General features: G+C 39.2%; 6 protein-coding genes across 10 annotated transcripts in view; 4 read left to right on the top strand and 2 right to left on the bottom strand.

The window, feature by feature from the left end:
- Positions 1–1,079: 1,079 nt before the first annotated feature.
- Positions 1,080–2,073, top strand: LOC137023815 (perforin-1-like). Its single transcript, XM_067390903.1, has 2 exons — positions 1,080–1,128; positions 1,209–2,073. The coding sequence occupies exon 2, from the start codon at positions 1,211–1,213 to the stop codon at positions 1,613–1,615; it is 405 nt and encodes a 134-aa protein (XP_067247004.1). The 5' UTR covers positions 1,080–1,128; positions 1,209–1,210; the 3' UTR covers positions 1,616–2,073.
- A 12,338-nt stretch (positions 2,074–14,411) lies between these two features.
- LOC137023816 (perforin-1-like) lies at positions 14,412–15,137 on the top strand. Its single transcript, XM_067390904.1, has 2 exons — positions 14,412–14,517; positions 14,611–15,137. The coding sequence occupies exons 1-2, from the start codon at positions 14,491–14,493 to the stop codon at positions 15,019–15,021; spliced, it is 438 nt and encodes a 145-aa protein (XP_067247005.1). The 5' UTR covers positions 14,412–14,490; the 3' UTR covers positions 15,022–15,137.
- Positions 15,138–18,255: 3,118 nt separating this feature from the next.
- Positions 18,256–21,604, top strand: si:ch211-240l19.7 (uncharacterized protein LOC799219 homolog). Of its 2 annotated transcripts, XM_067390906.1 has the most exons (3): positions 18,256–18,340; positions 18,445–18,559; positions 21,124–21,604. In XM_067390906.1, the coding sequence occupies exon 3, from the start codon at positions 21,126–21,128 to the stop codon at positions 21,525–21,527; it is 402 nt and encodes a 133-aa protein (XP_067247007.1). In that variant the 5' UTR covers positions 18,256–18,340; positions 18,445–18,559; positions 21,124–21,125; the 3' UTR covers positions 21,528–21,604. The 2 variants fall into 2 exon arrangements, with proteins under 2 accessions (XP_067247007.1, XP_067247006.1); XM_067390905.1 differs by having other exon boundaries at positions 18,295–18,559.
- Positions 21,605–40,384: 18,780 nt separating this feature from the next.
- On the bottom strand, positions 40,385–47,825 carry optn (optineurin). Its single transcript, XM_067391613.1, has 14 exons — positions 47,648–47,825; positions 46,089–46,250; positions 45,801–45,994; positions 45,569–45,715; positions 45,422–45,486; positions 44,239–44,349; positions 44,073–44,151; positions 43,789–43,904; positions 43,201–43,350; positions 43,003–43,087; positions 41,847–42,002; positions 41,581–41,723; positions 41,413–41,498; positions 40,385–41,313 (listed from the first exon to the last, which is right to left on the bottom strand). The coding sequence occupies exons 2-14, from the start codon at positions 46,219–46,221 to the stop codon at positions 41,207–41,209; spliced, it is 1,572 nt and encodes a 523-aa protein (XP_067247714.1). The 5' UTR covers positions 46,222–46,250; positions 47,648–47,825; the 3' UTR covers positions 40,385–41,206.
- Positions 47,826–49,295: 1,470 nt separating this feature from the next.
- ccdc3a (coiled-coil domain containing 3a) lies at positions 49,296–57,246 on the top strand. The gene is made up of 3 exons (XM_067391614.1): positions 49,296–50,359; positions 51,449–51,623; positions 56,527–57,246. The coding sequence occupies exons 1-3, from the start codon at positions 49,992–49,994 to the stop codon at positions 56,812–56,814; spliced, it is 831 nt and encodes a 276-aa protein (XP_067247715.1). The 5' UTR covers positions 49,296–49,991; the 3' UTR covers positions 56,815–57,246.
- Positions 57,247–66,612: 9,366 nt separating this feature from the next.
- Positions 66,613–72,089, bottom strand: part of camk1da (calcium/calmodulin-dependent protein kinase 1Da) — a 67,927-nt gene continuing 62,450 nt past the window's right edge. For all 4 annotated transcript variants that reach the window (XM_067391620.1, XM_067391616.1, XM_067391618.1 and 1 more), the window contains 5 exons: positions 71,375–71,487; positions 70,858–70,936; positions 69,552–69,639; positions 69,091–69,358; positions 66,613–67,879 (listed from right to left, as the gene is read on the bottom strand). In XM_067391620.1, coding sequence (XP_067247721.1) covers positions 67,749–67,879; positions 69,091–69,358; positions 69,552–69,639; positions 70,858–70,936; positions 71,375–71,487 — 679 coding nt within the window. In that variant the 3' untranslated portion in view covers positions 66,613–67,748. The remainder of the gene's footprint in view (positions 67,880–69,090; positions 69,359–69,551; positions 69,640–70,857; positions 70,937–71,374; positions 71,488–72,089) is intronic.

A 72,089-nucleotide genomic window follows, 5' to 3' on the forward strand; every position in this document is an offset into this window, starting at 1 on the left:
ATAGATAGATAGATGGATGGATGGATGGATGGATGGATGGATGGATGGATGGATGGATGGATGGATGGATGGATGGATGGATAGATAGATAGATAGATGGATAGATAGATGGATGGATAGATAGATGGATGGATAGATAGATAGATGGATAGATAGATGGATAGATAGATGGATAGATAGATGGATGGATAGATAGATGGATGGATAGATAGATAGATGGATAGATAGATGGATAGATAGATGGATAGATAGATGGATAGATGGATAGATGGATAGATAGATAGATAGATGGATAGATAGATGGATAGATGGATAGATAGATGGATAGATGGATAGATAGATGGATAGATGGATAGATGGATAGATAGATGGATAGATGGATAGATAGATAGATAGATGGATGGATAGATAGATAGATAGATAGATAGATAGATAGATAGATAGATAGATAGATAGATAGATAGATAGATAGATAGATAGATAGATAGATAGATAGATAGATAGAGAAGAAATAAATTATCCAATAACGCTACACATAAAACAGATTTTTTTTTAAATTTAAAAAAAAAAAAAAATGGCAGCATACCAACACTCAACCCCCCCAATGTTGAAACCAAATCTACGCCCTTGCCAGCAATCAATGAAATTTGAACATTGCAGTTCCATATCCTTTTCCCATGTGCTTACTGACTGTCACAAACACACATGAACAAATCAGTTTTTTTAATATATGAAAAGCTGAAGGAAGTAAAATACTTTTGTCTGACAAATTAAATGAACCAAATAAACCAAAATGAATACAAATAGTTATTATCTAAGATTTCGGCACGTTTAAGCTAGATATTTCAAAGATTATTGATATTCTTTATAATGGACGCTCTTGTATGTCATTGGCACAGTGTGGCTAAATGTAACTAAGAATTACATTACTGTAATGCACTGCTTCTATGCTTACTGAAGATAACATTTGTACACTCTTGGCAGCTTAACTAGGTCAATGCAGAAACAACACATACACATGGGATTTGACCACCTGTTAATCACCTTTTGGAAGATTTTTGTGATTGCATAGTTTTATAAAGGAGGTGAGGATCAGGAAGCATTCATACTGAATCTAACACAAGTGAGGTATGGCATTTTTAACACTGCTAACATTTCATTATTTGTGTTATACATCTCTATAAATGATCCTGTATGCTTTCGGACAGCCATGGCGGTCTTTTATGATCTTCGGCTGATGTCTCTGCTTGTTCTGATGCTGGCGTCTCAGCTGGACTTTGCTAGTGCGGTTCGGGTGTTTGGCTTACATGCCAGAGACCTCACCGGTGATGCTTTTGGAAACCCCCCCGATCCATACGTCAAGGTCTGGTGTGGCTCTGCTTTTGGGGGACAGACTGAATATCACAAGGACACTGATCATCCTAGATGGTCTGCAGTGTTCAACTTCGCAAACTGCAATCCATATGAAAACCTGAAGTTGGAGGTGTGGGACAAAGACCTGAATTTTGATGATCATTTGGGCACATGTTACAGACAGGTGGAATTTGGGACTTTCGCCGTTACTTGTCATCTGAGCAAAGGAACTCTGTATTACACGTATGAGTTGATACAATAAATCTGTTCCAAACAGCTTTGAAACAAACCTCAACTGGAACTACACTGATGGGAATAAAGCTGAACAATATGTGCTAACACTTTACAGTAAGGTTTCATTAGTTAGGTTAACATGAACTAAGATTGAACAATACTTCTACAGCATTTATTAATCTTAGTTAATAATTTCATCATTTTCTAATAAATTATTAAAATCAAATATTAACATTAGTTAATGCACTGTGAACTATCATGAACAAACAATGAATAGCTGGATTTTTATTAACTAACATTTACAAGGATTAATAAATACAGTGACAAATGTATTGCTCCTTGTTAGTTAATTTTAGTTAATACATTTACTAATGTTAACAAATGACACCTTACCCAATATGCAATATAACGTGTATGTTTTGCATTGATATATGTTCATTAAAATTTACTGCTTACATACTTTTCTTCTATAATAAAAATGCTTTTACAAACAACAACAAAAAAATACTTATGAAAGTCATAAATCAAGGTTGTCTCTCTGCTTCTCAGTTCACATTGAATCTAGTTTTAAAATGTTTGCTCTTCATTACATGGTGGTACCATATAGCCCAGATTCTCACAGATTGTCACAAGTGATCAATTCCCCATTAAACGGCACATCACGCCACATAACTCGTAAACATGAGTATTTTACACTAGTTTTTATGCTACAGAAAGTGTAGTGGACATTAAATTGTACGACATAAGATAAATACATAGTCATGAAACTCTTCCGAGCAGCTGATTGGTTCTCCTAAAGCTGGCTGCTTTGACCAGTTGATGATTTTGTTCTATCTATGTAATCTATTTATTTCCGTCCTAAAGTGGCTCAACTCAGTGCAGGGTGCCATGGGAATTTTCCTTGCCCCCCTGAACCAGCTTCCCCAGAACCACCTGCCTAAATCTGCTAAGGGGTTTATAGGTCATAGTAGATCTAGTCTGCCAACACAAAGCTTATATGTATCATCCATTAAATCCAATAAAATGTGTAAGTCTCAACTAATGAACTGATGATCTGAATCAGGTGTGTTTGATTAAGGAGAAATGGAAAACATACAGTTTTAGGGAGGCTCCAGGAATGTGTTTGGGAACCCCTGCTGTAGGGCATTGAGAGTATAATGAAAATATAATTATCCACTAAATGAGACTTCAAGTTTTTCAGATAAACTCTCGTAACACAAAAAGTAACAGATTACTTTTTCATTTTACAACAATATATCTAAGTTACTTTTTCAAATAAGTGACACAAGTTACTTTGTTTTCACATTTATTGACTGACAGCTCTCCTTCCTGAGAGAAATAAAGTGCAGTGGTGTTGTGTGAACATGAGGGTTATTTGGTAGTTCAAGACTAAATGTGAACATGCATTTACTCATCTCACTTGCACAAAAACATTCAGCGTTCCTCAAAATGAATAAATACAATCTCAGAATGTTTTTCCTGCTGACCTTCAATGATTTAGTTCAATACCAATAAAAAAAATGACTTTAGATTAGATTTAGAAATAAGAGTGTTGAACTTCCTTCTCCTGTATCCTATTCTTCTTTGATTTAAAATGGCAGCACAGTTGCGCCCTCTACTGTACAGGTGTAAATATGCTTTTCCTTCAGCCTGAGGCTTATTCATTTCACTTTTGGTGTGAAAGGGCCTTAACCAGTAGTTACTTTTAGAAGTAATGCATTACAATATTGTGTTACTCACTAATAATACACCTGTATTTTTATTACTAACATTAAGATAAACAAATGTATTGCTCATTGTTAGTTCATGTTAGTAAATACATTAAAGGCTCCCTAGAATCAAAAATTGAATTTATCTTGGCATTGTTAAATAACAAGAGTTCAGTACATGGAAAAGACATACAGTGAGTCTCAAACCCCATTGCCTCCTCCTTCTTATATAAATCTCATTTGTTTAAAAGACTTCCGGAAAACACGCGGATCTCAACATAACACCGACTGTTACGTAACAGTCGGGATCATTAATATGCATGACCCCAATATTTGCATATGCCAGCTCATGTTCAAGGCATTACACAAGGAAAGGCAATATTAACGTCTGGATCTGTGCACAGACAAGGTAAGCAAGCAAGAACAACAGCGAAAAATGGCAGATGGAGCAATAATAACGTCTCGGTTACATAGGTAACCCTCGTTCCCTGAAGGAGGGAACGGAGACGTACGTCGGACAGACCGACGAATAGGAATCTCGCTAGAGAGGCCAATCTACTTCGAGTGTAACTAAACGAGCCAATGCACATTGGCATGCAATCATATGCATCAGCTGCTCGCCTCGCAGCGCGGGTATATAATGAGCAGCAGGTGCGTTGCATCTTCAGGTTTTCGCTGAGGAGCCGAACCCAGCAGGCGGCAGCATCAGCAGGACAACGCCTGTGGCGACGGGACATACGTCTCCGTTCCCTCCTTCAGGGAACGAGGGTTACCTATGTAACCGAGACGTTCCCATTCAGTCGGTCACGTTCGACGTACGTCGGACAGACCGACGAATAGGAATCCCTACCAAAGCGCCACAGGGGCTGCCCTCTTCCAGCGCTCTGTCGTGAGCCACCTGAACCCCCTTGCCTAAGGACGGTGGGACCAGGCTCACGCAGAGAGGGTCGATCACTGTTGTTCCCAAAACCCACTCAGTGCGACAATTGGATAACGCTGGGAAAGCGTAGCCTTACATGCGATAAGGAACGCTGCGGAAGCCATATCCTTCCCCGAAGGAGTTATATGGATAAGTACATATGGACTAACCTTGTAGGTTGTACAACATATGGAAGAACTGGGGTGACTCCACTCGGTGAGAGATGGGTTCTCCCAGAGGGAAAGACACGGGCTTCGTTTAGGAGCAGCCGTGGAAAAAGCCATATGGGATCCCCGTAGGGTCACACATATGGAACCCAGCCTAAATCCGGTTCTCAAGGATACAACGGAGTATAGGCCTGGCGCCAGACGCTCCGCCACGTCGGCTGCCGAAGGGTAACCGGAGGACTCAACAGGGTCTGCCCGTAGGGACTCTCTGGAGAATAGAATGCGCATGTAGCGCAGCAAGCCGACACTAAGCCGGGGCCTCTCCGTGCCTCTGACCTGAGGCGAGAACACGGGAGGAGACCGGCTCGACACGAAGGCTATAGTATCTAGCGAACGTGTTAGGTGTCGCCCAGCCCGCAGCTCTACAAATGTCTGTTAGCGAGGCGCCACGAGCCAGCGCCCAGGAGGATGCCACACCTCTCGTGGAGTGGGCATGCAACCTGAGCGGGCAGGGCACGCCCTGAGCTTGGTAAGCCAGGGCGATGGCATCCACTATCCAGTGGGCCATCCTCTGCTTGGAGACAGCCTTTCCCTTCTGCTGGCCTCCGTAACAGACGAAGAGCTGGTCTGAGGTCCTGAAGCTTCGAGTTCTGTCTATGTACAGTCGCAAGGCGCGAACTGGACAAAGCAAAGCCAGGGCTGGGTCTGCCTCCTCCGAGGGCAGCGCTTGCAGGCTCACCACCTGATCCCTGAAGGGAGTGGTAGGAACCTTGGGCACATAGCCAGGCCGGGGTCTCAGTACCACGTGGCTGTCACCCGGCCCGAACTCTAGGCACGATTCGTCGACCGAAAATGACTGCAGGTCCCCTACCCTCTTGATGGAGGCCAATGCCACCAGCAGCAAAGTTTTCATAGAGAGAATCTTTAAGTCTGCTGACAGCAAAGGCTCAAAGGGAGCAATCTGGAGTGCTCTGAGCACCAGAGTAAGGTCCCAAGAGGGTATGGAGGGGGACGAGGAGGATTTAACCGTCTCGCCCCCTAAGGAACCTGACGACCAGGTCGTGCTGACCAACAGATTTGCCATCTATGTGGTCGTGGTAAGCGGAGATAGCAGCAGAATGGACTTTGAGGGTGGAGGGGGACAGCCTACGCTCCAACCCTTGCTGCAAGAAGGAAAGCACGACACCGATCGAGCATCTTCGGGGGTCTTCTCGGCGAGAAGAGCACCACTCGACGAACAGGTTCCACTTCGAGGCGTAAGCACGTCTCGTAGACAGTGCACGTGCCGAAGTGATGGTGTTAAGTACCTCGGGGGTAAGTCACCTAGAACCTCCGCGTCCCGTCCAGGGACCAGACATGGAGTTTCCAGAGGTCTGGACGCGGGTGCCAAAGAGTGCCCCGTCTCTGAGAGAGGAGGTCCTTCCTCAGAGGGATGGGCCAGGGAGGGGCTGTCGCGAGGAGTGAGAGTTCTGGGAACCAGGTCCGGTTGGGCCAGTAAGGCGCAACAAACAAGACCTGCTCCTCGTCCTCCCTGACTTTGCACAGGGTCTGTGCAAGTAGGCTCACTGGGGGAAACGCATATTTGCGCAGGCCCCGGGGCCAGCTGTGAGCCAGTGCGTCTGTCCCGAGTGTTCCCTCGGTCAGAGAGTAAAACAACTGGCAGTGGGAGGTTTCTGGTGAGGCAAACAGGTCTACCTGAGCCTCTCCGAACTCTCTCCAGATCAGCTGAACCACCTGGGGGTGGAGTCGCCACTCTCCGGGCAGCGCAGCTCGTGATAGCTCGTCGGCCACACGGTTGAGCACACCGGGGACATGAATGGCGCGAAGCGACCTCAGATGCTTCCGACTCCACAGGAGGAGATGGCGGGCGAGTTGCGACATGCGACGGGAGCGTAGACCACCTTGGCGGTTGATGTACGCAACGGTCGCAGTGTTGTCCGTACGGACCAGTACATGCTTGTCGCGAAGCAGGCCTTTGAGGCGGCTCAGCGCAAGGCGTACTGCCAGCAACTCGAGGCAATTGATGTGCCAATGCAGATGGGGTCCCGTCCAAACCCCTGAGACTGCATGCCCGTTGTACGTGGCACCCCAGCCGGTGGCAGAAGCATCTGTGAAAACCACAGCATGCCGGGACACTTGTTCTAGGGGCACTCCTGCCCGAAGAAACAAAGGGTCCGACCACGGACTGAAGGTTCGGCGGCACTCCTGAGTGATTGGCACCCGGAACGTGCCGCGTTGCCACGCCCATCTCGGGACTCGGCCGTGAAGCCAGTGCTGAAGCGGTCTCATATGAAGCAGACCGAGCGGTGTTACAGCCGCTGCAGCCGCCATATGCCCCAGGAGCCTCTGAAAGAACTTCAGTGGGACCGCTGTCCTGCCATTGAACGTATTCAGGCAGTTCAACACCGACCGAGCACGTTCCTCTGTGAGGCGTGCTATCTGTTCGACCGAATCCAACTCCATACCGAGAAAAGAGATCCTCTGCACTGGGGCGAGTTTGCTCTTTTCCCAGTTGACCCGAAGCCCCAACTGGCTGAGGTGACTGAGCACCAAATCCCTGTGTTCGCACAACTGATCCCGAGACTGTGCTAGGATAAGCCAGTCGTCTAGATAGTTGAGAATGCGAACACCCTGTTCTCTCATGGGAACAAGGGCTCCCTCCACGACTTTCGTGAAGACGCGGGGAGACAGGGCCAGCCCGAAGGGTAGGACTCTGTACTGATATGCTCGACCTTCGAACGCGAATCTCAGGAATGGCCTGTGTCGCGGAAGAATCGAAACATGGAAGTACGCGTCCTTCAGGTCGATCGCTGCAAACCAATCTCGGGGACGGATGCACTCGAAAATGCGTTTCTGCGTGAGCATTTTGAACGGTAGCTTGTGAAGGCTCCGATTCAAAACTCGCAGGTCCAAGATCGGTCGTAACCCGCCGCTTTTCTTGGGTACAATGAAGTAGGGGCTGTAGAACCCCGACCTCAAATCGGCTGGAGGGACCGGCTCTATCGCGTCCTTCGCCAGTAGGACTGCGATCTCCGCACGCAGAACAGGGGCATCGGCATCTTTCACTGTAGTGAAGAGGATGCCCCTGAACTTGGGGGCGCCGGGCGAACTGAATCGCATAGCCGAGCCTGATGGTCCGAAGGAGCCAGCGAGACGGACTGGGGAGCTCTAGCCAGGCTCTCAGAGACCGCGCAAGCGGCACCAAGGGGACCACCGGCGTACCCGCCGCGGGGCAGCGAGGTGGAACGCAGGGACGCGGCCCGGGAGGCTCTCTGTGTGAGGCGGCCCGAAGCGGGGTCACAGTGTGCTGTGCAACACTTACCTGCTTCCACGGGTGGACAGAGGGAGCAGTCGAGGTTTTGCCTACCTGCTGCTCGCTGCTGTCCGCTGGCGACAGAAGAGGTGGATGAGAGTGGTGAGGTTCTAGCCCTCCCACTGCTCTCCGAGCCCTCTTCGGACCCGGAGATAGAGGAAACTGCTCTTTTATTGAAAATTTGGGTACCGCTGGCCGTTGAGCCAGCGGCGGAACAAAAAGGGGAAACAAAAGATTCTCCACCCGGCCCTCCTCCGGGGGAAGGAGCGGTGCGGTCACCACCTCCTGAAGAGCAGTCCCGTCCATCTCCGGGTCGCCCGTCCTAGGGCCGCTTGGACTTGGCCTTGCCACCCTTCTTCTTAGGGGGTGGCTGGACGGGCTGGGCACCCCGCCCGCGACCGGCTCCACGACGCCGCTTGGATGGAGGCTGCTGCTGCTGGGGCGTCGGAGCGGGGGCGGCTGCAGGGGGGCGCCCTCGGCGACGGGCAGTCTGAGGTGCCGCCGGCGGTGGAGGTGCAGCAGCTGACCGCCTCGGCAGGATGTGACTGATCGCCTCTGACTGCTTTTGTACAGCCGAGAACTGTTGGGCAAAGTTCTCGACCGCGTCGCCGAAGAGGCCGGTCTGGGACACGGGGGAATTAAGAAACCTGACTTTGTCGGTATCCCTCATGTCCGCAAGACACAGCCAGAGATGGCGTTCCTGGACCACCATAGTGGACATCGCACGACCCACTGACCGCGCCGTAACCTTCGTCGCTCGAAGCGCGAGGTCCGTCGCGGCACGAAGTTCCTGGAGAACTTGTGGATCATGACCACCCTCGTGCAGGTCCCTCAGTGCCTTGGCCTGATGGACCTGCAACAACGCCATAGCGTGTAAGGCAGAGGCAGCTTCCCCACAGGCCTGATAAGCCCTGCCGGTAAGATCCGACGAGTACTTACAGGCCCGGGAAGGGAGAGACGGCTCCCCCCGCCAGGTGGAGTTAGGGCACAGTTGCATAGCAACGGCCCGTTCCACAGGGGGTATGCGCGTGTAACCCTTCGCTGCCCCGCCATCAAGGGTGGTGAGGGAGGAGGACCCACCGACACGGTTTCGGGCAGTAAAAGGTGCCGTCCACGTGCCCGTGAGCTCTTCATGCACCTCCGGGAAGAAGGGTACTGGGGGGGGGGGCTGAGAACCAGCCCTGGCCACCCCGAGATACCAGTCATCCAACCTCGAGGGTTCGGGACACGGTGGAGGATTCCACACGAGCCCGACCCTGTTGGCGGCCCGGGAAAGCATAGCCATCATTTCCGGGTCCGTGTCGGGCACAGTTGTCACCCCCGAAGGAGGCAACTGCGCCGACTCATCCTCCCCAGAAGTATCAGGCTCACCCTCCGATGCAGCGATCGACATCCGGTCGTCTGGGGGAGCTCCGAAGGAAACGGATGGTACACACCTCTGGGGTGGTCCACCACGTTCCGAGGGCAGCTCTACTGGCTGCGGAGCGCACAAGGGGGGAGGGTTCCTAGGGGGTTGGTTCCCCGAAGGAAGCGCGCTCACCGTTATCCTCAAGTCACCAGCCCCGCCGCTCGCAGCAACCCTCTGAGGAGGATTGGAGCGAGGCGTCGGGACCGGGACTCCACCCCTTTGCAGAAAGTGGAGTCTCGACCGCAACTCCGCGATGGTCATCTTCCCACAATGGGTACATGACTCATCCACAAACGCTGCCTCAGCGTGCCTTAAGCCCAAGCACGCGATACAGCGCTGGTGACCATCCCGAGGCGCCAGGTAACGACCGCATCCAGAAACACACAAGTAGAACGACATCTTTAAAAAGACGCGAACTACTCGTGTTAGCTCTTTCAAGGACTGACTCTTTTAGGTGCTGAAGCACGCAGGGGAATAGCCGCTGCAGCACAGACAGGGAATGTGCAGCCTGTCGTGTGCACTCTCCTTGAAGGCGCTCCTCTTACCAGCTGTAACAACAGCTTTTTAGCGCTCTAGGCGCACCGTTTCACCAGCCGTGAGAACGGCCTTCACGCTGATTACAGCTTGCTCAATCAAATTAAAGGCAAAAACAAAAACAAAAGGAGAATCGGCCCCGCTGCTGCGCTGTCCGCCTGCACCTCGCAACAAAGAGACGTCTTGAAGAGAGACTCGTTCACCACACTCGCTTTCAGTAGCTGTCTTCATAGAAGGTTTGGCTCCGAAGCGAAAAGCTGAAGATGCAACGCACCTGCTGCTCATTATATACCCGCGCTGCGAGGCGAGCAGCTGATGCATATGATTGCATGCCAATGTGCATTGGCTCGTTTAGTTACACTCGAAGTAGATTGGCCTCTCTAGCGAGATTCCTATTCGTCGGTCTGTCCGACGTACGTCGAACGTGACCGACTGAATGGGAACTGACATGATCCATGATATCATGATATTTTTAGTGATATTTGTAAATTGTCTTTCTAAATGTTTCATTAGCATGTTGCTAATGTACTGTTAAATGTGGTTAAAGTTACCATCATTTCTTACTGTATTCACGGAGACAAGAGAATCGTCGCTATTTTCATTTTTAAACACTTGCAGTCTGTATAATTCATAAACACAACTTCATTCTTTATAAATCTCTCCAACAGTGTAGCATTAGCCGTTAGCCACGGATTACTATCAAACTCATTCAGAATCAAATGTAACCATCAAAATAAATACTTTACTCACATAATTTGAAGCATACATACAGCATGCATGACGAACATCTTGTAAAGATCAATTTGAGGGTTATATTAGCTGTGTGAACTTTGTAAATGCACTGTAATATAGTCGAGATCTCGTGTGGCAGGGAGCAAGCGAATTAAAGGGGCGGCGCGCTGCCAAAATCAGTGTATAGTTAATGATGCCCCAAAATAGGCAGTTCAAAAATTCAGGAGACACCTTAGACTTATATTACATCTTGTTAAAAAGCATTCTTGGGCACCTTTAATGTTAACAAATGAGACCTTATTGCAAAGTGTTACCCAGTGTTCATTAACCGCTTAAAAGTCAAAGATTGTAGACAGCCTCAGCCTCTTTTTTCTGTTCTTTATAAGGGCACTTTTATATGTCATTGACCCAGGATGTAGCAGAAATCAGACCTGACCGAACATTTTCATTTTAATTTATATACACACCCAAACACAAAAAATTGTTCCTATCCCATTCAGGGACATGTGAGAGTATTCCGGGTTCTGGCCAAATTCCGAGCTCGGTGCCCTCCTTTCGGACAGCATGCCAAACATTCATACTCTTCACTCTATCTGAAACCCGTTTTCAAAAGTTTGCGTTTTCAGGGCCGCAAAACGCCGTTGATGTGTAAATGAACCGTTTTTAAGTTTTCCAAGTCGTGTTAATGGGCCCTTAGAAAACTAAGACCACCAAAACATACACTGAATGTGTAAAAAATATATAAACTATATATTTGAAAAATATCAAAAATAGTTATTCATTTATAATTCTTTTTAAAATGACTCCTCATGAATCAAGTGTCTATTTAACCAGGTCTATTTAACCAGACCTGGACCGAATGTGTGAACAGAGAAGCTGAGAAGTCAAGAAATCAGATCTTTAGACACTCCTCTGAAACATCCAGATTCCCTTTCAACTTGGACGAGGTAAAGTTTTCCTAGTTTCTTTACAAAATAAGAATGATTTCATTTTTTTTAGAATACTACCTTGAAATGTCTCTCTTACTACTAAATCTGATCAAGTTTCTTGACCTCTATACTTGCTAAATTTGCTCTTTTAGCAAATTACTGCTTCTGTCTTATCAGATAAAGACCTAAAGCACAAAAACAAAAATGAAATAATGGCATAAACGCAGTAAAATGTATGTCATGACAAAAATGTTTTTTCTAATGTGAACATTCAGGGAAAATACCATTTTATTAATTTGCAAATGTAGGAACGTAACTTTTGAATGTTCTCCAAACATTCTGAAACAAGACATACTTGTATAATTACTATAGTAACATTTTAAAAAAACTAAAATGTTTCCAGGAAAATAAAAGAAAGAAAGTAAACGTTCCATGAACGATTTATGCTAACATTTTGAGAACTTTGAACAAACATTTTATTAACATTACTTGATGTTAAAGCTTGTTAATATTTTTGAGAATGTTCCCTGTTAGCAGGGATTAAACTTCTATTTTAACACATGGACTGTGTTCACATTTCAATATTTGTGTGTATTAAATCTTCATTGTAATTTTTTTATTTTTTTTCTTCTAAAAGCCATGGCAGTCTTTCATGATCTTCAGCTGATGTCTCTGGCCGTGCTGGCGTCTCAGCTGGACTTTGCCAGTGCTGCTGTTCGGGTGTCTTCACTGTATGGCAGAGGCCTCACCGGTGACCCTTTTGGAAACCCCGATCCATACGTCAAGGTCTGGTGTGGTCCACAGGACGCTGCTGTGCTGACTTTTGCGGGGCAGACAGAACACCTCATAGATAACGCTTATCCTAGCTGGTCTGCAGAGTTCAACTTCCCAAACTGCAAAGCCAGCGACAAACTGAAGTGGGACAGAGATCAGGTATATGATGACCTCTTGGGCAGTTTTTACCAAACACTGCAAAATGGAGTGTCCAATCCTATCTACTCTCTGAGCGCAGGAACTCTGACTTTCAGCCTTGAAGTGAAATAAATCTCTCAACACTTTAAGTTACTTTGAGACAAATCTTACCATTATAAAGTGCTCAATAGTAATAATTGTTGACTGATATGTTTATTAAAATCTACCCACTGCTGATTTTGCAAATGATACGCTTTTTAAAAAATGCTTCTAGTCTATGCGCTTACAAAAAAAGTGTACTCACAATGCAATACAAATAAACGTCATGAATCAAAGTTATCTCTGCACTTCATTATATGGAGGGAATGCATTTTATCAGGCTCTTCAGAGTAAAGAACTAATCTAAATCTATCATATACGGTTTGCATTCCTTTTATGCTTTCTTAGGGTGTAGTTTTATACATTCTTGGCAGCTTGACAAATATAAATAGGCCAACACAGAAACATAACACAGATGGGATTTGACCACCTGTTAATCAACTTTTGGATTATTTTTGTGATTGCATTGTTAAATAAATAATTAAATAAATCAATAAATAAATGTATCTATTTATATTGTAAAATTTCATGTAAACATTTATTGTTTAATACATTTCACTATTTCCTCTTTCACACACTATTATTGTTTAAATATCTATTTTTTATAGCCTAAAATGTTCTTTTTTTCATAATAATATGCTGAATAAATTACGAATGACGCTTATTTGACGAATCATGTATTTCCAAAGCACGATTTTCCCAAAGATTTTTTTCATAATAATAGAGGACATTTCACAAATGCCAATCAACAGGCAGTGGGCGGTGCTTGGCGCTAATTGGTTGAATCTTGAAGAGCGGACAGAGCCATCGATCTTCCTGTGGTGACATTAGTCTATATTTTACTATATTACTCTCATATAGTTTGATGTTCATCAATGATTGTATATCAAGAGCAAGGACACATTTGTGTGAATTTCGTTTTGTGATTTCACCGGAAAGAATAGACCCTACGCAACGGCATTAAAGTCGTCATCAAATCAAAATACCCTATTTATGACCCTATTTACTTTGTTAGCGCATATTACTAATCTTGTGGTGAACAATAAATCCGTGCAAGTTAATACACAGAAAAAAAATGTTTATTGTGGTAATCTTTAATCAAAATCTGAAAAGTTACTTCCGGTCTGGAACGGCGTTCCTTCACTGATGACGTCATTTGACGGCTTGGGTTGAAAATGCGTAAACCACTCCCCCTCCAACCGTAAGTCTGCTATGAGCGAGAGATGGAGAGGAGGAGCGCTAAAGTTAAACCCTGCCCTCCATTCAATATTCCGTTTCACTCTGAAATGCCTCACAACACTGGAGAAAAGTCGTTAACGAGGACTTTAAGACAAGTCATTTTACTCGACGGCCATCTTTGAAACGCCTCTCGGGCATTCAAGTGCAGCTCCTATCTATTTGAATGGGGAAACATCAAATTCTCCAAAGCTGTTTGCCAAGCTTTCGATTTAATTTCATATTTGAAATCACCAATGAAGTCTGACAACAACTGTCTCATACATTTAGTTTCTAAGCGCTTGAATCATGACAAAAAACTGTATTTTTCTTACCTGTTTCATTCATGGTTATAACTATGTCCTATGGTTTAGTAGAGAACATTGCTGCCATCTACTGGAAAACAAACACTTTTAAAATTAATTTTGAAAATTAAAATACTGTATGCTAAAGAAGAGAAGTGTTGAATGAATACAGCTTTGTGCAATTATTCTTGCTGTTTGTGTTTAAGCTGTAATGTGGCTTAGATGCTGCTATATTTTTTTATTTATTTTACTATCATCACCTATTTTAATAATCAAATGTAACACTCAATGGTCACATATACTCCTCCTATTGTTTGCCTTTGCTTACTACCTACAGTTGTTACAATCTTTTAATAAATAAACACTTTAAATGGCATAAAACATGAAGATGATGTTAAAATTAGTAAACAAAAGCACTAGGGTTTGCATGAAGATATGATTCTGTTTTGGATCTTAAATGTTTGAATTTTTATTGATTCTTTTTTGCAATTGCAGACAGTATTACATTAGAGGTAATTTGCCAACTTGTTACATAGGCCTAAAAACGTTATATCAGCAATTCAGATAACAGATACGCATGGGATTTGAACCACCTGTTAATCACCAAAGAAAGAATTTTGCGTTGGCGTTTGCATTATAAAGAAGGCTTGGATCAAAAAACATGCACACAACACCTGATTCAAGAAAGGTAAGCCATCTTTACCACTACATCACACCTTTATTTCTGCATTTCGATATTTGTGTGTATTAAACCTTTATAATTGAACATCTGTTCTTTTAGACAGCCATGGCAGTCTTTCATGATCTTCGGCTGATGTCTCTGGCTGTGCTGATGCTGGCGTCTCAGCTGGACTTTGCCAGCGCTGCTGTTCGAGTGTTTGGCTTACATGCCAGGGACCTCACCGGTGATCCTGCTGGAAACAAACCTGATCCATACGTCAAGGTCTGGTGTGGCTCTACTTTTGGGGGACAGACAGAATATATCAAGGATACTGCTAATCCTTCATGGTCTGCAGAGTTCAACTTCCCAAATTGCAAAGCAAACGAAAACTTGAAGCTGGAGGTGTGGGACAAAGACCTGAATTATGATGATAAATTGGGCACATGTACCAAACAGGTGCAAAATGGGTCTTTCAGCAATAATTGTTATCTGAACAAAGGTACTGTGTTTTACAGGTATGAAGCAAAATAAACCTGTTCTAAATCAGCAGTTTGTAAAGCTGTTTTGACACAAACACCCTTTATAAGAAGCTCAGTAGTAATAAAATACAACAGCATTAAACATTCTGTGCATGTTTTACCTTGATATGTTCATTAAAATCTACATTACTTTTTAACTAAATGTTTTAGTCTATTTGCTGAAATAAAAAGTAGGCTACAAGGCTTAGCCTTAGATAGGAAATACAACTTACGAGTGAGAATCAAAGTCTAGTGAAAAGTGGGTGAAGAAAGATAGCTGAATTTTCAGCATAATTTCAACAGTCTTCACATGATCTTTCATAAATCATTCTAATATGCGGGTCATTTACAGCATGTTCCAAATGTACAACAAAACCAATGGCAAGAGTTTGGGCTGGGACACATATTTGTCATTAAATGTTCAATTCAGTTTGGTGGTGCTTAAGATGCAGAAATTGCACTTTACCTTTAGAGATCAATGCTTTGTCTGTAATCACTCACTCATTCACTAATAGCACATGGCAACTAAGTGCACTATGAATTGAGTGAATTCGGGAGCTGATGTGTTGTGCATCGGAGAGATTTACTTTTTTCTATAAAAAAATATTAATATATTAATAATAACAATCAAAGTTGGATTGACATGCTTAATTTGTGTTCACAATAGTTAAAATAAACACAATTCACAAAGTGCACCACGAGAGGGCACCAACTCTCTACTGTCTCCCTACTTGAGTTTTTGATATATAAGAGGTCATCATATAAGAATATCCTGTTTCAGAACTGAAAACTTCTTGCTAGTCCATTAAAAGCTTTTATTGACACCAGACCAGCGAATGACTGATCCTGGAATATACCTATCTATGACAGATAGGTGAAATGCGGCCTCTGCAGAAGAAATCAATGCCTACTTCATTGCAAGATTAGCCACGCCCACTGGCGTGTTAGTGAAGGAGGAGACGAGCAATACAGGACTAAAAATAACATTACCTTTCAAAGGATCCTAATGCTAGGTTATTTATTTTCAACATGTCTCAGTTGAGCTTTATTTGTCTGCTTTCATGAGCTCAACAATATGTCTGTGATCGGCTACAATGTTCATCACTGCAACTTTTCATGCCACGATCTAAATATAATGCCATAGATTCAAGTGTGCTGCTATAATCAACACTTCTTACAATTATAACCTTGAGAGCTGTAAAAGTAAAAATGTGCTAAAAGTTTATGAGAGAGTAATACTTAGCTATTTCATATGCAAAGATGTTAGCCAATCACAGCAGTGGGCGTTTACAGTGAAGTCTCACAGCAGACACGCCCCTTAAAACAGAGCGTTCAAATAAGAGGGCTAAAATCAGGGTAGGAAAAATGCTTTTATTTCTAAATTATGACAATTTTTGATGTAAAAACATACTAACATTATAAGTTCACCCCAGGAAACATTATAAAATAACGCAGTTCATGACCCTTTTGACATACAGACACAGCTAAAGTAACTTGCCCCAAATCTAACTTATTAGCTTATCAAACATGATAAAGAGCTACAAATGCTTTAAGAGAATGTGCTAACTCTGCTTCTGTGTCCTGTCCTTGAGCAAGACTGTCTTCTGCATCTGTGAATACAGGTGATAACAGATACGCATGGGATTTGAACCACCTGTTGATCACCAAAGGAAGAATTTTGCATTAGCAGTTGCATTATAAAGGAACATGCACTCAACACCTAATACAAGTATGAGTTGTATGAGTAATGTATTACAAGTATGAGTTGATACAATAAATCTGTTCCAAACAGCTTTGAAACAAACCTCAACTGGAACTACACTGATGGGAATAAAGCTGAACAATATGTGCTAACACTTTACAGTAAGGTTTCATTAGTTAGGTTAACATGAACTAAGAATGAACAATACTTCTACAGCATTTATTAATCTTAGTTAATAATTTCATCATTTACTAATAAATTATTAAAATCAAATATTGTATTTGTTAACATTAGTTAATGCACTGTGAACTAACATGAACAAACAATGAATAGCTGGATTTTTATTAATTAACATTAACTAAGATTTATAAATGAAGTAACAAATGTATTGCTCCTTGTTAGTTCATGTTAGGTAATACATTAACTAATGTTAACTAATATTATCAAATGACACCTTATTGTAAAGTGTTACACAATATGCAATAATAAAATGTATGTTTTGCATTGATATATGTTCAATAAAGTCTAACATACTTCTATAATAAAACAGCTTAAACGATTTATCATATTACACAAACTATGCATCTTTTCTATACACACCCAAACACAAAAATAGATGCATAAATTAAAAACAAAAGAAACCTTCATCATGTCTTTCAACATTCACACACATTCACTAAGAAGGATGACAAAGGAGGAAAGATTTAATGAAACTTTAATGTTTTTAATGACTGAACAGGAGAATATAAAATGAAATCATCTCAGATCACCATAATAATGATCAACATTCACAAACTGATATAAACACAAGAATGCGTAGGAAGTCCTGCACAGAAGAGCGCTTTAATAAGGACAAAAAAACCTGACAAATGTCTTAAAATGCAACATTTGACCAATGTCTTGAGTTGTGGTAAGCAGAATAATTGACTCCGGTCCGTTGAATTATTAAAGAATAATGCACACCCGATTCGACATGGCCGCATTTCTTGGGTGTGCATTAAGAGGCCTCACCGGTGACCCTTTTGGAAACGCCCCCGATCCATATGTCAAGGTCTGGTGTGGTCCACAGGACACTGCTGTGCTGACTTTTGCGGGGCAGACAGAACACCTCATAGATAACGCTTATCCTAGCTGGTCTGCAGAGTTCAACTTCCCAACTGCAAAGCCAGCGACAAACTGAAGATAGAGCTGTGGGATAGAGATGAGATAAATAATGATAGCTTGGGCTTGTTTTACAAAACACTGTGAAAAGTGTCCAGTCCTGAGCGCAGGAACTCTGACTTTCAACCTTTAAGTAAAATAAATCTCTCAACACTTTAATCTACTTTGAGACAAACCTTATCATTATAAAATGCATATGAAGTGAATGATGCCTGGAATGGTGTGTAAGTGTGTGTGTGAGAGAGAGAGAGAGGAACAGACTTACTTTAATATTAGCTAACCTTGGCACGTTCATACGAAAAATGAGTGTTGAGAAAGAATCGTTCATCGTTCATGATTCTTTTCAATGAATCGATTGATCCAGTTCAGTTCACACAAACGGTCTGATTCTGAAATGGTCCATTCAAGATTCGATCTCAACGGTTAACAGCTCTCTGAGGATCATCAGTAAATAACGACTTTCATTTCGGTCTGTTTGTTACATAAAGCTATAATGTGCTTCATAAAACTTTAATATAGCAGGCGAATCGTATTCACTTTATGATATTTATTATGTGTTTCGTCATTGTGAAGCGTGACCGCGCCCAGACCTCATTCACGTCCATTAGGCCTGTTAAAAACAACCAAAATATTCTTCAGAAATTCCTTGTCTTCCACAGAAGAACGTCATACGGATTTCGAAATGAGGGTGAGTAAATGAGGACGAGGTTTTAATTTTTTGAAGAAAAAAAAAACTGCTTTTCAGTGCTGAGATTTTGCTGCAGGGTTACCAAAATAACCACAAGGGCGCGTTACTGATAGAGCCCATAACTGAGATTAAAGAAAGAAGGGGAAAAAAGACAAAATTCGAAAGACAAAACGTTTCTTGTCTAATTCCAATGACTTTATCATTATCTATTTATTAGCCTATCTACAATTTATTTACACTGCACCACATGATCACACAAACTCTCTTTTTTAATGATCACGTGTCAATATCTGGGCCCACATCAAGCTTTTTTAATCATGCTTATGAAATAAAGAGCTACAGTACCCTTGCTTTAAAGGATTACTTCAGAATTAAAATTTCCTGATAATTTACTCACCTCTATGTCATCCAAGATATAGTCTTTTTTTCAGTCAATAAGAGAATCAGGTTTTTGAGGAAAACGTTCCAGGATTTTTCTCCATATAGTGGACTTCACTGATGCACAACGGGGTGAAGGTCCAAATTGCAGTTTCAGTGCAGCTTCAAAGAGCTCTGCATGATCCCAGATGAGGAATAAGGTATTGTCTAGGAAAACAAAATGCCATTTTCTAAAAATAAAATAAAATTCAACTTTTTAACCACAAATGCTCATCTTGCACTAGCTCTGTGATACGCCACGGATTATGTAATCGTGTTGGAAAGGTCACGGGTGACGTAGGTGAAAGTACACTGTTCCTCCAACTTCAAAATCGTTCAACATCATTGTTTTACCTTTTTTTGTGAAGAGCGTTTGACTTTTTTTTGCACTTTCTGTACTTCTGTGACTTTTCCAACATGATTATGTAATGTGTGGCGCCTCGCAGAGCTAGTGCAAGACGAGCATTTGTGGTTAAAAAGTATATAAAATTATTTATTTTATTTTTTTTTTAAAGAAAATAACCAATCGTTTTGCTAGATAGGACCCTTATTCCTCGTCTGGAATTGTTTAGAGCTCTTTGAAGCTGCATTGAAACTGACATTTGGACCTTCAACCCTTTGAACCCCAGTGAAGTCCACTATATGGAGAAAAATCCTGGAAAGTTTTCCTCTACATTTTTTTTTTATTTCTTTTCAACTGAAGAAAGAAAGACATAAACATCTTGGATGACATGGGTGTGAGTAAATTATCAGGAAATTGTAATTCTGAAGAGAACTAATGCTTTAAAGGCACTACCTCTGGATACAGACAGTGTGCAGGGTCATACACACAAAAACAAAACACCATCAGTGATCATGGGAACATACATCATGATAAAATAATGCAAAAACATTAACTAAATAACATGAAATGTAGGCTAACACATTACTATTTTTATTGTATGGTAATTCAAAGTTCTTACTTGCAAAATTCAAAACATGAACTTGACTGCATTTTAAAGTAAAATTACTTGTAATTCAATGTTAAACCATTTTCAGCTTGCCATGTATGCAAAGGTCACTTACATTTAACCAATTCATTTTTTTCTGTAGAAATTACACTTTTTTACAATGTATATATTTCATACAAAACAACACATTTATACTCTTTGGTATATTTCAGAATGTATTGAGTGTTATTTGCGCCCGCCTTTAATGTCAAAATCTGTATGTCCACTACTAAACCTTCATCTGGCCCTGATCCTCTATGATAAAGCTGTGAATGACACCACATGTGCACATGCACTCTGTGCCCTGTCCTTCCAAATGTGTACATGCACTACGTGTGTTCATTGAGCAAGACCCTCTTTTCCATATCTATATTCATATCCATATTGGATTCTGAGTCTGACAAGTACTCCATAAAATTAAGCCATTGCAGCTCTGTAATTTTGCCTGATTATCACAAACACAGACAAAAATACACATAAAAAATATAAAAAAAAAAAAACAAAACAAAAACATAAGCTATTATAACAAAAATGTGTGTTAATATTTGAGAGGTTTTTTTTCAAATGTGGTCCAACCAACATGCAAAAAGTCTCATAAAATATCAGATAATTTAAGCATTAACATTTATATGTGTATGTGTGTGTGTGTGTGTGTGTGTATATATATATATATATATATATATATATATATATATATATATATATATATATATATATATGTAACCAATATGAATAGTACATTTGAACTAAATATTTACAGGATTATTTATTTTCTTTATAATGGACACTATTATGACCCGCTATATATGAACCAGTGTTTTCTGCTTTTGTATCCGATCAGGACAGAAAATTATTAAAATGCATTTAATGCATTGTTAGGATGTAGTTTTATACATTCTTGGCAGCTTGACAAATGTAAAGAGGCCAACGTAGATACGCATGGGATTTAACCACATGTCCATCATCTTTTGCAAGATTTTTGTGGTTGCATTGGCTTTATAAAGGGGGTGAGGATGAGGAAGCATTCATACTGAATCTAATACAAGCAAGGTAAAGCATCTTTAAGCTTCTTGCTACTTTTAAAATATGAATGTTATGTTCTTCTCATTTCAATATTTGTGTGTGTTAAATCATTATAATTGAACATTCTTCTGACAGATATGGAGATCTTTTATGATATTCGGCTGGTGACTCTGGCCGTGCTGATGCTGGCGTCTCAGCTGAACTCTGCCAGCGCTGCTGTAGTGCTGTATGGTTTACGAGCCAGAGACCTCCCTGGTGATGCTCTTGGAAACAAACCTGATCCATACGTCAAGATGTGGTGCGGTGGCTCTTACCAGCTGACAAACTACATCCAGGGCAATGCTAATCCTTCATGGAATAATAGGTACTCCTTCTCAAGCTGTAAATCTGGTGACAGGCTACAGCTGGAGGTGTGGGACAAAGACATGAAGTATGACGATCGCTTGGGCTCCTATAGCGGAACGGTGGGAAGAGGAACCTATCATGGTACTTTTTCTGTGGGCAAAGGAAAGATGTATTACAGCTATGATGTGAAATAAATCTGTTCCAAATCAGCACTTTGTAAAGCTGCTTTGAGACAAACCTTCTTTTGTAAGAAGCTTGGTAATAAAGTACAAGAGGATGCATTGAACATTCTGTGTATGTTTTTCCTTGTTCCTTGAAATTTGTTCATCAAAATGTCCCTGACATTTGCTGACATGGCTTTCTAACAAAATGCCTTTAGTCTAAAAAAAGCTGATAAAAGCAGGACCCCTGTGCACTCATAATACATACTAGTGTCCTCAATTTAGCCTTTACGAGTGAGAAGCAGTGCAGTGAAAGTCCCTGAAAGGTGGATGAAGAAAGAAAGCTGAATTTTCAGCATCAATACTTCAGTCTTCAGTGTCACATGATCATCCAGAAATCATTGTAAAATAGCTATACTGATAGCTATACTACTATATTTATACAGTATATAGTAGTCAACATTTGAAGTGGATCAAAACCTTTCATCAAAGTTGTCAGGACAACTTTGATGAACTTTTTTGATTCTCTTAAAATGTCGAATACTGTATATTCACAGTGTGCAGAATTATTAGGCAAGTTGATTTTCTGATCTTTTCCAAGCACATTTTACCAATTCCAAACCACATCAATCTCAACTACTATTAATTTTGTATTTAATCACTTATATGTGATATATAATTGTATATTTATAATTGTTGAAGTCTGGAAATGAAAAACGCCTTCTATTCAGGTGTGCATAATTATTAGGGAGGTTTTCTTTTACAGGCAAAATGGGCCAAAGTTAAGGCCATGACCATTAGACAGCGAAATGCACATTGGGTCAGCAGGGTCATACAAAAACAGAGACTTAAAGAATCCTAATATAATGTGTTGTGCTGCTCACGTGAACAGCCTCTGCCAATACTGAGCCTGCGTTCTGACGTAGAACCTATAAGAGCTGGACATGAATGGCATAATAGAATGACAGAAAAGAAGATATTGTTGAATAAAGTTGTTATTTTTGTTTTGTGTTTGCGCACAAAAAGTATTCTTGTCGCTTTATAAAATTAAGTTTGAACCACTGCGGTCATGTCGACTGTTTTAACCATGTCTTTAGAACGTTTCTGGATCTTGAAAGTGGTGGTTAAATTGCTGTCTATTAAGGAGTCAGAAAGCTCTCGTATTTCATCAAAAATATGTGTTCCGAAGATGTACAAAGTTCTTACAGGTGTGGAAGGACATGAGTGTGAGTAATTAATAAACTTTTTAATTATGCTTATTAAACATGATAAAGAGCTACAAAAGCATTAAGAGAATGTAAGTCTGCTTCTGTGCTCCGTGTCCCGTCCTTGAGCAAGACTTCTGCATCTGTGATGTTGGACTTTTGAGTTGGACCAGTTGCATATCTATTCGCCATGTGCTTTCGAAAATGTCCACGGCTCAGCAACATAGAAAGACAAATACCCTGACAAAGTATATTGAATAAAAAATTGTTTTTTTTTTTTAATATATGAAATACTATGAAGCCCCACACATGACATGCAAGGGGGAGAAAAAAGTAAATTCTGTGCACAATTTACTACTTTGTTCCCTCGATTTGCTAAATTGTGTGCACGATTTATAAATGAAGGCAACGAATTTAGCCTACTTTTTTGTTCCTGCATGGCATTTCCTGGGCTCCATAATAGACAAATCAGCTGGGCAAAATATAATTTGCTCTTGTTTTACTTTGCTTACTACCTACAATTGTTACAATCTTATAATAAATTAACACCTTAAATGCCCAAATAACCTCAAGAGCACATTACCAACAGAGCCCTTTGATTAAAAAACATTTTGGGTGATCAATTATAGTCCTTCACAAAGTGCACCACAAGAGGGCACCGACTCCCTACTGTCTTGTGTCAAAGATTTAAGCAGGTATTACAGTTTTTCTCCATTGGTTTGGCTCATTTCTTGAAACAGAAATTACATTCTCAAAACAACATGGACAAATCTCCAAATCACTTGGCAATTGTTCACAACAGAATTGAATTTCTCATCATTTCATCAAATTGCAAATGTCTAAGTACATGTCTCAATGTCTCAGTACATCTTTGCAAATGATTAAGTATAGGTAGCCTACATTTAGCACAATTTTCAAGTTAATAGATCTTGTTGATCTAAACTGATTGTTGATTCTCAGTCTAATGGTCGTTCGCTCCAAAACGTGTCAGCGTCATTTCGTTGTATAAGTCATCATGTGCACAATAGTCTGTTCAATTGTCAAAATTAGTCAAGAACATAATACCATGAATACCATATATGAATCCTTGGAACATTTGATAAATTTATTACAGCAATTGACAGTCAGGTGAAACTAGAACTTGACTAACGAAGGAGGCGAGGGGGCAAGTGTGCTGCCATATCTGAGAATGGTGTGGTCACTCACATCCCCAGACTTGGCCCATACAATACACAGAAGCTTCTCATCTTCTTGGACCGCCTTCATTTTGATTTAAACCCTGAAAATGAGAGAGGTCTCGTAGGGCCTCACCTACCACAATATGTCATTATATGGGACAATGTGAATTTACACCGTGGCCCGCTCACCTGGTACACTACTCATCCAAGGATGGTTATGGTGTTCCTACTACCTAGTTTTTCTCCACTTGGAGGTGGAGAGTGTATAAGGATCGGGCTTAAGATCAGAGGTCCCTGCTCCAAGCAATGGACACTGCATGTGAGGATACTACAGAAGATCATTGTAGGGGATGGTTGTGACATGCACGCCATTTCTTCCTCGTTGTATTGCAAAGGAGAATATACGCTGTGATGTGGACGAGAATCTGTGGCCAGACAGACAGCAGCGTGTGGATGACCAGGAGGGTGAGGACGATGTCCAGGAGAGGGAGGGTGAGGACAGCGACCAGTGAAGAACTGTTAGTTGTGAAACTCCAGCTTTATTTACAGCACTGTAGGCTGCATATAATTTTGACTGTTTTTTGTTTGTGTGTTTATATTACAGTATATTATGCTGTATACATTTTCTTTTTACTCTGATGTATGGAAGTTACTTTATGTGTGAATGATAATGGTTACAATTTCCTTGGCAGTATGAGTGCAATGTGTGATGTCAAACCTTGGAGGCTACTCTTACCCTAAAATCCTATTTCTTTTTTTCAATTTTATGCACAGTGCATGTCAAAACCATCCCCTACAATGATCTCCAGTAATATCCTCACACGTATTGCATGGAGCAGGGACCTCTGATCTTGAGCCTGATGCTCATACACTCTCTACCTGCAAGCAGAGAAAAAACTCCTCAATAGGATTGAGGAAAGGAGAGTAAGGTGGTAGGAACACCATGACCATCCTTGGATGAGTAGTGAACCAGGCCCTGATGAGCAGGCCACGGTGGAAATTCACATTGTCCCATACAATGACCCATTACAGTTTTAATGTATTATGCTGGCTATACAATTACAGTACAGTAACCATTGTCAATGAAGGACTGAAAGGTGGGCATGAGGGATATTTCAATGGTCCTCTGCCATAGTGACAAAACATCTAAACATTTTGACTTGCAGTGCTTACACAATGCCAAAGGGACAAAGCATTTTGGGGGCACTGACTGTTTAAATGAGAAGGAAATTTAGTTTTGACACATGAGTGAACTGTTTTGGGAGAGGTATGAGCTTTTGCAGGTGAACCATGGTGCTGTGCCAAACTTACACTGTGTCTACAGACAGCATCACTGATGGGCTCTATTGTCTTTTGTCACTTCACATCACGCCGCTTATGTCCGGTGTAGACAACGTGTTACAGTTTCGCTATTAGTCGAGATGCTGTTGCCAAGAAACTCACAGACTCAGGTAAAACGTACTCGGTTACTAACGTAACCTCGGTTCCCTGAGATATGGAACGAGTACTGCGTATGGGGGAAAAGTCTCCCTTTTTCCCCGCCACTGAAGCCTTTTCAATAACGCAGTGTAACTGCACCGTCATTGGTTCACTCATAGAATAATGGCGGCGCGGCTCAGCTGCATGGCCTATGAGAAGAGAGCGCGCGCACATTCCCGCCAAAAGGGGCGGGGTAATGTGCTATATAAGCGAGCGAATCGCCATAGGCCATCAGGCCATATCGACTGAAGCGACGACCTAAGCCGCAGCCTCATGGCACGGCAAGTAACGCAGTACTCGTTACATATCTCAGGGAACCGAGGTTACGTTAGTAACCGAGTACGTTCCCTTTCGATATTTCACTCGTACTGCATATGGGGGAACGAATTCAACCACGCCGTGCGGAAGTATGGAAGATACTTCGCATTCCTCCGGGTCTATGCTGTGTGTAGAACACCAGCCAGCGAAAACCGACCACTTCTGGGCGTAGAGACGTCTCGTGGACGGAGCTCTCGCCTGTGAAATAGTATCTAGCACATTCCTGGGGAGGTCAGACGGCTCCCGTCGAGGATCCACAGATTTAGAGCCCAAAGCTCCGGCTGTGGGTGCCAGATTGTTCTGTTCGCCTGAGAGAGGAGATCCCGTCTCAGGGGAATTGGCCATGGGGCTTTTGTGGAAATCCGAAACAGCTCCGAGGTCCAAACCTGGCTCCTCCAGAGTGGGGCCACCAACAGAACTTTGTGTCTGTCCTCTCTGATCCGTCTGACGACCTGAGGGATCAGGGCGATCGGAGGAAAGGCGTAAAGAAGGGTATTGGGCCAGATGTGGGCCAATGCGTCGTCCTTCTTGGAGAAATAGGTTGGGCAATGAGAGTTGTCTCCTGAGGCAAAGAGGTCCACCTCTGCTCTCCCGAAGAGCTCCCATATGGTTTGAACAGTCTGGGGGTGGAGCATCCACCCGTCCGAGGGGATGTTGTTCCGAGACAGCATGTCTGCTCCCAGATTGCTTTTCCCAGGTATATGAGTCACTTTGAGTGAGCGAACACTTGGGGAAGCCCATTCCAGGAGGCATTTCGCCAGAGCGCATAAGCGGCTGGACGAAAGACCCCCCTGGTGATTTATATATGAGACCACTGTCATACTGTCCGATTGGACTAGGACGTGGCGATCCGTCAGACGAGAATGGAAGGCTTGGAAGGCTCGTATCACTGCCAATAATTCGAGGCAGTTGATGTGAAGGTGGCTTTTCTCGTGTGTCCATGAGCTGAAAGCCGGGCTGCCCTTGCACAGGGCGCCCCAACCTGAGTTGCATGCGTCTGTCGAGAGAACCGTCCTTCGTGTTACTGCCTGTAGGGGTACTCCTAGAGTGAACCAGGTAGGGTTCATCCAAGGTTTCAGAGCCATCGAACAGGCCTGATTGACCTTGAGGCGAAGCACTGGGGAGGCAGAAGCCATGAGCCCTAGCAACCTCTGGAAGAGCTTCAGAGGGAGGTAGGCCTTGTTCTTGACAGAAGCCGCGAGCTGCTGAATGGCCAGAGCGCGCTCTGGTGAGACTACGACCGTCATGCGGACCGAGTCGAACACTGCACCCAGGAACGAAATTCGTTGAGTGGGGAGTAGTGAGCTCTTGGCTAGGTTGAGTCGGCGAGGGCACGGGCGCTGCGGGGATCCGGCGAGTCGGCTGGGTCATTAATAACTGCATCAGTCTGCTATCAATGTCTCAAGACTCGGTTACTAGCTCTAAAATGACTTTTTGGAATTAGCAATGGAGGCATGGGTCGTGGGATGCGTAAGAAATCTTTGTAAGAATGAGTAGGAAGTCCTGCACACAAGAGGCTTTAAGGACAAAAACCTGACAAATGTCTTAAAATACAACATTTGAACAATGTCTTGAGGTGTGGTAAGCAGAATAATTGACTCCAGTCCATTGAATTATTAGAACATGGCCGCATTTCTTGGGTGTGCATTATTTTCTAATAATTCAATGGCCGGTCCTCAATTATTCCTTACGAATAGTATATATACTGATCTTCTCCTGGAACAAGGCCACATATTAAAGGATTAGTTTACTTTGAAATAAAAATTAGCCCAAACTTTACTCACCCTCAAGCCATCCTAGGTGTATATGATTTTCTTCTTTCTGATGAACATAATTGCAGAAATATTAATAAATATCCTGACACATCCGAGCTTTATAATGGCAGTGATAGGGATCAATGAGTATGAGCTGAAGAAAGTGCTTCCATCAACACTCTCTGAACACTTTAAGCTACTTTGAGACGAACTTTACCATTATAAAATGCTCAATAGTAATAATCGTTGACTGATATGTTTAACAAAATCTACCCACTGCTGATTTTGCATATGACATGCTTTAAAAAAAAAGTGTACTCACATTACAATCCTAATAAAAGTCATGAATCAAAGTTACCTCTGCACTATACATTTTATCAGGCTCTTCACAGTAAAGAGCTGATCTAAATCATATGGTTTGTCAGTACTTTGGACAACTATGGTAAATTGATTCAGTCACATTCTTACATGTTTGTGCCATATTTTTCCTTTTCCTGCTCACAGATTTATTTCACACTTGGTGAGGAATAAATTCCCCCATTGAAGTGCACATCATCACACCACATTTGATACTTGTAAACACAAGCATTTTATGCTAGTTATGTTAGGAAGTGTACATCAAACATGTACTAAATAAGTCAGCTAGTATGTTTTTTTTATGCCCCTAGAGGGGAAAAAGTAGAACTTTCTCGGAACAATAAAGTTGAAGTGAATAAAGCTTGGAATGGTCAAGCTTCAAAACTGCTAAAAACACAATTAAAAGTAGTCAAAATGACTTGTATCCCATATTTCAACTCTTATTAAATCAAATAGTTATAAATACTGTGTGTGTGTGTGTGTGTGTGTGTGTGTCAAAGTTCGTGAACGAATCACGCTTATGAATCTTTTCCATGAATCAGTTGATCCAGTTCACACAACCGGCTTGATTCTAGTCCATTCAAGTTTCGGTCTAGTTAACAAGCGAGCTCTTGAAGTGTAGCTTATCAGTGAATAACGAATTTAATTTCAGTCTGTTTGTCACATAAAGGTATAACGTCATAAAACTTGAATATAGCGACGAATAGTATTAATTTCGAATCACTTTTATGCTAGCTATATTTATTAGCCTATGTTTTTCATCATTGTGGAGCATGACCTCAATCACTAACTGACATTTTCTTTAGAAAGTCCTTGTTTTCCAGAGAAGAAACAAGAAAGTCATAAGGATTTCGACATGAGGGTGAGTAAATGAGGACGAATTTTACATTTTTGGATAAACTCCTTTAATATTAATTTCAAGGATGAGATTTTGCACATACTGCATGGTTACCTACCCCAAAATAAGAGCGCATTACTGATTGAGCCTATAACTGAGACTGGGGGAAAACTATTCAAATGGCAAAATGTCCCTTTAAATCCAATGACATTATCTTTATTTAATACATTATATATAACACAGTGCACCACATGATGGCACCAACTCCCTTTAGTGAACACTAGGCTATCAAAATAACCTAAATCAAGTTATGCTTATGAAATAAAGAGCTACAGTACCCCAGCTTTGAAAGGCTTACTGGGTACAGGGCCATACACAAAAAAACACCATGCAAGGGAACTTACATCACACTAAAATAACATAGACTAAACTAACATAAAAAAAGTTAAATAACATGAAATGTAACACATTACAGTTTTTTTTCTTTTTCTTTGAATTATATAGTAATGCATTGTTTTTATTTTCAAAAAACATGAATTTGACAGTATTTTACAGTAAAATTACATTGAACTTTCATCATGGTTTTTTTGCCATCCGACGAAACGGGAACATGAAATCAATTAGAAGATCCCGATCACAGAAACTAGTTAGGTAAGAATCTAAATGTACTTTATCTTTTCTAACACGTGTATTTTCTAACACACATTTTCTAACACATTATAAGTGATTCAGTTGGCCCAGTTTCCCAAACCATTCGTTCAGTTCTCAAAACAAAGACACATTTCTCAAAACGTTTAACAATGACTACATTAGGTAGCAAAACTGATGACAGACCAGTCAAAATCTAAATGAAAGCTGGATGAAAAATTTACAGGGGTTTTAAACTTACACAGTAGGATGAGGGAAATTTCACTATGTACAGTAAACTAGCAAGTTGTACACCCTGAAACTTTTGATTGTCAACTTTCTCTGTAACCATTTGTACTGTATTTTTGCAGAACTGAGAAATGACTGCCTAGGGATATAGGCCTTGTCTTGTGTCAGAAGACCAGTACACTGCTATAATACTGTATATAGTTATATATATATATAGCTGTATATATATAGCTACTGTAATAAAATTTGGGCAAATGTGCAGAGGATGCTGAATTTAGTTTTACTGCAATTGACAATATACTGTTTTGTGGTGCATACTACTGCAAGATCAATTTATAATAGTAAAATAAAAAAAGAAAGAAGAAAAATCATTGCTGTATTTTACTGTATCTGTAAATTTATTTTTGTATAGTGTAGTAGACAGTGAGCTGCAAAATAATTCCTGAATCCCAGTAAGTGGTATTTTTGTTACAGTGTTACATGAATTTATATCACTAGTGTTCACTGGGCAGTGCAGTAGTCTGTGTATTTGTTAAGTTTTGTTTGTCATCTGAGGCCAAAGTTTGATTTGTCAGACAAGAATAAGTTTTTGACTAGAACATTTTATTTTGACCTGGAAGTTTGAGGTTTGTACAAGTGCATAGTATTGAGATTGTGTATAGTTGTGAGAAAATGTTGAATTGTTTCGTTTTGAACTAGACTGAAAAGTTTGAAAGACAAACTTATGCTGGCTTGTCATAAAGCCAACTTAAAGTCTTGTTTAAAAAACATAAATAGTTTGATCAGTTAGGCCAGAATATAGATGTTCTAGGTAATTGCTAAAGTGTTGCTATGTGGTTGCTAGGAGATTCTGGGTGGTTGCTAGGCGCTTGCTATGTAGTTTCTGGGGTGTTGCTAGAGTATGTAGTTGATAGGGTGTTCTGGGTGAACACACACAGACATTCCCACCTCTGTTAATAACAGAAACTCAAAAATTGTTTGCAAAAACCAAGTTTTTGTTGTTCTTTAACATGCACTAAAACATGTTATTTTATGCCACTGAAGTAGCCTGTGTAATATTAATAAAACTGCTCATCTCCTTTAGTGATACAAGCTCAGACTCATTTTGAATCTGTTGATGTTTTTCATATAGTGCCTTTAATTGGTGCCATGATGAATATTGAAATCTTGTTATTTATTTTTAATTTTAAATGGTATATAGGACTACTTTATGGTAATGCAATGTTTGTGAACACAATTGTGTATGTCAGGGCATAAATCTCCAGAAATCCATGGGTGCTTGCTTTTGGTGTTGCCAGACCTCATGCCACCCCTTTGCCACCCTATAAATAATTTTCTATATCCGCCCCTGAGTACAAACCCTTGATCTGGCCATGATTCTCACTGATAAAGGTGTGAATTGCAACAAATGTGCCCTGTCCTTCCAAATGTGTACGTGTGCTACATGTCCTTTCCCTGAGTAAGACCCTCATCTCCATTTTCAATTTCATATCCATATTGGATTCTGAATCTGACCAGTACCTAATTAAAATAAACCATTGCAGTTCCATATCATTTTGTCATGTGCGTTTTCAAGTTGTAATTCTGGTCATAAGCTAAAGGTGGAAGTGATGGACGAAGACACGGGCAAAGACGATATATTGAGCTGGTATGAAGGAAATGTGGGAAAAGGATATAACAATTTTGTTCAATTTTCTGCTGGCAAAGGTACCATGCAGTTCACCTACAATGTGACTTTTACTCTATGTCCAGTACAAATTCTTGATCTGGCCATGATTCTCACTGATAAAGGTGTGAATTGCAACAAATGTGCCCTGTCCTTCCAAATGTGTACGTGTGCTACATGTCCTTTCCTTGAGTAAGACCCTCATCTCCATTTTCAATTTCATATCCATATTGGATTCTGAATCCGACCAGTACCAAATTAAAATAAACCATTGCAGTTCCATCATTTTGTCATGTGCTTTTTAATTGTGCTTTTTTATTTTTAATATACCAATCAATTGATTAATATATGAATCAATCAGTTATTTTTAAATATATGAAAATATTCTAACAAAACTTTTTAATATTTGAGAGATTTTTGTCAAATGGGGTCCAACCACATGCAGTAAGTCTCTTAAAATATCAGATTATTTAAACATTTACATTTGTTCCATATAAACAAATGTAAAACAGGACAGATAAATACAAAAATAATTTCAATTATTTGCTTTTATGCTTTCTTAGGGTGTAGTTTTAGACATTATTGGCAGCTTTACAAATAAACACATAACACAGATGGGATTTGACCACCTGTTAATCAACTTTTGGATTATTTTTCTGCTTGCATTGGCTTTATAAAGGGGGAGTGGATCAGGAGGCATTCATACTGACTCTAACACAAGCAAGGTAAGGTATCTTTAATTCTGAATCACACTTTAGCTTCCTGCTGCTTTGAACATTTGGACGTTGTGTTCTCAATTCAATATGTTTGTGTTAAATCTTCATTCTAATTGAACATCTGTTCTTTCTGACAGCCATGGCAGTCTTTTATGATCTTCGGCTGATGACTCTGGCCGTGCTGATGCTGGTGTCTCAGCTGGACTCTGCCAGCGCAACTGTAGAGTTGAGAAATTTAAGAGGCAGTAAACTTTCTGGTGATTTTGGAAACAAACCCGATCCATACATCCTGATGTATTGCAATGGTCAAGAGAAGATGGCACGAAAAAAAGAGGCTAATAGTAATCCTGATTGGACAGGACAAGTGTTCACGTTTTCAAGTTGTAAATCTGGTCACAAGCTAAGAGTGGAAGTGTGGGACGAAGACCCGGGCAAAGACGATCATATGGGCTCGTATCAAGGAAATGTGGGAAAAGGATCTAGCAATCCTGTTAAATTTTCTGTTGGCAAAGGAACCGTACAGTTCACCTACGATGTGAAATAAATCTGTTCATAATCAGCACTTTGAAAAGCTGTTATGACACTAACATCCTTTGTAAGAAGCTCAGTAATAAAGCACAACAGCATTGAACATTGTGTCTGTTTTGCCTTGATGCTTTGTTCATTAAAATCTACCCTCTGCTGACATTGCTTTTTAATCAAAAGCTTTTAGTCTATTTGCTGAAAGAAAAAGTAGGCTAGTGCACTCACAATATACTAGTGTCCACAAATGAGCTTAAGATAAAACTCAAGAGCGAGAATCACAAGGTGGGTGACGAAGGATTATCGTTACTCCAGTCTTCTCATGATCCATCGTAAATCATTCTAATATGCTGAACAAATGTTTAATACATGAGAACTCTGCACTGCAACCTTTCATTTTCATTCAGTAATTAAATTACTTTTCAGACAGAGTAATTAGGAAAGTATTTTAAATACAACATTGATGATGTAATTAGTAATTAATTACTTTTTTGAAGTAACTTACCCAACACTGGTCAAGAAGCACCTGACTAAATCTGCTAAGGGGTTTTCTCTACTTTCCTTGCAGCAACTCATATTCTATTTCCTGTATTTATGTGCATGTTTCGGCAGGAGCCTTCACTCATGCCAACAACAGAAGCATAGCCAATCTAATCCGCCAAGACAAAGCCTATATATATTCTTATCAATAAAATGCTTAATTCTATTCTGAGAGTTGTCATGTTTAAAATGATAATATTCATCCCAAACTGAGGTCATGCTACACACTGCTAAGTTACTTATCCCAAATAACCTCAAGAGCCCTTTTAATAAAAAAAATAAAATAAAAATAAAAATGTGGGTGCTCTATTCCAATGAAATGATCGATTATAGTTATTCACAAAGTGCACAACAAGAGGGCACCGACTCCCTACGGTCTTGTGTCAAAGTCCCTTTAAGACAAGTCATTTCACTCGGCGGCCATCTTTGAAACGCCCCTCGGGCATCTTGGGCATTATGCAATCTCTTTGAATGGGGAAACATCAAATTCTCCAAAACTGTTTGCCAACCTTACGATTAAATTTCATATTTGAAATCACCAATGAAATCTAACAACAACCGGCTCATAAATTGTGTTTCTAAATGCTCGAATCATGACAAAAAAAACTGTATTTTTCAAGCTGGATCAAGCTAATGCGCATGCGCAGACCTAAATGCGCGTCTCTTCGGAGGCGCGCGTCTGACTGTTTCAGAAACCGGTTATTCTAACGGCCGCTGAAGTGACGCGATGACTTTACCAGTTGGCGATTGGCTCTTATTTAGAAGGCGGGACTTATTCCGCCATTTTGCGCGTTACACTTTCTCCCATTCAAAACAATACGAGTGACACGTCTTGTGCTATTCTATTGTCTTTGCTTGTGTCAAAGATTTTGGCAGGTATTAACACAGAGACGCAGTTAAAATAACTTGCCCCAAATCTAACTTATTATCTTACTATGCTTATCAAACATGATAAAGCGCTACAAAAGCTTTAAGAGAATATACTCTGTGTCCCATCCTTGAGCAAAACTCTTCTGCATCTGTGATTTTGGACTTTGAGTTGGACCAGTTCCGCATGTTCCGAATGTTCACAGCTCAGCAACCGAAAAGGACAAATGCCCTGACAAAGTAAATTAAATAAAAAATGACTTTTTCTGAAAATATATGAAAGACAAATCTTCATGTAAGGAAATCCCATCAATTTCAGCAGCTGGGCAAAAATATAATTTGCCAGCTGTTGCTCTTGTTTGCCTTTGCCTCCTTCCTACAATTGTTACAATCTTATAATAAATAAACACCTTAAATGACATAAAAGATGGATGTCATTGCTCTAAAGATGATGTTAAAATGACTAAAGCATAGGATTTGCATGAAGACATGATTCTGTTTTGGGTAAGTTTTCAACAACCTTAAATGTTTGAATTTTTCTGCAGTTGCAGAGAGTATTACAATGGAGTTTCATGAGTTTTCTGCATATGATGCTTATGAAAAACTTGCTTTTGTAGCTGGTTTAGGACAGTGAAATATTAAAATAGTTTTTATACACTAAAAAAATCCGTAAAAATAGGGGATAATGTTCTTATTTATTTTTTACAGGTGTTTTAGGCAACCTGTATTTTAAATTTTGCACTTTATTTAGTTGTGTTTTATGGTTAATGGAAATGACTGTAAAATTACTTGATGTTATTTTACAGATTTATTTTTCACGTACAAGTCTTGCTGACTTGGCAAATTAAAATTTGTCAACTTGTAACATGGAAAAAAGTTGTGTCAGCAAATCCGAGAAACAGATACACTTGGGATTTTAACCACCTGTGTTTAACCACATGTATGAGGACTAGCCTACATGAAAAACCATATGTAAAAAAATAAAAATAAAATAAATAAAAAAACAAGCAAGCCCAAGAAAGACGATTGCAAGCAACCATTTTAACAGCTGAATTCAGCACCACAGAAGCGCGCAGCAGCAAAACACACACACTGAACTTTACAAGCATCTAAGCAGCCATCTAAAAGAGAAAACCGTTCCACAAATTTCAAATCGACAACAGCGTTGCATATTTGCCGAGAAATAATGGTAAATAAGCCTTACCTAAGCAGAAAATCTTTTTTCTAGAATTTGTGCATGCAAAATCGTTAATTAATTCTGCCTTCACGTGCTATTGGAATTATCGTAAATAAGAGCTTCCTAGGTAAAAAATTGTACATGAACATTTGCATATGTAATCATTTGAAGCGTAGGCTTTTGTATGTTTTATACACACCGAAAATTGCCTGTTTTTGACTCAAATAACAGAATCGTCAGCCACCGGACTATCTATAGCACTGTGAATGATGATATGGTTGTCAGTGCATGGGGCACCACATATAGGCTTGTAATTTTGGTTTTAATAAGATTTTGCCAATAAATAGGCAAGAATAAACCTGGTGTCCTCCATGCAGCGGCATGCACAGACCTCCGCGAGGGCAGGGGCGAAATCGCGTTCTGGGGGAGGAGAAATGGGAACGCGGGGGCACCGCGATGAAGAGACCTACATCGGATGAGACGGATTTTTCAGTTCCCTGCAGGAATCATTTGATTCTCCCGCAACCCGCACATGAGTAGTGTCTCACCGCCCGCGTCCATCAAATCTTGTCCCGCGCCGCACTCTGTTGCGTTGGGTCCCGCGGACCCTCTGTATATTGTATCATTAACTGTTAATTTTGTATCTGTATCTTTCCAGCTAAATAATATATATACAAAACATGATTTAAAAAAAAAGTCTAGTCATTATCTTAATCACTTGGTGCCCCCCATTGGCTGGTGCCCCAGGGCACTCGCCCAATCCCCTCTATGCATAAGTGCATTATAAAAGAAGGCTAGGATCAAAGAACATGCACACACCACCTGATACAAGCAAGGTAAGCCATCTTTACATCACACCTTTAGACATTATTTCTGCATTTAAAATATTGTGTGTAAACCTTCTTTATAATTGAACCTGTATTATTTCTGACAGCAGCCATGGCAGTCTTTCATGATCTTCAGCTGATGTCTCTGGCTGTGCTGATGCTGGCGTCTCAGTTGGACTTTGCCAGCGCTGCTGTTCGAGTGTTTGGCTTACATGCCAGGGACATCAGTGATGCTGCTGGAAACAAACCTGATCCATACGTCAAGGTCTGGTGTGGCTCTACTTTTGGGGGTCAGACAGAATATATCAAGGATACTGCTCATCCTTCATGGTCTGCAGAGTTCAACTTCCCAAATTGCAAAGCATTTGATGACATAAAGCTGGAGTTGTGGGACAAAGACCTGAATTATGATGATAAATTGGGCACATGTTACAGTAAGGTGGAAAATGGGTCTTTCATCGTTAATTGTTTTCTGAGCAACGGTACCGTGATTTACAAGTATGAAGCAAAATAAACCTGTTCTGAGACAAACATCCTTAGTAGTAATAGTACAACAGCACTGAACACTGCATGTTTTACCTTGATATGTTCATTAAAATCTACCCAGACATTGCTTTTCACAAAAATGTTTTAGTCTATTTGCTGAAATAAAAAGTAGGCTATCTGTGCACTCACAATATACTAGTGTCCACAATTTAGCCATAGATAGGAAATAAAACTTACGAGTGAGAATCACAGTGCAGTCAAAGGTGGGTGATGATTATTTCTCCAGTCTTCACATGATCTTTCATAAATCATTCTAATATGCGGGTCATTTACAGCATCCAAATGTACAGCAAAACCAATGGCAAGAGTTTGGGCTGGGACACATATTTGTTTTCTTTGTTTTTACATGGATTTTGATCAGATTGATGTCTACAATATTTAACAACAATACTTTTAAATTAAGTCACTTTTCTGTTCATGTGTAAGATATCATGATGTACAATGAGGATTTTTAATTACCATGTTAATGGATAATACAAACTTTGATTTGTTAGGCCATAAGGCATGAACTAATTTGTATAAACTGTGAACAAATACTTTTAACTATATAATTTTGAAAATATATTAATAAATGTGTAACCATAGCTATAGTAAAATGTCTCCATTGACTGTATGTGATATTATTTCTGTATGTTCATGTTGTGAACTTGTGACAAATAGTATAAAGACACGGAGGTATGGGCTTTTAATGTCAAAATATAGGTCTGCATGTATTTAATCATTGCAAATCCTTGAACAAGTGAAACATTTAAGCCAATGAGACATTTAACAACAGAAGGTGTATACAGTGAGTGTGTGATAGTTCTGTCATGATGTGAAGGAATTTATATTTATATTAAGTGTTTATCTGCTATAGGCTATTGAATCCATCGTTCACATTTTATCATTAAAGATTGTTTTTTTTTTTTGCATTTGTCAAAAATATTTATCATGTTAATACTAAATAAATAGTATTAATTAATAAAACGTATTCATTACGTTTTCAGGGATGAAATGCCATGATATGGGTTTATGATTTTTAAGTGTTTTAATATGATTATTTGGTGTTTGCTTGTTTTTATTTTATTATGAGCAGTTTAAATATGTTTTAAACCTATTAATTTAGAAATGTTTTTTAAATATCCTATTTGTTTTCATACAGAGAAACAGACGTTTCACTTGTTCAAGGATTTTTTTAATGCTTATTTGACATTAAATAGCTGCTACATAATCTATGTATTATGTCACTCTTAAAACAGATGTGTTAAAAACTACAACTTGCGTTATATAACATACCTGTGTGTCTAGTTAAGGACAACACATTTTGTGTTACTTTCATTTGTATTCGGTATGTGGATTCTTTGGTAAATCAGTCACATTTCTGAGCAGGCTTTGCAAACAGAATTTTATGATATGGACTCAACAGTAAAGCAACAATATGTAAGTAACTGTGTTAATTCTGGTGCCTGATCTGATATTAATGATTCATGTACAGTCAGATGTTCTTTGCCTATGTATCAGAAAATCAAACCGGTGACTACAGGGTCAACTGTCATTTTTCTCTTAGTAGGATAAAAAAAAAAATTTAAACAGTGATTAAATTATATATAGAAAGCGATCAAAGAATGCTTCTTTTACAATCGCAGGAGCTGTCAATCAAACAGCACAAGTTTATCAGTGACTCGTGCCAAAATTCCCTTTTTATTCAATGAATCTCTTATTTGCATCACATTTGCACTGTTAGTTATGATGAAAGCATTCATTAGTGAGTAGAAATTGAGTTGCAATGATGAAATCACTGCTTTCATGCGCTCAACAACAGCAGTCTGTGATCGGCTACAATGTTCATCACTGGAACCTTTCATGCCACGATCTAATGCCATGGATTTAAGTGTGCTGCTATAATCAACACTTCTCACGATTATAACCTTGAGAGCTGTAAAAGTAAAAACATGCTAAAAGTTTATGAGAGAGTAATACTATTTCATATGCAAAGATGTTAGCCAATCACAGCAGTGGGCGTTTACACTGAAGTCTCACATCAGACACGCCCCTTAAAACAGAGCGTTCAAATAAGAGGGCTAAAATCAGGGTAGGAAAAATGCTTTTATTTCTAAATTATGACAATTTTTGATGTAAAAGCATACTAATATTATAAGTGCACCGCAGGAAACATTATAAAACAATGCAGTTCATGACCCTTTTGACATACAGACACAAAGTAACTTGCCCCAAATTTAACTTATTAACCATATGCTTATCAAACATGATAAAGAGCTATAAATGCTTTAAGAGAATGTACAAACTCTGCTTCTGTACTCTGTGTCCTGTCCTTGAGCATCTGTGAATACAGGTGATAACAGATACGCATGGGATTTGAACCACCTGTTGATCACCAAAGGAAGAATTTTGCGTTGGTGTTTGCATTATAAAGGAGGCTAGGATCAAAAAACATGCACACAACACCTCATACAAGCAAGGTAAGCCATCTTTACCACTACATCACACCTTTAGACATTATTTCTGTGTTTTGATATTTGTGTGTATTTATAATAGGACATTGTTCTTTTGGACAGCCATGGCAGTCTTTTATGATCTTCGGCTGATGTCTCTGGTTGTGCTGATGCTGGCGTCTCAGCTGGACTTTGCCAGCGCTGCTGTTCGAGTTTTTGGCTTAAATGCCAAGGGCCTCGACGGTGATTTAATTGGAAGATCCGATACATACGTCAAGGTCTGGTGCGGCTCTACTTATGGGGGGGAGACAGAACAACACAGTAGCACTAACCCTACATGGTCTAAACAGTTCAACTTCCCAAACTGCAATACGAATGATAACCTGAAGCTGGAGGTGTGGGACAAAGACCTAGTTTTTGATGATCTTTTGGGCACTTGTGGCAGACTGGTGCAATATGGGTCTTTCACCGTTACTTGTTATCTGAATGAAGGAACCCTGTTTTACAGTTATGAAGCAAATTAAACCTGTTTTAAATCAGCAGATAGTAAAGATAGCCTACTTTGAGACATAAATCCTGTGCCTGATAACAATAAAGATGAACAGTATTCACTCGTTACTGTGTGTTTTGCATTGACTGATTGAAGAAGGCTATATTCATTTACTTTTTAATAAAATGCTTTTAATGTATTTACTAAAAAAAATGTATTGCATTAATAAACTAATAAAGCCATAAATAAAAAAAAATAAAAAAAAAAAAACTAGATTTAGTGTGAATTGAGAAGCAGAGGCAAATGCTTGATTCATAATCACCTTTCATTCTCAAATGTTTGTGCCATATTAGCCACACTCCTCTTTCTGCACATGGATTTATTTCCCACTTGCAGCAAGTGATAAACTTCATCCCTCATTAAAGTGCATATCACACATTTTATACGTGTAAATATTAGGCCTAGCATTTTGCACCAGAACGGGTAGTGCATACCTAAGTAAGTGCATCCCTAAACCATAAGCCAACTAAAGGTCTCTTGGTTAAAGCAAAAACGTGAATGTGAATGATGATGACTGTCAAGCTTCAAAAACACCATAAAAATGTGTCAGAAGCCTACTATATAATACTATATTTAAAGTATTCTGCAGCCATATTGTATTTATATGGAAGACAAAAATCAATTAATTAATTAATAAGCCATTATTTACATAAATCATGGCGCTACTTTGCAAGTTCATAAGAATCGCGCGAGTCGAATCGGTTTAAATGATTCACTCACGATTCGGACAGCAGCGGTTAAAAGCTCTCGGGAGTTGAAGCTCATTAGTGATTAACGACTTTAATTGAGGTTTGTTACTAACATAAATCTATAATATGACTTAATAACGATATTAACATAGCGGACGAATCGTATCAGATCACTTTTATGATACTTTTGTAATGTTTTTGTCATTTTTAGCGTGGCAGCCTCATTCACTTTCATTACATCGAGAAGAGGAGAGATCATTACATACTTAAAACATGTACTTTTGTCTTTAACTGAAGAAAACCATACGCATTTCGACAGGAAGGTGAGTAAATGACAGCAAAATTATTGATTGTACAAGTCCTTTAATATATGCATTTCAACGCTAAGATTAATATGCAACGTACTAAGTTACTGCAGGGCCGTACTATTTACCCAACATAACATCAAGAGCACACTACTGATAGAGTGACAAACACAATACATCTTTATGAATTCAGAGAAGCATTTATTAGATTTAGGTAGGTGCTAACAGACAGACACAGTTCTACCCCAAATCTTACTTACTCACTAACCATGCTTATCAAACAGGATAAAGTGCTTTAACAGTTAAACAGATCCAACAAATAATAATAATAATAATAAAACATTATCTGTTGATCTCTGCCTGTATAATGTTGGGCGTTGAGAGTATAATGAAAATATAATTAACCACTAACTAACTATAAGGCTTCAAGTTTTTAAAATAAATGATTCTCTCAACAAATTCTATCTCAAACAAAAATATTTTTGCAATGCATAATGTATTTAGCCCACAACAGATTAATAGATTTTTGTGTAATATATGCCACATTGATTGCCCACCTGCAACATAATACACTTTTTCTTAATAGTTGACATAGATAAATTGTCCTAAAGCAGCTTAAATGAATGTTTGTTATATATGGCGTATTTAGATTAAATCCAACCAGTCAGAACCAAAGCTACACATTACATCCTCACCCACGACCATTAACATCTGTTGATTTGAAACCATCCACACTGATAATGTACAGTATTTTTAGGCTGCAGGGTTTATAGATCTGTGTTATTGGAGCATTATGGTGCTTGAAGTTAAAGCTATCAAACCACTCATTCACATATAGGGGGGATCTGGTATGGTTATTGGGCAACAGGCTCAGATGATGCAATCCATGATGTGGATCTGCAGAGAGTCCAGGTCAGGTAGGACTTCCCCACATTTGGGACAAGCATGTTCTGGAATATTCTGCTGCTGCCAATCGCCTGAAGAAGAAAGAGGTCTATGTAAATTGTCCTCTCGCTGTCCAGTTTTAAAGGTACAGTAGCACAAATGTGTACAATAAGGTAAGGGACTACTTCTACCTCCTTGCAGATGGTGTGGAGATGCGGGGCCTTGTGGATTGGCCCCACGTGGCACATGTCTCCTTTGCATCTCACTCATGGAATGCCTGAAGCATGAAAAAAAAATCTTGTTTCACTTTGCACAGATGTCACATGTAAGTGGGTAAGTGTTTGAAGTTTATGACGTACCTGCCAAGTGATTCCATCTCCTCCTGAAGTTGGCTGTTCTGTTTCTTCACATACTCCAGTTGAGTGGCCAAACGCTCTTTCTCCTCGTGAATCTTCTCCCGAGCTGCTCTTTCAGCGTAGAAGTCAGAGGAATATATCTCTGCCTGTATGTGTACACATAAAAACCCCATAATAATTACTTTCAAAAATAAAGAGTGGGAGGATATGGTTTTTCTTTAATATTAATGATATGACGTGATATTCGGCCAGTCAGCAATCGTTTGTACCTGAGCCTGGAAAACAGAGATAGTTTCTAGTTCCTTTTCCTTCTGGAAGATTTCCATCTTCATATCATCAATCTTCTGCTGTTTGTCTGCCAGCGCTTTTTCAGCCGTAGCAAACCTGGTTTGGAGGTCATCGTACTCTTCCCGTGATACACTACCCTGATATCACACACATACACAATGAGATAAGATGAATAACACTCAGAATACAAAATGAATTGTATGTAAATAAAAATATTTTAAGTTTCGTAATACCAAAAATGATTAGAGTATTTGTAGTTAAAAGTTAAACCTAAAAAAGACTTTAAAAGACTTCCGGAAAACATGCGGATCTCAACGTAACACCGACTGTTACGTAACAGTCGGGATCATTAATATGCATGACCCCAATATTTGCATAGTGCCAGCCCATGATCGAGGCATTAGACAAGGAAAGGCAGTATTAACATCTGGATCTGTGCACAGACAAGGTAAGCAAGCAAGAACAACAGGGAAAAATGGCAGATGGAGCAATAATAACTGACATGATCCATGATAGCATGATATTTTTAGTGATATTTGTAAATTGTCTTTCTAAATGTTTCGTTAGCATGTTGCTAATGTACTGTTAAATGTGGTTAAAGTTACCATCGTTTCTTACTGTATTCACGGAGACAAGAGCCGTCGCTATTTTCATTATTAAACCCGTGCAGTCTGTATAATTCATAAACAACTTCATTTTTTATAAATCTCTCCAACAGTGTAGAATTAGCCGTTAGCCACGGAGCACAGCCTCAAACTCATACAGAATCAAACGTAAACATCAAAATAAATACTTTACTCACATAATTCGAAGCATACATACAGCATGCATGACAAACATCTTGTAAAGATCCATTTGAGGGTTATATTAGCTGTGTGAACTTTGTAAATGCACTGTAATATAGTCGAGATCTCGTGTGGCAGGGAGCAGGCGAATTAAAGGGGCGGCGCGCTGCCAAAATCAGTGTATAGTTAATGATGCCCCAAAATAGGCAGTTAAATTAATTACAAAAAATCTATGGGGTATTTTGAGCTGAAACTTCACAGACACATTCAGGAGACACCTTAGACTTATATTACATCTTGTGAAAAAGCATTCTTGGGCACCTTTAATACTTAATCCATAAAGATTTTGTACCTCTTTCTTCTTCTTTTCCTCTTGAAGCTCATTGTAGTCTTCAAACAGCTTGGTGTAGGCATCTTTCAGCTGGTTTAGGTTGTTCCTGGCCAAGAAAGATAAGAGGAGACGTGATTATTATGAAAACATCAAGATAACACCTGCAATCGACTTGGGGCTATATTTCCCCTGTGCAACTCAGTTAAAAAATGCACTCACTTCTCATCCTGAGTTTTCTTCTGTTCCAGTTTAATAGCAGCCTGGAGACTTTCCATCTGAACCTTCAGACTGTCGTTCTCAGCCTGGACCTTCTGTTTCTCTCCGAGCTGAGTCTTTAAGGTGCCCAGATCTTGCTCCAAATCCCTACACCTGCAGAGAGAGCAGGAGATTGGAGAGCTAAGAAACACTGTAGACCTTGTAAAGTTTAAGCTACAAGAAAAAATGTGCACCAAAAAACTATTAGTGATAATATGTGCTTTGTGATTCTAGGTCAAATCAAATTACTGGATAAGTATAAACCTCTTGGGCCATTTTGTTGTTAACATACTCTTTGTGAGCTTTGGATCACTGTCTTGTTGCATCTAACAACAGGCTATTAAACTTTAGGTGACCTTACATATTGAAATTAGATTTGCACTCCCAGAAAGTTTGAAAGCAATTGTGATTGAAAGCAATGTATGATATGCAATTTTGTCTCAATTGCATAAGTTTAATACTTAGGGAAAAATATACTTATCAAAAAATAAACATTATATATATATATATATTGTAATCAAAAAAGATGCATATGACATTGTTAGAACTGACCTGTCTTGCAGGTTTCTTTTCATGTTCTCAGCATCATCTAGTTTGATCTGAGCTTGTTTCAATTCATTACAGAGCTTCAACAACTGATCCTCCAGATTCTTCACCTCAGCGCTTGACTGACAAAAACAAACATGCACAAAATTGGTTGCTTCCTCAAATTAAATGTAAACTTAAAGTTGTTGCCACATTTCAAACAAGACTGTGCTCAAAGACCACAGCCACGTGGATGTAGCATTTACTTAAAAATTGCTATATGGATTGCTATAAAAGCCTGAATATCCTACGTTGATTTCAGCTGTACAGGGGAGAGACGTCTGTGCGCTGCTGTCAGCGTGATCCAGTCTGTTCTCTAACTCTGCAATTCTGCAAATACACACATGGGCATACAATAAAAGAAGCTGAAACACCTTAAGTTCTGTTTCTGAGAGGGTATGTGAAATTGTGGCCTACCTCCCACGTGCCTCCTGGAATGCTACCTGCAGTCTCTCCTTCGCATCAGTCTCTGCTCTGAGGGAGTGAAGCAGCTGCCTCACTGTCTGTTCCTCAGACTCAGCCTTTGGCCTGTGTACGCACATATATGTGCTTAGTTGTCAAAATGAGGACCTACTATTGTGTTTATATAATTTATCCAGACTAGCGATGACCCACCCTCTTTCCTTAAAGGGTTAGTTCACCCAAAAATGAAAATTCTGTCATTTATCACTCACTGTCTTGTCGTTCCAAACCCGTAAGTCTTTCATTCATCTTCAGAACACTAATGAAGATCTTTTTAATGAAATCCGAGAGCTTTCTGATACTCAATTGACAGTTCGTGCACGTGCAAAAAAAAAAGCAATTTAGCACTTTATTTACAAAATATTAAACTCACGTTTTCGTGGCAACACAACACGCATGAGTCATGGTGCTCTCGTGAACGTGCGTTGGAGATTCAGATTTTAAAAATAAAGTGATAAATTATGTTTTTTGTGCAAACAAAGCACTCACATTGCTTCATAAAACAGAGGTTAAACCACTGGTGTCACATGGATTACTTTAATTATGTTTTTACTACCTTTCTGGGCCTTGAAAGTGATAAGTTGCATATAAGCAGTCTATGGAGGGACAGAAATTTCTCAGATTTCATTAAAAAGATCTTCATTTGTATTCCAAAGATGAACAAAAGTCTTACCGGTTTGGAACGACATGAGGGTAATTAATTTATAGAATTTTCATTTTCACACAGCTGGTGTGTGGTGAGCGCACTGGCGCCGTTGTACTGTGGCTGCCGTCGCATCATCCAAGTGGATGCTGCACACTGGTGGTGGATGAGGAAAGACCCCTGATATGATTGTAAAGCGCTTTGGGTGTACAGTAGTACATATGAAAGCGCTATATAAATGGTTCATTCATTCATTCATTCATTTATTTTTGGGTGAACTAACCCTTTAACCCTTAAAGAAATTGAAAAATGTTTAAAAAAAGTATTTGTTCATACTGTATTTGTTAATGAATCAGTTTTTCAGTTTAAGATGGAATGTCACCAAAAGTGGTTTTGTCAGATCTAGCTCACAAACGATAGCTTTAAAAAAAAATTGGTGAATGGTGTAGCATTTAAATGAAAATCGCAGTATGATTTCCATTTCGCAGTGCTTACATGCAGAAAGCAGATGAATCCATCTGTGTATCAGGCAAATCTCTGGTCACTTTTAAGTCATCTTCCTGTGCAAGAAAGTACAGAGAGTGACAAATTGAGCAACATCCTGTCCCTTGATTGTGTTTGTATGTGTATGTGCATACTTACAGCTATCCTAATCTCAATGAAGGAGTCTCTAGGTGAACCTTGTCCCATTTTGAGCTGGAGTTCGGAGTTCAATGCTACCAGATCATTCTTCTCAGCCTGTAGACGACCGATCTGTCCCCTCAGTGCCTCCAGTTCAGTGTGTAAACACTATGACAGACATTTAACTTTAGTCTATTTAAAATTGATTATATACTTCTTGATGGTGTGATTCATCATGTCCATCTTAGCTCACCTCAGCTCCACTTTTTTCCAGCTCTTCCACTCGTTTCTTCAGCATCTCGTTTTCTGCATCCACAGTAGTCAGTCTGGTTTTGGCCTCCTCTAATCGTTGCTCCAGAAAGTCTCTCTCCTCCTTTTGCTTCTCCTTCCATGCAGACAGACCCTCAAATCTCTCCTTCATGGACAAGTTGGTCTGTTTCAGGGCCTCTATCGATACACACAATGACATTGGAATGTTGTGCATGACATTCAATATGTGTACTGTTGGTGTGCTTCTAGGAAGAGGGGGTTTAAATCTCACCTTTCAGCTCTCTGTTCTCTTTGATCAGGGTGTTCATTTGCTGGAGGGTCTCCTCTAAACTGCCCACATTCCCCGGGCCAGACCCGCGTGGGTGACTGATGTCCCCGTTCATCATTGATGAACCAGATGCCATGTTTTTGGTGTCTGTTGAGCTAGGGTGTGCTGTGTTATGAAATACCACAACATGACTTAGTCATAAGAATGGCACTCAAATATGCAATCATCAGCACACAATGAAAAGTGAAACTTGGGCTGAACTAGATTCGGTTCAGCCTATTATGTCACGAACCATTGCCTGAATGTCTGATGCATATGGCACACTTAACTAGAAACACTTCAGGAGTTAGGGTTGGTTGAATTATACAGGATGTTCAGGAAACCATTCTTTAATGGTTCCTCTAGAAACAAATGCTGTGACGCTAAACCCCCTCATGGAAGAAGAATGCCGTCATGTTTACAAGCGCTTACCAGGATCAACTAAACGCTGGATTTTCAGAAGTATGTGAAGTTCGTGGCTCCACACGCTTGAATTTAATAATTTATAGATGCACGCTGGTTTGTTATTGCAGGGTCATCGACTTTACATATTCACTTGGCCAATGAAAGCTGCAATAGAGTCCAGAACTTCTGCCGTCAGTCTGAACGCCTGGTAACGCGAGACTAAGCGTATATTCTAGTCGAATATATGCTTTAGCATAACTATAAAAAGGAAATATGATCAAAGTGTAGAAATAAAAGGGAAAAATGTAATACATTTCATATGCACCAAACTATTGTTTTAATCAAAAATCTGTTTTCTTTCAACAACTAATAGGACAATATACAATGCACAGAACTTTTATTCATTCCTTGTACGAATGATCTGGCGAAAAATGTTGTGCAGTATCTTAAAAAAAAACATGCAATATAAGTACTTTGTATTTCATATACTACACAATGTATATTCAATGATTTAATGACTATTTTACAATTCATGTGTCATTACTAGAATGCTCAAAATACAACTAGTTGTATCAACTATCAGTTGATCCAAATGACACTGAACTATTCCATGACGAATCGAACTGATAATAAGGTTCTCGAGTCTGATTCGGTCACATTGTTTCACTTGTTTGGAGGATTGTCTGTGAGTAATGGTTTCAATTTCGTTCTGTACCTACGGAAAGCTACCGTATGGCTTCAAACGACTTAATTCGAGATTTAAATGACATGAGTTTGAGTAGATTATGACAGTCATTTCTGGCAGAACTTCAACATCTCATTGCTTGAACTTGTGAAAAACACACATTATGTGTGGTGAGTGGTAAACTGTTTTACTTTGGTTTCCACATAGGATTGGACGTTAATCTAAATGCTGACTGTTCTCACCAGAGACGTTTCACAAGACACCCAATAGTGACGATAAAAACGAAAGTTAACGAGGACATTTGCAGTAGAAATGAACCAACACGCGTTAATCTCCGCCCTAATATGTTTCATAAGTGCGCAACACATTAATACACTTTTTAAAGATGTAAAGTTAAATAACTCGCTATATTTAAGAGCATTATGATACTCACCAAGCGTTGACTTCTTGTGTACACCAACTTGTTTTGAGAAATGCTGCGTTTCCTGATGCAGACGTCAGTACGGCGCGATGAGCGCACAGATCTGGGATTCAGCAGGATTGGTCTGTATATAGTAAGTGTTATAAAGGTCAGTGTCTATCCACTGTCATAAGGCTCTGCTCTGTAAGACTGCCTCCATTCTCTGCACTGAACCAGCTGACGGTGATGTCAGGACGCGGCCCGGGATTTCCCTGCGTTTGTCCTGCTGAGGTCATATGACGCACTCCGAACTGGGGCAAACTGAGGGGCTTTTCGACACCCATATTATGATTCGAGTATGAGAGTCATAATTTCCTATTTATATGATGACAGTAAATGTCGTAGGCGAAGAAACAGACTTGCTTTTTCCTTCCATATACTGCAGGTTATTTATGGGTTTGGCATAAAACAATTCAATATCTCAATAACAACAGCTGCAATAATAGGCTACACATCATCATAATTATTATAATTAAGAGTTGAGTTGCCTGTAATGTAAGGACTTTGTTGATACACTAGATGGAGCCAGTGAGACAGAGATGAACAGCATCTAAGTAATGTAGGCTACATGCATTCAAAACTAAAGGCATCTTTACACAGCTGAGTTAAGGCTGCTCTGTGCCTGCTCAAAATTCTGTGCAAAGAAGCAATGCAGCATAAAAGCCAGACTAAATTATGCCTGTTCTGACACACCTCAGCCCCTAGTATAGTAATATGCAGGTAAAATGATTGATAAGGTTGTTAAAAGTGTAAAAAACATAATTGAGATATTTTTATTAAGTTTTATTTTTTATATTTTTTTATTTATTTTTTATTATTATTATCAATTAACACTGCTTTTGCAATTTTTTTTTTTTTTTTTTTACAAGATTTGTTACCAAAAAGTAATTCGGTTTAGCCAACATTTCGGTTTTACCGAATGACACTTTTGGTTATACTGTATGACGATATTTTCAAACAATACTAACAGGCTGCTATCTAGCTAGCTAGCAAGCAAAAGGACAATCAAACATTTTATATTAAGTACAAGATTTTATATAATTAAAAGTTTTCCATGTTTCCATGTTTTTATATGGTTGTACCGAATGACCTGATGTTTCGGTATGATCAAGTGAATACATGATATTTTCAAAAAATTAAGAGTTAGTTTGCTTCATGACCATGTGGTCCTTTGCAGGTGTCTGAATGATGTCACATCCTGTCATATGATATTGACTACATGACTTGATCCAAAATGGTCCCTTTATATTACTCCGAATGACATCAATGAAATTCATTTTTCTGGACATTCTTTCTCATAACAAAGTAATGGCTTCTACACATACTTTTAATACCATTTTGAACTATGTTGATATATGATGTCATAAAATCATGCCAGAATAAAAAATACATACATTTAAAGATATTTTAATCACAAATGAAATGGTCGTGTTGGCCTTTGGATGGTTAAACCGAATGACCTTTTGACACTTCAAAATCTTTAAAATGTAGCAAAATATAATTAAAAACCTTTTGGACTCTATAAAAGAGATCTAGTTTTACTACCTTACATACTTTGGATGTCGTATCTTTGTTTTTATTATTATTAAGGCCTCTGGACAAAAAAAATGAGCCATTATGCATTTATACCACCTCTGAGCAGCATTAAACAGTCTGTGTAAATTTGGCAAAATTTAGCATTTTGAGCAGTGCATGATTTTAACACCTTTATTAGGCTATTTGTGGGGGAAATCTAAAAAGAAACACAATTTTAAACAGGATTTTCAGTTTCAAAGATAGTTCTAAAGGCATCTTTACACAGACAACTTAAGGCTGCTCTGTGCCTGCTCAAAATTCAGTGTAAAGATGCATAAATAAAATACATAATAAAATAAACTTTTTCATCTCTGAAAAGTCAAGGGCCTATAAACATACACTATTTCCTAATCTATAAAATGTATTTTTCTTCAGAGCAGTTTTGGTGAAAGTGAATTCTCATTGGCAGTGATCTGTCTATGTCTGTGTATAATCAATAAAGACAACAAAACGAGACCAAATAGTGTCCAGGAATGTAGCAGTGAGGCTGGTGGATGCAGCGCGTCTATTGGTTGGTTAAACTCCAGCGCGTCCGATTGGCCTGAGACGAACTTTGGGGTGATGGATCGAGGAGGAGCAGGACGTGGGAACTCTTACTTGTGAACCTACATTAGTCTGAACAGGTCGGGACTATGTGAACTGACCCCAGGCCGCTGCATGGGTGCCTTCACTGCATTGCCTATCCACTGAACCCGTGAACGAGCAATTTTTACGCGTGGGTATATTTACTGGCACGGGAAGCATGCACCTTGCGCTTCTGCTAACGCTGGGTTTCGGGTTCGCGTTTGCATGCCAGCTACCCAGCGAGTGGCGACCCCTCAGCGAGGGCTGTCGGGCTGAACTCGCCGAGATCATCGTGTACGCGAAGGTATTGGCCATCCACGAGGAGCCGTACGCGTCCAGTCTGTACAACTACCTGCCGTACCAGAAGCACGAGCGCGCAGAGGACGCGCTGCTGTATGCGGCGGAGGTGGAGTTGCTATGCGACCAGGCGTGGGGCAGCATGCTGGAGGTGCCCGCGGGCTCGCGCCTCAACCTCACGGGACTCGGGTACTTCAGCTGTCAGTCACACACCGTGATGGAAAACAACTCCTACATATTCTTCCTCAGGTGGGTTCACTTCTATTTGGAAACAAAGAACCAGTAGTTATTCTGAACTTCAGTTGGAAAAAAGAACAATGTCCGCTATCGATTCTCGAACGTGTATTCTTCCACCTGAAATACTTTGTTAATATTTGATTTTCTGAACTACTGATCAGCACAGTACTGCTTCTCAATGGCTCTCATGAGCCGGTTCTTTTAGTGAATCAAAATACACAGCGCGACCAGTGTAGTCGAAACGAATGACTCTTATGAACCGGTTCTTTTAGTGAATCACAAAGTAGTCCAAACGAACGATTCCTATGAGCCGGTTCTTTTTAATTAATCAGAAACATACAGCGGCACCAGCGTAGTCCGATTCCCGAACGATAGACTCGAACAGGTTCTACTTAAAGGGATAGTTCACCCAAAAATGAAAATTTGATGTTTATCTGCTTACCCCAGGGCATCCAAGATGTAGATGACTTTGTTTCTTCAGTAGAACACAAATTATGATTTTTAACTCCAACCATTGCGGTCTGTCAGCCGTATAATGCGTGTCAATAGGAGCTCCATCTATAAGAGTAAAAAAAACATGCACAGACAAATCCAAATTAAACCCTGAGGCTTGTGACGACACATTGATGTCCTAAGACACGAAACGATCAGTTTGTGCGAGAAACCGAACAGTATTTATAAAATTTTTTACCTCTAAAACACCACTATGTCCAACTGCCCTCCACATCCGGTTACAGACGGCAACAGTTGGAGTTAAAAATCCTCATTTGTGTTCTACTGAAGAAACAAAGTAGATAAACATCAAATTTTCATTTTTGGCTTAACTATCCCTTTAAGAATTGGGCCGGTTATTGAATCATTCAACTCACATGCTCAACTGCAAGTTCTTTTATTCCGACTTGAACTGTTAAAATGACCTATTATATATGATATTAAAAAAATACATTTAATGTAGAGATTTTTTTTCAATTTGTTTTAGTATTTAAATTAATTTTTTGTCATTTTATTATAATTAATAAAAAATAAAAAAATTAACTAGCCAATAAGACATCCTCATAAGTGCAGTATATGCAAACAAACATTTGTGTGTATCTTATACAGAATGGATGAAAACTACAACATCCTCCCTCATGGAGTTAACTACCAGGATGCCATATTCCCTGACACACTGGATAATAGGCGACTGTTTTCCAGCCTCTTCCAGTTCTCAAACTGCTCTGGCGGACAGACGGTGCACAACTTTAATAGTGATTGGGAGAGCCAGGAAGACAGCAGGGTACGACACCAATAAACACACACACACACACACACACAGATGGGCTCAATATGCATTAGAGTGGCAGAGATAAATCACGTACTGAACGATGTAGAATTAACATTGGCATGCAGAAAACTGTATATCTTGTCAAGACAAGAGAATTGAAATCCATAAATCTGCTAAAGGTGAACATCAGTATGTGGACGTGAGCTGTGCATCATTACAGTCAGACGTTCAGAGTGTGTTCTGTTTTGAAACGACTCTGTTGTTAATTCAAGACGCTCGTAAATGGCCTTTTTTTGAAGACAGGAGTGTCTGCATGCACAACTGCATTATTTTTACCTGAGCTTTAACAGAAAAACAGCAGCCAGTTTCCATTCCAGTGGTACTGAACGTGATTTCACCAAGTACGACATGTTCTGGATCATCATCTTTGTTGATCCTGCAACAACATTCAAGTCAACCAATCAGATTTGGGGGACAAGTTTACAGTTTATGTCAACCAGGGTTAGGTGCTTCTACATCAGTGTTATTCACCTAATTTCCCTCTGATTTTAGCGATATCTTATGGGTAGGGTTAGGTTTAGGAGTAGGGATAGGGTTAAAATAATATTTTTGAACAGCAATGTTCCAGGATCAACAAAATATGTTGAACACAGAACATGTCTCACGGCTACTTACACTAACTTCTGAAGACAACACGACTGCTGCAATAATGAATCGAGGAATCTGGTTGGCTGCTGCCAAAAACTTGTGACACAGGAAGTGAGAATAATATGAAGGTAACATGTTCAGGTTCTCATGGGTAAATGGTTCATACGCCACATACTTAGCCACACAAGTCCCTTTCTTTGGTGGTCTTTGTATTGACGACTGTGACTGTTCATCACGGTAGGAGGCTGAGGTAATTCAAGAGTTCATTCGGCTCGATAGAGGCCGGATTAAAGACCTCCCAGCTAGAGCTGCCCTACCTTACACACATACACACACTCACAGACAGCCTATCCCACCTAAACACACATCTGCCACTGAAAATAAAGCTGAGATAGAAAATAAAAAGATGGAGAAAGAGTGAGGGGGACGTCAGCTGGACGTGGACATCCTCTTGGGGAAATGGCAGTGGGTTTTGAAAGGAAAAATAAATCATGTAAATCATCGATGCAGAAGGGGAGGAAGGAATGTCAGGGGTCCTCAGAGGTTGTGGTAGGGCTTGGGAGGATGTGTGGATGTAACACACACAAAGTATCAAGTAGTGGCAAATATGTTTGCCTTGATGAGATTAGCCTGCTGTACATTCAGACACATCAAACACACAGCCGCTCATTAGCCGGACGGTGGTCTGCTGTCTAGAGAGAAGGGTTTATTTTCAGACAAACACAATGAGCTGCCTGAATGTACAGATAAATAGTCACTTCAACTAACCGAAAACAGTCATCAGCTCAGGGTTGACAGTTTTATATTTATTAAGTGTAATATACCAACAGAGAAAATGAAAAAGTAAACCAGTGGGAATCTGCCTTTCTCCCTTTTACTGTGAACGTGGAAAGACGCATTTGGCGAGTCTTGTGGACTTTTCATGAACCATCTGTGTGGGCTGTGTCCAGAATATCATACTCTCTTGAGTAGGTTCTTATTTTGAATAAGCAACTACTTCACAACTGCTAAAAAAGTGTGTCCTGTGTAGTATTAGTGTGTGTAGTATGAATGTAATCCAGACTTACTACATTCGCCGTGTTGTCGATATCACGTCGATATCATCATGTACACGAGGATCAGTGTACAGTGCACGTCACATGAATTCCGACTTGTATGCGCAGATTGCACATGCACATTTAATTTTTTTGTAGTAATTAGTTTATCCACAAGGTGGCAACCGTGCCCTGGGGGTGTTAATTCACAAGGTAGTCAAAAAATTGCATAAACAACAGACGGGAACGCATGCAAGCTACAGCAACGATTGAGGCCTACACAGACAAGAGATTGTGCGAAGAGGATAGAAAGTACCCTCATTTGTACAACTCTAGCATGAAAGAATACAAAGATATTTACATGGGTTGTAAATCGTGGCGAGAGATTGCTCAAAACTGCATGCATCGAATGCCTGTGTATGTCTACGAGTCAAATGAAGAGTACTTCGCAAAGCTGTGCATTCGACTGAAGAATACCCAGGGGTTAAGCCATCAGAAGTGTGTTCATGCATGTCTATGTTAGAGGCAGTGACCTGAGGAGGTGCCGAGTGTCTCTAAACAGATGTGACAGTCAGTCTGTCTATATGCAATAAAGGAATATTTGGGTTTGAAACAATTTAATTTCTGTTAACTGCATCTTTTCTGAACCCTAAACATTTTATTTTTAAATACTTACATTTATTCAAGTATTACAGAGAAGATAAACAGGGACACTTCACTAATCACCTCTGTATAGAAAGAGTAGACACAGCGGTGAGAAAAGATAAAGATAATGATGGTGTGTGCTGCAGGAACAGGTGGGGGTGATTATCAGGCCCAGGAACCTCAGAAAGATAATGAGAGCTGTTTTACACAGGAGCTTTCCTGTGGGAAAAGGATTGAGGCTGCCTGAGGGACTTTGTGCTCTTGTGACTGTAGCCAGTGTGTCTGTTAGTTATGTCACCCCCTGCTTCCTGTACCATCCATCTTAAACATCCATTATACTCATTAAACTCTAATCTGATTCACACAAATGCAAAAAACACCATTGCATTTGTTATGCAGTACAATGTCTGTCTGCATAATGTATTTTATCAAATATCATGTATGGATTCTGAAGAGCTTGGGTAAAACTTGCTCAGCTTCATCCATGCTTTAATAACGAGAAGCTTTTGACTGAAAGAACGTCTAACAGGAGATCTCATGTTGTGCTGATGTAGTCTATCTATCTATCTATCTATCTATCTATCTATCTATCTATCTATCTATCTATCTATCTATCTATCTATCTATCTATCTATCTATCTATCTATCTATCTATCTATCTATCTATCTATCTATCTATCTATCTATCTATCTATCTATCTATCTGTCTTGTCTCATGGTGTCCCTCAGGGTTCAGTGCTGGGACCACGGCTTTTTATCATTTACAGCAGGGGTGGGGAACATTGATCCTGGAGGGCCATTGTCCTGCAGACTGCCCTCCACAAAACCAAATACCTCTTTACCCCCCTCTGCCCTTACCTCCTGTATACAAGCTATTAGTAACTGGATGTAAAGGGAAATAAAAGCAAGGTTCTCCTCATTGGTTCAAAGGCCACACTCTTCAAAACCCAACCATTCACTTTATCAGTTGATGGCTCTCCGATTGAGGTCCTTATTCATACATTGGTCACTTCCCGCATTGACTATTGCAACACCCTCCTCATTGGCATCCCAAATAAACTTCTCCATCTCCTCCAATCCATCCAGAATTCTGCAGCTCGGATTGTCACCCATACCAGATCAACGGACCACATCGCATCCCTTCTCACTCAGCTCCACTGGCTTCCTGTTCCCTACCGGATCAATTACAAAATTCTTTTGTTAACTATATAGCCTCTATGTCTAAACCCAAATGTTTGCCCAAACTCTCTCCATTTCTTCATTCTTCTCTCATTGTGTTTGTCTGCATTCTTGTCTCATTTTCTTTTCTACAAACACTCTCTATTGTTATAGATGACTCACTGACCACCACATCTGGGTCTAGTTTGGGTCTGAAAGCAAAGCAGGCTATGTTTGGCTCTTGTGGTTGTAAATACACATTAAAAAGAAATCTTATATAAAATTGCCTTGCTAAATAGCTGTTTACATAGTTTTACAAGCAAAAGAACAAACATAAGGTCTTGTTAATGAGTAGAGATGTTTATTTTAGCATGTGTGTTGTTTTAGGTGTGTTGGTGTCCACCTGTCTGTCTCTGGGTGTCATGTAGTTTGGAGGAGCTGTCGTTTGGATAGTGCTGCTGTTGTTACAGCAGTGGGTGTTTTGTTTGGACAGTAGGACACAACAACAGTCATTCCCATCATGCCTTATTTCCCTGCCTGCTCTTCTGTCCAGGATAGCTTTTAAAAGTGCACAAACATATTATATAAACTTAAATACTACAGTTCAAATGGGATGCATTAAATTGATCAAAAGTGACAGTAAAGACATTCATAATGTTACAAAAGATTTCAAATAAATGCTGTTCTTTTGACTTTCTATTGATAAAAAAAAAAAAAAATCCTGAAAAAAATGCCTGTTTTCAGCATTGGTAATAATAATAAATATTTCTTGAGCAGCAAATATTAGAGTGATTTCTAAAGGATCACGTGACACTGAAGGCTGGAGTAATGATGCGGAAAATTCAGCATTGCATCACACAAATAAATTACTTTTTAAAATGGATTGTCATAGCTTGAACAGACTGAAATTTAAGTCATTATTCACTGAAAAAATGATTATGGAAACTTCACAGCATCTGTCTCCATTCGTTTTCATAATAATTTGTGTTCACAGTCAGCATCATTTTTTTGTGTAATTATCTCATGTGGCGACCTCTGACATCACATAACACTTAGATTTGGCTCTTTACAATAGGGATTTAGACCTTTCCGCTGTTCAGGGAGAACACGCAGCCTCCCGTCGCTCAAATACACACAGACGCGGCCATGCAATCACACACACTCCACATGCACACACACACACTCAGCATGCCTCGACTTGTGTCTACCGTGGGCATGACAGCATGTCACTTTTCAACTGCCTCCATCATACACACACGTTGGCATGTGTCAGGGCCCAGAAAAGAAAGGCAGAGCTCAACAGGAAATAATAAGGCTGACCGAGGCTGGAAATGATGTCATGTTGTATGTTGACCTTGATTCCACTGGGTCAGGTTATCAATGCATGGACAGACCCCCTGAGTGACCGTCTCTCTCTCTTTCTCTTTCAGCTGCTGTGTTCTTCCATGCAGAAGGTGTTGTTTGAGGAGGAGGAACGGGTTGGACAGCTCCAGGAGCGTGTGGCTGAGCTGGAGAGGAAGAATGAACAGTTAAAAGAACGAGTGGGGAAACTGAGGCATTCTCTGAGGAAAGCCCGGAGGATGTCCCGCCGCGCAGAGCGGGAGCGCCTGGAGCTCCAACAGCTCCTGAAGACGGCAGAGAGACGTGCAGGACATCACCTCAATGCCATTCCACCCCAACACAGCCCTTCACGCCACAGATACACACATGGACTGTGAGCTCCGACACACAAACACCTTTACACACTGCAAATAGTGATTTTCTTACTCTGTGTTTTTGTCTTGTTTTCCAGTATAAATATCTTTACTTAAGAAGCAAGATGACATTGAACAATTAGTCTTGTTTTCTGATAAATGTATCAAAATAAAAGTGATTTATGCTAAAATTGAGAAAAATATCTTTTGGAGAATACAAGACAAATACATTGGAGTAAGAAAATGACTTTTTGCAGTACATTGACTCATACAGACTGCAGGGCAGTCTTCAAATCACATATATTTGAATTTTTTGTTCTCTCCACGGCAATTAATTCAGCTCCAAATGCTTGATGTAAACTAAAAATGTTTTGTACATAATTTCCATGTTGACACTGATCAAGTAAGCTTAAAGGGATAGTTCACCCAAAAATGAAAATTTGATGTTTATCTGCTTACCCCCAGGGCATCCAAGATGTAGATGACTTTTTTTCTTCAGTCGAACGCAAATTATGATTTTTAACTGCAACCGCTGCCGTCTGTCAGTCAAATAATAGCAGTGATTGGGAACTTGAACAATAAGAGTCGAAAAAACTTCCATAGACAAATCCAAATTAAACCCTGCGGCTCGTGACGGCACATTGATGTCCTAAGACACGAAACGATCGGTTTGTGCGAGAAACCGAACATTATTTATATAATTTTTACCTCTAATACACCACTATGTCGAACTTCGTTCAGCTTCCGGCTAGTGAGGTCTGATCGCGCTCTGACAACGGAAGTGATGTCTCGCGCTCATTGAAGTATATGGGCGAGACATCACTTCTGTCATCACAACGCGTTTTTTGACCTCACTAACAGGAAGCTGAACGAAGTTGGACATAGTGGTGTATTAGAGGTAAAAATTATATAAATAATGTTCGGTTTCTCGCACAAACCGATCGTTTCGTCTCTTAGGACATTAATGTGTCGTCACGAGCCGCAGGTTTTAATTTTGATTTGTCGAAGCAAGTTTTATTTACTGTTATAGTTGAAGTTCCCATCTACTGCTATTATTTGACTGACAGACGGCAGCGGTTGCAGTTAAAAATCATAATTTGCGTTTGACTGAAGAAAAAAAGTCACCTACATCTTGGATGCACTGGGGGTAAGCAGATAAACATCAAATTTTCATTTTTGGGTGAACTATCCCTTTAAACCTGGTATGCTTTTTAAAGAAATTTAAGATTAAAATTAAACTGACTCTTACAAATGTCTTGTTAGTGTAACCTGATGTATTTGGGCTAATTCTGTCATATAAAAAATATTTGTGACTTTTATTTTGAATTAAACCAACTAATTTAGATGTTGCCACATGTAGAGCATTTAAACATGCTTTGCAGTGTATTACTTTACATACACTCCATAATCCCCATTGACATACACTGACACTCATAGTAACATTAGCCAGGTCATACATTTTTTTCATTCCACTGCGCTACATTTCCATTGTTTTTTAATGTAAACACGCGACAGATGAAACCCGTTTGACCGTTGAGTTTGCGTCTTTTTTAGTGTGTCGTGCATGACGCGCGTTGTAAAAATACGGCGAAGACATCAAGTTCAAATTTTTACAAAACGTGTCTCTAGACCTTGCGTTTTTTTTCCTCGCTTTACTAATATGGAAGGCCAAAAGGTTCAAAAATGTGCATTTTAACACGTCAACAACATATTTAATGTATTTCATGCGTTAAATACGTGTTTTGTTAAATACATGTTGTAACACATATTTAACATGTAAAATACGCATAAAATACATGTATTTCACATATTGTCGACGTGTTAAAATTGTTGTTAAACATGTTTTTGAACCTTTTAACCTTCCATACAGTGTTCGAGATGTAACAGGCAGCAGCGATGTCATCAAAATATTTGTATATTGAATTGTGATTGGTCTGTCTTTATTTTTAGTTTGTCTTTTATTTCACTGTACATCTTAAAATTCAAGTTTTAGCACAAAAAATGCAATTAGCTCATACTTCTGTGAAGTCTGAGATGGCTGATATTAGATTGTGCAGATGGATGGACAGAATGAGTATAAAACAAGTGTGTTTAGAGGGGGGCGGCGCTCATTTGCCCTCTTAAAGAAACATTGGTGATTTTGATGCATTTACAATTATTCAATTAATCTTTGTCTTAAAGTCAAGATCAAAATCAAACACTTTTTTTTTATCAAATCAACATTTAAATCATACATCTAAAGTTAGACAGACTCTCATTTCCAAATGAGCTTAGGGCATATTGCAATGCAAAACAAACAAACAAAAAAATGCTAAAAGAGCAAATATAGAAGACCCGTATGGATACATCACTCCACGTACACACACACAGACACTTCAAAGAGTTACGTCAGAGGTAACTGAGGACACACACACGATCAGATACTGTGATTACACTGAATTACATTACATCTGATTCTTCCTTTCTGGAGTAGCTGATAGTAATGCATCACAGGTTATCAAGCAGACGATCCAGTGACAGCTTTTCAGCAAATCCTCACTCATTGTCTGCTTTCATCTGCTGAGCAGATTGAGATAGAGCGTGGAGGAAGGGGAGAGAGAATGTGTTTAACATGTGTCTGTCTGAGTCCAATTCTGTGAAACTTTCTGTATTTTTACATTTTCAGAAAACATCACTTAGTATGATTTATAAGCTTATGGGGACTTAAAAAATGACTTAACCCTCAAACCTTTAAAGGGGTCTCAGTAACTGAGGACCAGCCAAAATGTCTTTAGTCCATGGTCGAAAACTGAAACCTCACTGATAGTTGCAAAAGTGTACACACACACACTCTCACATCATACACCCCCAATTCTTCCAGTAATGAAACTCTGCATGCATCATGCAGTTGAAAGAAATCTTAAATCTTTATAAAATATTTCTCTTATTCCATATTACAGAGACCCAGCGGAGTCGTGTCACATGTGGAGGCGTTAGAGAGTGTGCATCCTCTCTTTTGAACACACATTAAGGAGACGGTAGCTTTGATTTCAGCGGTTCTTGAATCTAGATAGCTGTAGGCTCTCTAAATCAACAAAAATGACTCATTGTGAACTAATATTGAACTTTGCAGGACTCTTTCAACTGCTGCTACACAAAACATTACCACAACAGCGTATCAGCATGCTGACAGTGGCGAATGCATAGATCTAAGACGGTTCAATCTCACTCCAACCCAAGCAAACATTATCCAGTCCTCTCGTAAACATTAACCCCGGCTGATCCCAATACAAAACATACCCAGACGGACGTTTGTCCACTTTCAACACAGTCTGAGTCTGTAATCAAAGTCTTTGAGCTGCAGATGTGATCAAATAGCAGGAACTAAGAGGCTAAAGGTTGATGATTGATGGTGACTGTGAAGTTAAGAACCAGAGAAGTAGACTAACTAAATAGACAATGTTAAGGCTTTGGTCACTTGATAATGGCTGATAGCGTCTCTACATTAGATCACACTGTTGCAAAATGGCAGTGTCAGTTCTTTTAAGAAGAAAAAAATCCACAAACTAGACTTGTTTTAGGCTACCATTGTGTTTTACAAGAAGTAACTTTTCTCATTTGCGCAGCATGGGAAATGGAAGACGCCATTCGTGTGCAACAAATCAGCAACTATTTTTTAGCCAAATTGTACATGCTAAAAAAATGTTGTTTTTTTATACTGCTGTCAGATTGTATTTCTTATTTGACACATGCTTGGCCAATTGTTTTGGACATTTCAGATAGATAGCAGGTAGCAGCTGTACTACAAAATAACAAACGTTGGGGGTGTTTCCAAGATGGCCACCGAGTGATTCATTGCTTTCAATTGAAAATGAATTCATTCATTGACTGGCAGATATGAAAAATGACTGCACAAAAGAAAGACTGTTGAACATCTCTTCATTGGTGAGTCAAGATGATTTCATAACATATTGTGCTTGAGGTGTTGTTGATTTGACTCTGCGTAATAGTTCCTTTCGGTTGATTAGTTTTGTTATACTTTTCATGTGAGCTGTTTGAGATGAACTGCACTGCAGGCCAATTGATTAGGACGGTTTTGATGATTATGCAGGTGTGTGTGTGTGCACTTCATGGTGAGGTAAACAACTGATTGTTTGTGCTTAACCTCAAACAAAGAGCCAGAGATGCCATCTCAGGTTTTTATTTGTAATGACCTGCTGGATCTGTGAAATACAAATCTGTTTTCTGTTATGTGTGCCATTATTCTGGGAAAGTTACTTCATTTGTACCCCCAGCATCTGCTAGAATGCCACTTGTGCCCATTCAGCATGTTTCAAACTAAAAGATGAACATTTATGTGGCTTAATAAACTATTAGCATGACTCATAATTTCCCACCGTTAGGTTTGTTTGTTATAGTGCAGGTCACATGTTGCTGAGCACACAGACATGGACTCTCGGGGCGATGCAGTTAGAAGTCATTTATTTTAAGAGGATAATGACAGGGAAACTCTGCTGGTCCCTGCAGCGGCGTGAGGGGAAAAACAATGTGTGCTCTCCTCCAGGGAAATCTCAGCATCTATTTTAAGATGTTTTCGGTGTGTAAAAATGAAAGTTGGTTTCTGCACTATCAGGTCTGCAGAAGAAGTCAGTTTGGAGAAGACCATGATTGATTGGCATTGGATTGGATTGGAATTATAAATGCAAAAAAAGAAAATTAGGAATAACCCAAACCCATAAATCACATGAGATGGATAGAAATGCATAAACTAACTGCTCATTAAGTAGTAAAGGGGTATGGGGTCAATCGTGAGGTGGCGATAGCGTGTGCCAATTCTTCCTGCAAAGAACATGAACACGAAAATGTCAGATTCTCAAACTAATGACTCTTATGAACTGGTTAATCCAAAGTGAGTCATTAGTCTGAATGAGAGAATATATACAGAACTGTAAAACACAGTGAAGTTTAAGTTTATTTTATCTATCTCTTATCCAGTTGTTTTTGGGTCAGTGACATGTAATTTTTTTTCCGTCTTAATAAAAGGCCTTAATAATAATAAAAAACAAAGATATGACATCCAAAGTATGTAAGGTAGTTCAACTTGATCTCTTTTATTGAATCCAAAAGGTTTTAATTATATTTTGCTACATATAAAGGTATTTTAAAGATTTAACATAAAGATAAACATTTGTGATTAAAATATCTTAATATGTAATAAATGTATATATTTTTTTATTCTGGCGTGATTTTATAACATCATATATCAACGTAGTGCAAAATGGTATTAAAATTATGTGTAGAAGCCGTTGCTTTGTTATAAATAATGTCCGGAAAAATGAATTTCATTGATGTCATTCGGAGTAACCAATATAACGGGACCATTTTGGATCAAGTCATGTGGTCAATATCATTTGACAGGATGTGACATCATTCAGACACCTGCAAAGGACCACACGGTCGTGAAGAAAAGTAACTAACTCTCTATTAGCTATTTGAAAAATTCACGTTTTCACTTGCTCATACGCATGTCCCGAAACATCAGGTCATTCGGTACAACCGCTATAAAACATGGAAAATGTTGTAATATTTAAAAAAAAACTAAATATAAAATTTGTAATTGTCCTTTTGCTAGCTGGCTAGATATCAGCCTGTTAGCATTGTTTAAAAATATCGTCATTCGGTATAACCAAAAGTGTCATTCGGTAAAACCAACATTTTTGTTAAACCGAATGATTTTTTTGGTGACACATCCATCAATCCATCCATCCTGCCCTCCTGCAAAGCTGGCAGACAACCTGTAGCCTTCTTTCTGAATATCGAGTACCTTGGCAAGCTTCATTTTCAATGTGGCCTCCTTGACACAGCTAATGTCTAACATGTTGGCCAGACACATGCACAGATGCCTGGGGTCGTAAGCGGTCATGCATGGCTGGATGATATTCACATGGTCTCTTTCCAGTCTGTTTTGAGTCAGTAGCAGGAGGCAGCGCCTGAAGCTCTGTGCTGGTGGGAGACCGGCCACGTCCAGCCTTGACTGACCGCTAATGAAAGACAACTCGCACGGGATCCAAACCAAACTAATGACAGAAAACATAGTGGATCCTTAATCTTATTGAGCCATAAAAGACAAATCATGATCATTCAGGATTTATTTAAGGAAAAAGGAAAGAAAAAAGAAAGAAAGAAAAAAATAAACAATCATTCATTCCCCATTGCTTTACAGCATGGAATATAAACTCTGATATGTGCAGATGATTGTCAAAGGCATTGGATATACAAGCCCCATATCAACAGAAGATCACGTCACAGTAAAGTTAGTATTCGTATGCCACTCCCAAAATATGATCATCATTGTCACATGCATATGAGTATATAATTCACATTTCACTGGGCAACTTTTATTTCGGACAGGTTGTGTCAGAGATGCAGAGATCACAAGGCCTGCATTGCCAGAGTTGCATTTTTTTAAATATATATTCATATAGATACAGACATATTTCTTCATACATATAGTTACATGGTGAGGACTTTTGAAAATACGCAAACAATCGGTTGAATCGGAAAGCGCATTTAACATGCTTGCAATTCTTTATAAAATCATTCGATGCAGTTGCAAGGTATTTTCTTTCTTAGTTTGCAAATAAGTCGACATTCAAGGGACAAGTTTAAAACTGCACAGTCACTGGGTAGCACAGACACTTGTCAGTCACAGCTTTTTCATCGTAAGAGGCAAAAGTGACGCCTGAGTTGGTAAAAAAAAAAGAAAGAAAGAAACTAGAACGTTGGGAAAAGATTGCATCACAACGATCATCGTTAAATATTTACCACGTTGCTCGTGTGAAGTGCACAGACGGAAGTTTGTACAATAGAAATGTGATTTTATCGGAACGTACAACATAGAGACACAAGTTTGTGAATATACATCTGTGTGTTACAGTCAGTGTGTGGCCGACAACTGCAGAGAAAGGCAGTGTTTAGAGAACGAGATGAGAGACAGAACGCGTACACACTAACATCTCCTCAGGGACAACATGATAGACACGTCACAATCACAGTCTATTTACAAAGCCTTTGGACACACGGAGTGATTTGCTCTGGACACAGACAGACGACAGTGAGGCTATAATCGAATTGAACTGAAACGTCGCTAACACAGATCGTGTTTGACTTCCTTTCTGTTCTTCGTTGCACTCACTGATTGATCAGGATGTGTGTGTGTGTGTGTGTGTGTGAGCCATGGCACATGTGTGTGCATGTATATACTGAATTTAATGTTAAAATGAATTCATATACCTAATTGTTATATCATATTTAAATACATTTATGTTTGGCTTGGAGTGGCAGTAATTCTATATATATCTTCATTCAAAACACCCCAACGTTTTGGTCTGTACTTTTTCTGCATATCCAACTGAGGGTTCAACCAGCATATCAGATAAATTTCCTGCATTTTACACCCATAAATACACACAGAAGAAGGTGACATTCACAAACACAGAGTACATGCACACTTAGGCCAAAAATGTTCTAGGATCAACTCAGATATAGACCTTTTACCACAGAAAATCATTTCTAATTGTCCCTCAGTGTTTAGAAATTAGCGAAAATGACATTTACAGTAATGACATTTACAGTAACCTACAAGCGCAAGAAATTGCACCAAAATAAATGCTTTTACAGAACAGGAATATCATTATAAAGACTAGTCAAACAAAAATGGCTTATTAACCTTGTTTGAACAAAGTTACGTCCAATTTCAACCCCTAAATATGGTAAATTTCCAACAAGGTACTGTTTACATGACACAAGTCAGAAAATATGAACTACACTGTAAAACAAAATTGTTGGTTTAACTTAAAAAAGTAAGTTACCTGGTTGCCTTAATTTTGAGTTCATTGAAATTAAAAATTGGAGTTAATACAATGAAGGCGATTGATTTAATCAACAGAAACTCAAAATATTGTGTTATCTGAACCACATTAATTATTGAAGTTGATTTCAACAAAAGAAAAAATGTTGTGATAACAAATCAGAAGAAATCTCAAATAACACATTTGTACAGAAAAATTAATAGAAATGCTTGAACTAAAATATAAGCTATCAGCTTTTAAACCCTCTGTAATGCTTTTGCAAAGACTTTCACTAAGGGACAAATTGAAATTATTTCCTGTGGTAATCGACATTATCCCACAGATACTATAAAAAGAGCTTAACATTCATTTAAACAACTGTTACTTATCAAACACCTCATGCTTAGACCATAAATGGCTGAATGTTTTAACAGAAATGTGCAGTATGGTTCACTCTTAACATGACCTCAAAGAAAACAGCTTTTGTGACATAAAAAAACATCGCCCCAGTTATTTTGTGAAAAAGCTTCTCTGTTATGAGATCACAAGCTCCTTTCGAGTGTGAAAATGAAGACAAAATGGTGCATGCATGACCTGACTGAAAAATAAAGCCATTAGCTCAAACCCCTCACGGTGAGATGCCGCCCACACTGAAACAAACATTCAGGACGAAACTAATGGGAAAAGCATGAAGATATTCAATGGCACTTTGGAAAATGTCACACGCTCCTAAATCTTGTCCGTAGACGAGGTTCCCTCCTGTGATATTAACAAACCATAAAGGGCAAAGAAGACATCAGTCACTTTAAAAACCCGACAGGACATAATAGCAGAGCTGTTTGGGGACAGAAGACCAGTCACCCATCAATAAGGAAGTGTAAAAACCTTAACTTAGCCCTTAAACCAATACTAGAAATTCAGCCACTTTGAGTCCCACTGGAAAGATGTTTACAGTCACTAAAAGTCCTTAGTTATGCTGCGTTCATATGGTCTCAGAATTAACAATTCAAAAATGATCATAACGCCAAATGGATATATGCTTGACTCCGTCAAAATACATCATAGCCACATTATTTCACCTCTTGTGAATTCAGGAAGAGCAAAGAAAATACACCATGATATGCCGTCTATAATAAAATGACATATTAAATAGAAATATTAGCAGTATCTATACAAAACTGCCATTAAAATTGAAGTTTCTACACCACTAGCATTACAAAACATTGGAAAAATAATGATGTTTCAAAGCGGTTCGCTAAACACTCCCGTCTGTCATTGGTTGGACAAAACAGTCAGTCCCGCCTTTAACTTGTTTCCAATGTGTAACAGAGTGCAACAGAGCACGCCAACCTTTTCAGTTTTTCCACAGGGATTTTCCCAAAGCCATGAACCAAACCAACCAGCTACAAGGTCAATCACTACATTACAAATTTACAAACAATCGGAAAAAAAGAACTACTTTTCTCAGGGAAAGAACTACAAATCCCATTAAGCATTGAAAATGACAATACAATTAAAAACAACAGATAAATATAAAATTATTTATCTGAAGACGTCGATTGTGTATATAGAAACAACATATTTTATGTTTATTGCAAAATATGCATATAAGTATTGTCAGGGTATGTAGTTTACAGTGCTTTATGGGAGTGTAGTTTTTTTTTAAGGATCATGGGTAATGTAGTCAGGAATTCCGCTGTTAAACACGATTATTTAAAAAATAAGTAGAAATATAATAAAGGCTGAAGGCTTTGACAAAAGCATATAGCATTAATGAACAACCTTGTAGCTCACATTAGGTCTTTAAAGGCTTTAAAGGTTTGTAAGTTATCATTAAATATCTATTCCCCTATGGAGAAAATCGATGGCCGACTGTCGCACTACTGTCAAATTTGATATTCTTTTAATTGTGGTAGGCTAATTCTGATACGCCATGAACGTAGCATAACGTCAGTTTTACAGCATGGTCAAATTGTCATACAATCGTTTGTTAAGAGTTAAACAGCTGTCTATCATCCTAATCTACATTTTTGACATTATTCTGGCTGGATGAGACAATCTCAAACCATGGAGGCGTTAGTATAGATAGCATCACTATGGTGCCCAGTGCAGCTGCGGAATTCCCTGAGAACTCGTACACTGGGCGTAGAAAGACACTGCCATGGCTTTTCAGGAGATTTGCGTGTGTTTGTGTTGAGTAACAGTTATACTATATTCAGTAACTAACACTTACTGTCTGTGTGTATTTAAAGTCACGTTTGAAGCAGAGAGTAACAGCAACAAGCCTCGTCAAACTGCTTTTTCTCTGCGTTTTCAAAAAAAAAGTCCAGTAAAGTAAGATAACAATCAAACATATTGCATGTTTTAACTGATATCTTGAACTTTGTGATGCTAAAACCCAACTGTGAGGTCTCAAATCGACAATCTCCCATCTTTGAGTTTGTAAAAACACTGTAAAACGCCAGTAAATGTTCTCTCTTATGTGCAAACAGAAGTCTCGACTCAGAAAATGTCGCAAAACAGTCTAGCGTGATTATTAAAAGCACTTCTGCAGGTCAGCATGACACATCAGTGAAAAACCCCGAAAGATCAAAATGGTAGCTAACAAGAAATACAATAAATCGTGAGTAGATAGAGAAAGTAAACAGGGAAAATGGGGCAGAGGGAAAGAGGGAAGAGCTAGACATGTTACGATATAGTAAGAAGAATTATTTGACATTGGCGCCGTCCTCTTATAAGGGCGGACACAATCATGCACACACTTTCGCACCTAAACCTCTGCGCTGACTCGTTCGTTTTTTTTCCCGTAACATGGCTGCCAAAGTTCGTAGCACATTCATAGCAAAGACATCACAGTTCTGTCCAGCCGCACGAATTCACTTCTCTAAATGGAAGCCATCTGCTGGAAATCTCCGTCTCCTGCCGCTGCATGCATTGCACCCTCTAGTGGCCTAGAGGTTAAATGGCAGGAGTGCATTAGGCGCGCGCAGTGTTTTTAGCCTCTCAGTGGCGATGCTATGGCGATGGGTCAGTCCTCTGCCTTACTTTCGACGGCAGGGCGGGGAGTGGGCTGAGGGGCGTGGCTCACAGGGCAGTGGCCTCCCAGCTCTCTCCCCGCAAAACCTGGCGTCACTTGGTCCCAGTTAGCACTGTGCTCACCGACGCAACTGAGGGAGGAAGTGGCCTGCAGGGCTCCGCCCCTGAGGCAGAGGAGGAAGCAGCTGATGCTAGAGAACAGGACGTGTGGGGAGGGACAGTACCTACAAATGCAAATTCACTGGTTAGAAGTGCATGGATAGAAACTGATATATGCAAGATAGAGCTAGGGCTAGGTAATTATAGCGAAAAATTGGGTCTGGCAAATCGATTAATTGAGATTAATTGCATCTAACATAAATTTGTAAATATTTGTGTGTGTGTGTGTGTGTGTATATATATATATATATATATAATATTCATACTAATATACATGTACTTTGCTAAATGCAATTAAACACGATTAATCAATTTGATGGCACTACTAAAATATATGTAGTTCAGCGTATCTTAATTCTTACATATGTCTTAAATGCCTTAAATGTGGTGTTGTTTTTGTATTTAAGTTTTGAGTGCCATTGTTGAAGTGCAAAAAGGTAAATGCATTTAAAATTAGATGGTATTTTTTCCACAAAATAAAAAATTAATCAAAATAATTTTATTTACAATGCATAGAAATAAACAATAATTTTCCACATATTTCGTACAATATTTTTTTTAATTAAAACATACCATGCTATTCATCCTTCAACATTTTGAGTGTTATCATGAACAGGGTTTTTATTGTTAACTAAAACTAAAACTATTAACCTTTTTTTTTTTTTTAATTAAAATAAAGCTGAAATATATTAAATATAAATATTAGGTGAAAAACTAGAACTAAATAGAATTAAACTAAACAAGATTAAGTTGAAGCATTAAAATCTATGCAATGTTAAATAATTTTATATAAAATATATATATATACACACACATGCACAATCTTTGTTAGACGTGATTAATCGTTTAATTGATTAATCGCAATTAATCGATTTGACAGCACTAATGGTTTTGAAAACAATGATCGATGAAATCGATTAATCGTGACGAATAGCATCTAACAAAGGCTTCTATACACAAACTTTTATGTTAGATGCGATTAATCATGATTAATTGCCTTAGTGATTGCCGAATTAGTGCTATAAAATTGATTAATCACGATTAATCACATCTAACATAAAAGTTTTTGTGTGTGTGTGTGTATAATCCTTTGTTAGATGCGGTTAATCGCATTAGTGATTGCCGAATTAGTGCTATAAAATTGATTAATCACAATTAATCGCATCTAACATAAAACTTTGTGTGTGTGTGTGTGTAATCCTTTATGTTAGATGCGATTAGTCATGATTAATTGCTTTGACAGCTCTAATATAAATATGTAAAAACTTATACTTACAGTCTTTGCGTATAGAGGTGGTTCCTGTGGTCATATCATTAATAAGAACGGCATTTGGGTTGGGAGCAGGTTTGTGGTTTTGGGTAAGGGCCGGTGTGGAGTTTGGTGTTGTGTTTGGTGTGGTGTTGGGCGGTACAGCTGGAGTCTGGTTCGCGTTCAGTATGCGGTTCTGGTTGGCGGAGCTTGATTGGTCCATGCTGCTCCCCATGCTACTGCCCAACTGCAGTCTCCTCATGTGGCGAACCACGGCCGTGGCATTGAAGGCTTGCTGTTATAAGTAGAACCAAGAAGTCATGGACAGTGAGAAGTGAAACAGACAATTGTCACAGACTGACTCTTGGGGACAAAATGTACAGAATAGTCTAGTCTAAGCAAACACTTCTACTGTAGCTACATAATACGTGTTCAGACTATACTTAACGTGTGTTTCTGGTCTTATTCACAAGGTCACTTGTACTCACTCTCCATTTGCTTTTTGCAAAGTTTTTGCGCATTTGTCGACTGACGGACTCATGGATGTTCTTGCAGAGAGCGGTGTCTCCTGCGATCCTGGAAAGTAAAATGAAGAAGTCAAAACCTTGCAACTTTCTTCACGTACAATGATGTCCTCTCCTCTCCTCTCATCTCTCCTCTTCTCTCAAGAAGCACTTTGATTTACTCCAAAGTGTGTCAATTCCCTATGGTTTACAATCCTTCTGTTTTCCAATTTTTTTCAAACTCCTGTGTTCGGTAAAGGCTTGTTAAAGGTGCCTGTAGAGGATGTGCTAATTGCCGATTAGTGCTTCGGAATACATAATGTGAGATTAGGTGCTGCGTCTTAATTGGCTAGCGTTTATTCAGTAGCTTTCCTCCTGCCCTTGAGAGAGATCTTGGTGCATGATAATAGAGAGACCGAATTCAGCCTAATATTCAGAACACACATGCAATCCCCGGCTGACGCAGATAGTGTCTCCACCTAATACGAATGAAATGTTACACTAATAAAGTGAAATAAAACTTAGTCTCTAAATGCTGTTTATGAGGTCACAGTTTAATTGTTCTGGTAGAGCTTAAGTGTCTTAGAGGACCTGAATGACAGTCCAACAAAATAAATCATAAAGAACAATGATCTGCAGAGTTCTACTTGTTACTGTTACAAAATTATCTTTATTAAATGCATCATTTAGACAATTTCACCTAAAGTTAGGTTCATGTTTTGTATTATTTGCTAGAAGAACTGGTTATTATCAATAATAACAATTTAATTTAATTTAAAATCGTTGCTTTATTATAAAAAAGGAGTTTTAATGGTAATATAATAATATTATTATTATTATTATTAACAAATTAATTTAAAATTATTGCTTTATATTAATACTTTATTTCAATGATTAACTTATTTAATGATTGAATTTATCGAATTTATTACTAAATTACTGATTGTTTCACTCTTTTTATTAACAAATTAATTATTTATTATTTTATTAATATTTTGTTAATTATTGCTTTATATTAATAATTTAAATTATTAAATTAAATTTATTTGAAATAAAAAAATTATTAATAAATTTGACTAAATTATCAAATTAAATTATTTATTGAAATTATTACTAAATTACTGATAGTTTCACTATAAAACATTCTATATCTTCATTATAAAAAGTACAGTAACATAATAATAATAACAATAACAACAAATTAATTTAAAATTATTGCTATAATATAAAAAGCAGTTTCAACTTTAAAATATGATTATTGATTATTTAAAAAACTAGACACTAGACTCACCAGGGATGCCGAAGGGCCTGATCACATGTGTATCGCTTTGAGGGGTCCTTTTCCATCAAACAACTGATGAAGTCTTTTGCTGTACATTAAACATAAAAACTATAAAAGTTTAACATTAAAAACCTACATAACATACATGCACAACAGCTTAGAACCATTAAACCCAACTGACATGTCAAGGCATCAGAAATTGTCTCATGTAGTGACCCTACAGTATGCCACATTCATCCTCATGGTGAGATAAAACTGAGACTTTGAGTTTATCAGTGGAAACACTGACAACAAAACTTGGATTCATTTACTGTTCCCTGATTTGTAGGTTGGAAGAATTTCATGGAGCTAGTGCCTGTAGTGTTTACTGAATTCCAGAGTTTCCTGTAAATCATTTTTCCACTCTTCCTGGCAGAATGTGGGGTTACTGATGGATGAGTAAGTGAGTGTGTTATAGATTAAACACCTATAAACCAGACCATAAGCATGATCTGATTCTTTTCTACACATCTCAGAGTGGATATACCTGAATCAGAAATATCATCCCAGTACGGGGCATCAAACTCATAGTCCGCTTTCAGGATCTGCTCAAAGAGTTTGGAGTCATTCTCATCATAAAAGGGAGGGTAACCACACAGTCTGTAAGAAAACACATGAGTTCACAACATCATTTCCAGGTATAAATTTTAATTACATTTTTATTATGATAGGACTCAGGTCACCCGAAGCACAACATCGCTATATGTTGGTGCTGCCCACTAGGCTATCGGCGCTGACACAAGGTATACATTTAATCCAGTTGATCTCAAACTTTTTGACTTCAAGTACCCCTTCCCCCATTTTCCACAGCAATATCTGAAGCAAAAGTCATAAGGACTACATTTATAGTACTCATTTTGTCATACTGGCAATTAAAGGTGCTAAAGAGGATGTTTTGTTTTATACATTTTTGCAATATTACTTGAAACTGTCTTTACTAACTGATAAAAGACTATTTATTAGGTGCACTGAAAGGAATAATATTAATATACATCATCTGTGCACGAGGTATGGCCTTAAAAACATCATCCAATCGTTTACGCGATCATCGCATAAACGATTGGCCCTCTGGCTTGTCAATCACTGCCATGACGTTCCTTGTGAGAGACGAACGCGGCTGCGCTCTCCAGTAACTTTCCACATTCCACAGGCGCTGCATGCAATGTTTTTGTCCGGAGACAGGAGTAACAACTACAGATTAT

Source organism: Chanodichthys erythropterus, chromosome 8 (assembly GCF_024489055.1).
Source record: "Chanodichthys erythropterus isolate Z2021 chromosome 8, ASM2448905v1, whole genome shotgun sequence".
Classification (NCBI taxonomy): Eukaryota; Metazoa; Chordata; class Actinopteri; order Cypriniformes; family Xenocyprididae; genus Chanodichthys; species Chanodichthys erythropterus.

What these genes read in the sequence shown, in the direction of transcription:
- LOC137023815 (XM_067390903.1), top strand. Translation starts at nt 1,211, where the DNA reads ATGGCGGTCTTTTATGATCTTCGGCTGATGTCTCTGCTTGTTCTGATG.
- LOC137023816 (XM_067390904.1), top strand. Translation starts at nt 14,491, where the DNA reads ATGCACACAACACCTGATTCAAGAAAG. An exon ending in CAACACCTGATTCAAGAAAG is followed by an intron (nt 14,518 to 14,610) that starts GTAAGCCATCTT and finishes CTGTTCTTTTAG; the next exon opens with ACAGCCATGGCAGTCTTTCA.
- si:ch211-240l19.7 (XM_067390905.1), top strand. Translation starts at nt 18,412, where the DNA reads ATGATATTTATTATGTGTTTCGTCATTGTGAAGCGTGACCGCGCCCAG. An exon ending in ATACGGATTTCGAAATGAGG is followed by an intron (nt 18,560 to 21,123) that starts GTGAGTAAATGA and finishes TTCTTCTGACAG; the next exon opens with ATATGGAGATCTTTTATGAT.
- optn (XM_067391613.1), bottom strand. Translation starts at nt 46,221, where the DNA reads ATGGCATCTGGTTCATCAATGATGAACGGGGACATCAGTCACCCACGC. An exon ending in TTCCAGGAGGCACGTGGGAG is followed by an intron (nt 44,152 to 44,238) that starts GTAGGCCACAAT and finishes GTGTATTTGCAG; the next exon opens with AATTGCAGAGTTAGAGAACA. An exon ending in AAGAAAACTCAGGATGAGAA is followed by an intron (nt 43,088 to 43,200) that starts GTGAGTGCATTT and finishes TTTCTTGGCCAG; the next exon opens with GAACAACCTAAACCAGCTGA.
- ccdc3a (XM_067391614.1), top strand. Translation starts at nt 49,992, where the DNA reads ATGCACCTTGCGCTTCTGCTAACGCTGGGTTTCGGGTTCGCGTTTGCA. An exon ending in TCCTACATATTCTTCCTCAG is followed by an intron (nt 50,360 to 51,448) that starts GTGGGTTCACTT and finishes TATCTTATACAG; the next exon opens with AATGGATGAAAACTACAACA. An exon ending in AGAGCCAGGAAGACAGCAGG is followed by an intron (nt 51,624 to 56,526) that starts GTACGACACCAA and finishes TTTCTCTTTCAG; the next exon opens with CTGCTGTGTTCTTCCATGCA.